Source organism: Osmerus mordax, chromosome 21 (assembly GCF_038355195.1).
Source record: "Osmerus mordax isolate fOsmMor3 chromosome 21, fOsmMor3.pri, whole genome shotgun sequence".
Taxonomy (NCBI): domain Eukaryota; kingdom Metazoa; phylum Chordata; class Actinopteri; order Osmeriformes; family Osmeridae; genus Osmerus; species Osmerus mordax.
In genome coordinates this window covers 12,521,781-12,574,131 of record NC_090070.1, presented here as the reverse complement: position 1 = coordinate 12,574,131, position 52,351 = coordinate 12,521,781, and the positions used below count along the sequence as shown (strand labels likewise).

General features: G+C 49.1%; 4 protein-coding genes and 2 pseudogenes across 5 annotated transcripts in view; 3 read left to right on the top strand and 3 right to left on the bottom strand.

The window, feature by feature from the left end:
- The window catches only part of LOC136964974 (DENN domain-containing protein 1B-like), a 12,347-nt gene extending 3,544 nt beyond the window's left edge, over positions 1 to 8,803 (bottom strand). Inside the window, 17 exon segments of the mRNA XM_067258952.1 lie at positions 952 to 1,010; positions 1,166 to 1,348; positions 1,459 to 1,505; positions 1,508 to 1,580; positions 1,722 to 1,820; positions 2,096 to 2,135; positions 2,439 to 2,539; positions 2,726 to 2,836; positions 3,069 to 3,122; positions 4,651 to 4,731; positions 4,895 to 4,975; positions 5,059 to 5,128; positions 5,796 to 5,915; positions 6,520 to 6,569; positions 7,198 to 7,241; positions 7,659 to 7,723; positions 8,654 to 8,803. Of these exon segments, the coding sequence (XP_067115053.1) occupies positions 952 to 1,010; positions 1,166 to 1,348; positions 1,459 to 1,505; positions 1,508 to 1,580; positions 1,722 to 1,820; positions 2,096 to 2,135; positions 2,439 to 2,539; positions 2,726 to 2,836; positions 3,069 to 3,122; positions 4,651 to 4,731; positions 4,895 to 4,975; positions 5,059 to 5,128; positions 5,796 to 5,915; positions 6,520 to 6,569; positions 7,198 to 7,241; positions 7,659 to 7,723; positions 8,654 to 8,670 (1,295 nt within the window). The 5' untranslated portion in view covers positions 8,671 to 8,803.
- Positions 8,804 to 9,526: 723 nt separating this feature from the next.
- Positions 9,527 to 14,677, bottom strand: LOC136964915 (tubulin beta-4B chain-like). The gene is made up of 5 exons (XM_067258881.1): positions 14,520 to 14,677; positions 13,450 to 13,558; positions 12,404 to 12,514; positions 10,773 to 11,017; positions 9,527 to 10,507 (listed from the first exon to the last, which is right to left on the bottom strand). The coding sequence occupies exons 1-5, from the start codon at positions 14,574 to 14,576 to the stop codon at positions 9,695 to 9,697; spliced, it is 1,335 nt and encodes a 444-aa protein (XP_067114982.1). The 5' UTR covers positions 14,577 to 14,677; the 3' UTR covers positions 9,527 to 9,694.
- Positions 14,678 to 17,070: 2,393 nt separating this feature from the next.
- LOC136964973 (somatostatin receptor type 3-like) lies at positions 17,071 to 18,120 on the top strand. The gene is made up of 2 exons (XM_067258951.1): positions 17,071 to 17,384; positions 17,544 to 18,120. The coding sequence occupies exons 1-2, from the start codon at positions 17,071 to 17,073 to the stop codon at positions 18,118 to 18,120; spliced, it is 891 nt and encodes a 296-aa protein (XP_067115052.1).
- Positions 18,121 to 23,787: 5,667 nt separating this feature from the next.
- Positions 23,788 to 30,857, bottom strand: LOC136964972 (glucagon receptor-like; annotated as a pseudogene).
- Positions 30,858 to 44,746: 13,889 nt separating this feature from the next.
- Positions 44,747 to 48,156, top strand: LOC136965459 (CMRF35-like molecule 3; annotated as a pseudogene).
- Positions 48,157 to 48,584: 428 nt separating this feature from the next.
- Positions 48,585 to 51,980, top strand: LOC136965466 (CMRF35-like molecule 6). 2 transcript variants are annotated; one of them, XM_067259630.1, is made up of 6 exons: positions 48,585 to 48,664; positions 48,870 to 49,193; positions 49,646 to 49,810; positions 50,088 to 50,192; positions 50,322 to 50,365; positions 51,509 to 51,980. In XM_067259630.1, the coding sequence occupies exons 1-6, from the start codon at positions 48,625 to 48,627 to the stop codon at positions 51,590 to 51,592; spliced, it is 762 nt and encodes a 253-aa protein (XP_067115731.1). In that variant the 5' UTR covers positions 48,585 to 48,624; the 3' UTR covers positions 51,593 to 51,980. The 2 variants fall into 2 exon arrangements, with proteins under 2 accessions (XP_067115731.1, XP_067115730.1); XM_067259629.1 differs by having other exon boundaries at positions 50,721 to 51,580.
- Positions 51,981 to 52,351: the final 371 nt, after the last annotated feature.

Genomic DNA, 52,351 nt, shown 5'->3' with positions numbered 1-52,351 from the left:
TTGAGGCGGGTTAGGACAGGCTGAGGCAGGTTAGGACAGGCTGAGGCGGGTTAGGACAGGCTGAGGCAGGTTAGGACAGGCTGAGGCAGGTTAGGACAGGTTGAGGCGGGTTAGGACAGGCTGAGGCAGGTTAGGACAGGTTGAGGCAGGTTAGGACAGGCTGAGGCGGGTTAGGACAGGCTGAGGCAGGTTAGGACAGGTTGAGGCGGGTTAGGACAGGCTGAGGCAGGTTAGGACAGGCTGAGGCTGGTTAGGACAGGCTGAGGCAGGTTAGGAGAGGCTGAGGCAGTTAGGACAGGTTGAGGCGGGTTAGGACAGGCTGAGGCAGGTTAGGACAGGCTGAGGCAGGTTAGGACAGGCTGAGGCGGGTTAGGACAGGCTGAGGCAGGTTAGGACAGGCTGAGGCAGGTTAGGACAGGCTGAGGCAGGTTAGGACAGGCTGAGGCTGGTTAGGACAGGTTGAGGCAGGTTAGGACAGGCTGAGGCAGGTTAGGACAGGCTGAGGCAGGTTAGGACAGGCTGAGGCGGGTTAGGACAGGCTGAGGCAGGTTAGGACAGGTTGAGGCAGGTTAGGACAGGTTGAGGCAGGTTAGGACAGGTTGAGGCGGGTTAGGACAGGACATGTTTTGGCGCTCCAGCAGACTTAACAGAGTCGTTATCGTGTTCTGAGGTTGTGTTCAGAATGTATTTTGGTTATACTGAGGTTTAGCCCTGTTGTGGTTGTGTTCAGGTTCAAGTTAGCGGTTGACTTATGTAGCGGTTGTACATTATTTTCATTTAGCAGATGCTCTTACCCAGAGAAACTTACAGTAAGTACAGGAACATTCTCCCCGAGGCAAGTAGGGTGAAGTGTCAGAATCGAACTGGCAACCTTCAGATTACTAGCCCGACTCCCTAACCGCTCAGCCACCTGACTCCCTAGTCAGGTTGTAGTTGTATTGTGGTTCTGACCGTGTGGCTGTGGTTGTGTTGAGGTTGTGTTGAGGTGTGTTGAGGCTGGGGTTGTGGTTCTGACCGTGTGACGCAGGGCTGTGGTTGTGTTGAGGTTGTGTTGAGGTTGTGGTTCTGACCGTGTGACGCAGGGCTGTGGTTGTGTTGTGGTTGTGTTGAGGTTGTGTTTGAGGCTGTGGTTGTGTTGAGGTTGTGTTGAGGTTGTGGTTCTGACCGTGTGACGCAGGGCTGTGGTTGTGTTGTGGTTGTGTTGAGGTTGTGTTGAGGCTGTGGTTGTGTTGAGGTTGTGTTGAGGTTGTGGTTCTGACCGTGTGACGCAGGCTGTGGTTGTGTTGTGGTTGTGTTGAGGTTGTGTTGAGGCTGTGGTTGTGTTGAGGTTTGTGTTGAGGTTGTGGTTCTGACCGTGTGACGCAGGGCTGTGGTTGTGTTGTGGTTGTGTTGAGGTTGTGTTGAGGCTGTGGTTGTGTTGAGGTTGTGTTGAGGTTGTGGTTGTGTTGTGGTTCTGACCGTGTGACGCAGGGCGTCCCGGTAGCCTCCGAACAGCAGAGCCTGCCCCTGAGGAAGGCCTTAGCAACACCACACCCTGGAGACGATGCATGTCGCTTCAGACGCAGCTTCAGACCCGACACCTGGAGCTCACACACACACACGCACGCACACACACACCATACCAACATGTTTTGAAATTGGGTCTAACACATTGTGCTCACATAGACATGTAAAAACACACTCTCCCTCTCACACACTTTCACACAGACATACACACACACCACATCAGATGGGATTTTCTGCAGATCGTTGAAGGGTGTGTCCAGGGTGTTACTGTTGACGTTCAGGATGACCACATCTTCCAGAACCCCTCTGACTCTCTAGAGGAGAGGAGAGGAGAGGAGGAGAGGAGGGGAGGAGGGGAGGAGAGGAGAGGAGAGGAGGAGGAGGGGAGGAGAGGAGAGGAGGGGAGGAGGGGAGGAGGGGAGGAGGGAGGGGAGGGAGGGGAGGAGGAGAGGAGGGGAGGGGAGGAGGGGAGGGGAGGGGAGGGGAGGAGGGGAGGAGGAGAGGAGAGGAGAGGGGGGAGGAGGTAGGGGGAGATGAGAGGATGGATGATGAAGATGAAGATGATGAAGATGATGATGACGGTTGGTACCTCAGAGAGACTGGAGTGAACTCCTATAAGATAGGGCATTGAGCGCTAGAGAGAGAGAGAGACATAGAGAGAGAGAGACAGAGAGAGAGAGAGAGAGAGAGAGAGAGAGTAGAGGAGACCTGTTAGGGATACAGGTGTGTATATACAGTATATATACAGTATATTATAATATTATATACTATATATTATATATAATGTATTAGATATTCTATAGTATATACTACAGAATATATAAAAATGATAATAACAATAATATTATTTATATATACAGTCTACACACATCTGCACTACACTTGTGTGCAGATGTGTGTGTGTGTGTGTGTGTGTGTGTGTGAGGTGTCACCTGCAGTAGTCCAGCAGATGGGCAGGCAGGACAGGTATAAAGATGTGTTGCCAGTGCATGGGGTACAGCACACAGGCCAGGGCGTGGACGCAGGCTGTCAGCTAGGACACAACACCAGCCAATCACTACTCACAGAGCCGTAGCACTGACCAATCGCATGACACAATGCCAGACAGATGGCCAATCACCACTCTGATTAGACAAACCTGTAATACATACGGAGTGTGTGCATGTGTCTGTGTCTGAATATGTCTAAGCTTGTGTGTGTGTGTGTGTGCTGTCCTTACAGTGCTCAGCTTGCTGGAGAACAGGATGATGCGCCTCTCAAACAGCATGCTGGCGTACAGCTGGAGAAGGTTCCCTACGTCCACAGCTAACACCAGCTCTGTCAGGTTCCTCTGCAACACGCATCACACACACGCATCACACACACGCATCACACACACACATCACACACACGCATCACGCATCACACACACGCATTACGCATCACACACACGCATCACACACACACATCACACACACACAATGACGGTGGCAGCAAGTGACAGAGTGACACTTGTAACACACACATATAGATACACTTACACACAAGAAGATACACATGCACACACACACAGCCATACTCACACTCTCTGGGATGGAGGGCAGACCTTTAGGATCCGGAGCAATGAAGTAGGGGATCTGGGGAAGAGAAGAGGAGGATGGAGAGGGTTAGAGAGAGAATGATGTAGAGAGAGAAGGACGGAGAAAGAATGATGGAGAGAGAGAATGATGGAGAGAGAATGATGGAGAGAAGGATGGCGAGAGAGAATGATAGAGAGAGAGAATGATGGAGAGAATGATGGAGAGAAGGATGGCGAGAGAGAATGATAGAGAGAGAGAATGATGGAGAGAGAGGATGGAGAGAGAGAATGATGGAAAGAGAGGAGGATGCAGAGAGAGAAGGATGGAGAGAGAGAATGATGGAGAGATAGAGGGAGAAAAGAGACCAAACAAACGATGCAGAGAAAGAGACAGAATCAAAAGGCTGATGACAGAGAAAGTACCACAGAGATAATTAGTTGACACACAGGCCGGATTAAATTGTAGAGTGTTAGTTCAAATGAGAGTAGGTTCAAGAGCAGCCATTCCCAACCTTTTCCACTTTGCGGCCCACTTGCATAGCTCACATATTTAAGCGGCCCCCCAGCAACACATCCTAATTCGCGTTTATCACACGTTTAACAACCCCACGGGAGCCAAACAGTTCGCTTTCACGGCTAATTGTATTTGAGCGATCGAAGAAGACAAAGTGTCCATCAGCGCCACAGTAAGTACACATTGTAGTTCCATATAACATATATAACGTTAAATAGCAAACTGCTATATTGGCTATGCACACGACAGTGAGAATTATTTCCGTGAAAAAGTAGGTCAGGTCTAAAACTTCTGGTGAAGTTACGTGACTTTTAATAACCAGAACAGATTATGTTAACTAGCTACTATCAATAGCTAATAGCAATTTAGCTATTGCTCTCTTAACCCTACACTCAGATTGTGCAGCTTCTCGCTTTTTTTCATGACCGATAACAGGTCGCCCTCGCGGAGATTTCCAGGTTGTTATATCATATATAAATTAGTAAGAATTGTAATAATAATTTACCAACAGCATAAATATTTTGATATTTATACATTTGTCATATTTTATTTTAATTGTTTTGGTGACCCACCTGCATTACCGTAACGGACCACTAGTGGGCCACGGCCCACAGATTGGGAATTGCTGTTAAACCAGTCAGATTAGGTTCAAGAGTCCTAGTCAAGGGCGTTTCTAGGATTCAAAGAAAGTGGGGGCTTAGTCCCAAGGGGAGTGGCATGTTTGCGCGCGTAGCTTGCGGCAATTTGTTTGAGGGCCCATTTGGGGCTGCGGATATCCATTGTTTCAGACAGTTCATAGAGTTCATCAGTCAAAAATCAGTAAAAAAATTAAAATAAACAGCCAATAATGCCAAATTATTTAGGGGGGCTGAAGAACATTTAAGGGGGATTGAAGCCCCCTAAAATAGTCCTAATGATGCCCCTGGTGCTAGTCCTATCAGATTCGATTAAAATGTTAGTTTGATTCTGTGGGATTATTTTAATTACTGTAAAAAGTAGGATGTTAGTCCAGATTCTGGTCTGTTAGAGTTCAGGGGGTTAGATCAAACTCAGGGGAGGCTTCCTGACTCACCCCTTCCTGCCCCTCCCCCATTGGATGTGGGGAGTTTCCAAGTGGGCCGGGCCCACCTGTTCTGACCAATAGCTGTTCTCCCTCGATGACAAACAGAATACACACTAACTAGAAAATGTGATTCCCTTTTTTCCCTACACAATCGGTCGAGACAAGTGATTGGGATTCCTCATGCGTTCCCTAGCAACCCAGATTTATGATGTCATCACGCTGACCTAGCTGTCGTGGGCTGGATCAGCCTTACCATCTGAAGAGTGATAGATCCTACAGCCAATGGCATCGGTTGGTTGTAGAGGGCGGTCAGCAGCTCTCGCATCTCATTGGTCTGTTGGGGAGCAGGAAGTTACAAGACATACATGACATCATGGGGATATCAGGGGAAACATCCATCTGTCATCATCACCTCACCTGTCCCTTGGTCAGATAATCTGCCAGATTGTTGAGCAGTTTGTAGAAGACTTCAAACCAGGGGAGGTAGCTGTCCAGGAGGGAACACACACACACACAGTCACAACACACACACAGTCACAACACACACACACGCTGACCTGAGCACACAGAGGCAGGTAGCTGTCCAGCAGGGAACACACACACACACAGTCACAACACACACACACACACACTAACACACAGTCACAACATACACACACACACACTAACACACAGTCACAACACACACACATACACAGTCACAACACACACACACACACACACACACACAGTCACAACACACACACACACTAACACACAGTCACAACACACACACACACACACTAACACACAGTCACAACATACACACACACACACTAACACACAGTCACAACACACACACACACTAACACACAGTCACAACATACACACACACTAACACACAGTCACAACACACACACACACTAACACACAGTCACAACATACACACACACACACACTAACACACAGTCACAACACACACGCACACACTTACACACAGTCACAACACACACACACACATGCTGACCTGAGCACACAGAGGCAGGTCTGAGAGCTGTTGGTGAGACGACACACACACACACACACACGCTGACCTGAGCACACAGAGGCAGGTCTGAGAGCTGTTGGTGAGACAACACACACACACACACACACACACACACACACATGCTGACCTGAGCACACAGAGGCAGGTCTGAGAGCTGTTGGTGAGACGACAGAAACCGAAGCGTTGGCAGCCCTCCAGGTCAGTCAGCACAAACGTGAAGTGCTGAACCACACCTCCCTCTCTCCGGCTGACAGGGTGTGTGTGTGCGATGTCAATGTGTGTGTGTGTGTGTTAGTGTATGTATGTGTATTTGTGTATGTGTGGGGGGAGGGGGGGGGGCAAAGAAATCAAGTTTATTGACCTAAACAATATGCATATACAACGTACATGTGTATCTATAGCAGTCATGCTTCCACTAAACACACACAAACTTACATGCATACACACATTTACACACTAGCTCACATACATACACAAATCTATCTAACACACACACACACACACTAACTCACACACTAACACACACACACACACACACACACATTAACTCACACACTAACTCACACACACACACTAACTCACACACACACACACACACACACACTAACTCACACAGACACTAACTCACATACACACACACTAACTCACACACTAACTCACACACACACACTAACTCACACACTAACTCACACACACACACTAACTCACACACACACACACACACACACACACACACACACACACACACACTAACTCACACACTAACTCACACACACTAACTCACACACACACACACACACACACTAACTCACACACACACACTAACTCACACACACACAAAAGAGTCTCACCCTGCTATGTCATAAGGGAAGCAGAACCTTGGGAGTGCATGCAGAGAGTCCTAGAGAGAGAGAGGGGGAGAGAGAGAGAGGGGGCAGAGAGAGAGAGAGAGGGAGGGGGAGGGGGAGAGAGAGAGAGAGAGGGAGGGGGCAGAGAGAGAGAGAGAGAGAGGGAGGGGGAGGGGGCAGAGAGAGAGAGAGGGAGGGGGCAGAGAGGGGGAAAGGGAGGGAGAGAGAGAGGGAGGGGGAGGGGGCAGAGAGAGAGAGAGGGAGGGGGAGGGGGCAGAGAGAGAGGGAGGGGGAGGGGGCAGAGAGAGAGAGGGGGAGGGGGCAGAGAGAGAGGGAGGGGGAGGGGGAGGGGGCAGAGAGAGAGGGAGGGGGAGGGGGCAGAGAGAGAGAGAGGGAGGGGGAGGGGGCAGAGAGGGGGAAAGGGAGGGAAGGAGGGAGGAGGGAGGGGGGAGAGGGGGAGAGAGAGAGAGGGGGGGAGGGGGAGAGAGGTAGGGAGGGAGATGGGGAGAGAAAGATAGGGGGGGAGAGAGAGAGAGGAGGAGAGGGAAAGAGGAAGAAAGGGAGAAAAAGAAGGAGAGAGAACGAAAGGGAGAGATGGAGAAAGAGAGTAAAATATAGATATAGTTTGTGCACACCATGCATGGACAGAGTAATGATTGTGTTCAACAGAAAGAAGGATACCTCATCGCTGTAGTCCTCTGGGAACTGGAACAACACCTCTGGATCTAGTTAAAGAGAGCACACACACACATGTACACATGCACACAGATGCACACACACACATGTACACATGCACACAGATGCACACACACATACACACAAACACGTGCATGCACACACAAACACTTCAACTTTAAGTATGAGTTTGTCTTATTCGTGTTCACATGCATTTAGGTTGCCAGGTAACCTACAGACTGTATCCACGGTAACCAGTCACAGTGTGTGGTATGCTGAGCGTCACGTGACAGGAAGTGTGAGCAATTCTTAGCTCAGCAGAGTTCACATCAATCACATGCAGACCGTGTGTGTGTTGGGGGTGGGTGGTTCTTGCATGTGCATGTGTGTTTAGAGGTGTGTGTGTGATGTGTGTGTGGTGTGTGTGTGTTTAGGGAGTGTGTGATGTGTGTGTGATGTGTGTTTACCCGTGTCCCTGGCGATGGGGCAGGACACCTGCAGGAACCAGTTGAAGGGTCTGTCAGGATTCTCTCTGTGACAACAACAGGGGTGGTTCAGCATAGTTAGGGCTGGTTAGGTGTAGTTAGGTGTAATTAGGGTAGTTAGATGTAATTAGGGTAGTTAGGTGTAGCTAGGTGTAATTAGGGTAGTTAGGTGTAGCTAGGTGTAGCTAGGTGTAATTAGGGTAGTTAGGTGTAGTTAGGTGTAGCTAGGGTAGTTAGGTGTAGTTAGGTGTAGCTAGGTGTAATTAGGGTAGTTACATTTACATTTAGTCATTTAGCAAACACTCTTATCCAGAGCGACTTACAGTAAGTACAGGGACATTCCCCCGAGGCAAGTAGGGTGAAGTGCCTTGCCCAAGGACACAACGTCATTTTTCACAGCCTGGAATCGAACCGGCAACCTTGTGATTACTAGCCCGATTCCCTAACCGCTCAGCCACCTGACTCCTCTAGTTATGTGTAGTTAGGTGTACCTAGGTGTAATTAGGGTAGTTAGGTGTAGTAAGGGTTAGTTATTGGTAGCTGGGTGTAGTAAGGGATAGTTAGGAGTAGATGGGTGTAGTTAGGGGTAGTCAGGGGTAGATGGGTGTAGTTAGGGGTAGTTAGGGGTAGATGGGTGTAGTTAGGGGTAGATGGGTGTAGTTAGGGGTAGTTAGGGGTAGATGGGTGTAGTTAGGGGTAGTTAAAGTAATTTTTCCTGTCTACTACTATCTCCACTGGGCTTCAGGTAAAATAGCTGAAACAGTTTTTACTGCCTGCCTGTTAACCGAGGCTGTAATAGAGGTGCGACGGCACCACGGCAACGCTGCAGCACAGGGGAGCCAGGCCGACGTATCGCCGACGGCAACGCTGCCCTGGCGCTTCCTGTGCTGCGAACAGAGGAAGTGACAGAAGCCGCAAGAACTGAGAGAGACATGGAGAGAGAGAAGAGAGAGCGGTGATGGAGAGGAGAAACGTACCTTAGTCTGGAGCCCATGGCGAGTGTATAGTCCTGTGTCCATGTGTGTGTCCAGAGATTGGCCCTCGGTAGGTGTGTGGTGGCACACACACACTTGCAGAAGCTACACACACACTCACACACTCATACTTTTGAACAGCAGCACTCTGTGCACACAGGGCACGAACTGAACACACCACTTCCTGATTGTTTGTGAGTATGTGTGTGTGTGTGTGTGAGAGTCTGTGTGTGTGTGTGACAGTCTGTGTGTGTGTGTGACAGTCTGTGTGTGTGTGTGGTTGATGACGTTGCTTTGTGTCACTCTCAGCCAATGCAAATCTTTTTCTTCTTTTCCCTTTTTCGTCACAGTGACAAACACACCACACACACACAAACACACACATTCATGCAAACTGACACGATTCACGATAAGCGGAAGCCATTTCCAAAACTCGGAAATTATTTTTTTTAGGAACAAAACAAGAAAGACAATGTTGTGTTTTATCCACAGCTTTATTCGAGAAATGCCAAATTAGTCACTTTGTCAAATTATTTTTGTCACTATGAAGAGCAACTGCTTCCGGTATGAAGGGGTGACGATGAGGGAAGTGTTTTTTAATTAAGATTTATATAAACACAAAGAAGACTGTGACCAATGAGCATGAGCACGTCTGCCATGTGGCCTATGACCATGTGACCTACAGCTAGCTGTCTACAAGAGGCATGGACGTTGTTGGAAGGTGTGGGGTGGAACCGGAGAGTAAAGGGACAAAGGGGAAAAGGGAGAGAGGGAGAGAAGAGAGAGAGCGAGAGAGGGGGAGAGAGGGAGAGAGCGAGAGAGGGGGAGAGAGAAGAGAGAGGGAGAGAGAGGGGGAGAGAGGGGGAGAGAGAGGGAGAGAAGAGAGAGGGAGAGAGAGGGGGAGAGAGAGGGAGAGAGAAGGGAGAGAGAGGGGGAGAGGGAAAGAAGAGAGGGAGAGAAGATAAAGGAGAGAGGGAGAAAGAGAGAGAGAGAAGGAGAGAGGGATAGAGGGAGAGAAGAGAGAGATGGGGGTGTAAGGGTGTCTTAGGCCACCTCTTCCTCTCCCTCCTCCTCGAACTCGCCCTCCTCTGCAGTGGCATCCTGGTACTGCTGGTACTCTGACACCAGGTCGTTCATGTTGCTCTCCGCCTCGGTGAACTCCATCTCATCCATGCCCTCGCCCGTGTACCAGTGCAGGAAGGCCTTGCGGCGGAACATGGCGGTGAACTGCTCGGAGATGCGCTTGAACAGCTCCTGGATGGCCGTGCTGTTGCCGATGAAGGTGGCGGACATCTTGAGGCCTCGGGGAGGGATGTCGCACACGGCAGTCTTCACGTTGTTGGGGATCCATTCCACGAAGTAGCTGCTGTTCTTGTTCTGCACGTTCAGCATCTGCTCGTCCACCTCCTTCATGGACATGCGGCCGCGGAAGATGGCCGCCACGGTGAGGTAGCGCCCGTGGCGAGGGTCGCAGGCCGCCATCATGTTCTTGGCGTCGAACATCTGCTGGGTGAGCTCGGGCACGGACAGGGCGCGGTACTGCTGGCTCCCCCTGCTGGTGAGGGGGGCGAAGCCCGGCATGAAGAAGTGCAGGCGGGGGAAGGGCACCATGTTGACGGCCAGCTTGCGGAGGTCGGCGTTGAGCTGGCCGGGGAATCTGAGGCAGGTGGTCACCCCGCTCATGGTGGCGGAGACCAGGTGGTTGAGGTCGCCGTAGGTGGGCGTGGTCAGTTTGAGCGTGCGGAAGCAGATGTCGTAGAGCGCCTCGTTGTCGATGCAGAACGTCTCGTCCGTGTTCTCCACCAGCTGGTGCACGGAGAGGGTGGCGTTGTAGGGCTCCACCACCGTGTCTGACACCTGGAGGGGGGGGGGGAGAGGGGGGGGGTGGAAGAGAGGGAGCGTGTGAGAGGGATGTGGAGTGGGGGGTGGTCAGTGGGGGAGGAATGGGAGAGGAAGAGGAGAAAAGATGAAAACATGTGCACAAACATATGTTCATAACAGACTTAACATATCACTAAGCTGCTAGTATCTCCGTTTCTGTGAGTGGTTTGACTGTTACATGACTTATATGTACAAGGCTGAATAGAACCTACGTGTAGAACCACCGCATGCTAACACTGACCTTAGGAGAGGGCACCACGCTGAAGGTGTTCATGATGCGGTCGGGGTACTCCTCGCGGATCTTGCTGATGAGCAGGGTGCCCATGCCCGAGCCCGTGCCCCCGCCCAGGGAGTGGGTGAGCTGGAAGCCCTGGAGACAGTCACAGCTCTCAGCCTCCTTCCTCACCACGTCCATGACCGAGTCCACCAGCTCCGCCCCCTCCGTGTAGTGGCCCTTGGCCCAGTTGTTGCCTGCTCCACTCTGACCTGGTGGGGGAGGGGGTGGGGATGGGGGAGGGGGTGGGGGGTGTAGGTGGGGGTGGAGGTTTTTGGAGGGGGTGGAGGTGGGGGAGGGGGTGGGGGAGTAGGGTGGAGGTGGGGGAGGGGGTGGAGGTGGGGGTGGAGGTTTTTGGAGGGGGTGGAGGTGGGGGAGGGTGTGGAGGGGGTGGTGGTGGTGGGGGTGGAGGGTGGAGGAGGGGGTGGAGGTGGGGGAGGGGGTGGAGGTGGAGGTTTTTGGAGGGGGTGGAGGTGGGGGAGGGGGTGGGGGAGGTGGAGGAGGGGGTGGAGGTGGGTGAGGGGGTGGAGGTGGGGGTGGAGGGTAGAGGTGGAGGAGGGGGTGGAGGTGGGTGAGGGGGTGGAGGTGGGTGAGGGGGTGGAGGTGGGGGTGGAGGTGGAAGAGGGGGTGGAGGTGGTTGAGGGGGTGGAGGTGGGTGAGGGGGTGGAGGGTGGAGGTGGAGGAGGTGGTGGAGGTGGAGGTGGGTGAGGGGGTGGAGGTGGGTGAGGGGGTGGAGGGTTAGACAATTACACTGCTTCTCTGTCTGCCTGTTTGTCTGTCTGCCTGTTTGTCGTCTGCCTGTTTGTCGTCTGCCTGTTTGTCGTCTGCCTGTTTGTCTGTCTGCCTGTTTGTCTGTCTGCCTGTTTGTCGTCTGCCTGTTTGTCTGTCTGCCTGTTTGTCTGTCTGCCTGTTTGTCGTCTGCCTGTTTGTCTGTCTGCCTGTTTGTCTGTCTGCCTGTTTGTCGTCTGCCTGTTTGTCGTCTGCCTGTTTGTCATCTGCCTGTTTGTCTGTCTGCCTGTTTGTCTGTCTGCCTGTTTGTCTGTCTGCCTGTTTGTCGTCTGCCTGTTTGTCATCTGCCTGTTTGTCTGTCTGCCTGTTTGTCTGTCTGCCTGTTTGTCGTCTGCCTGTCTGTCTGCCTGTTTGTCTGTCTGCCTGTTTGTCGTCTGCCTGTTTGTCTGTCTGCCTGTTTGTCTGTCTGCCTGTTTGTCTGTCTGCCTGTTTGTCGTCTGCCTGTTTGTCATCTGCCTGTTTGTCTGTCTGCCTGTTTGTCTGTCTGCCTGTTTGTCGTCTGCCTGTCTGTCTGCCTGTTTGTCTGTCTGCCTGTTTGTCGTCTGCCTGTTTGTCTGTCTGCCTGCTTGTCTGTCTGCCTGTTTGTCGTCTGCCTGTTTGTCTGTCTGCCTGTTTGTCGTCTGCCTGTTTGTCTGTCTGCCTGTTTGTCTGTCTGCCTGTTTGTCGTCTGCCTGTTTGTCATCTGCCTGTTTGTCTGTCTGCCTGTTTGTCTGTCTGCCTGTTTGTCGTCTGTCTGCCTGTTTGTCTGTCTGCCTGTTTGTCTGTCTGCCTGTTTGTCTGTCTGCCTGTTTGTCTGTCTGCCTCCTCACCAAAGACGAAGTTGTCGGGTCTGAAGATCTGTCCGAAGGGCCCGGAGCGGACCGAGTCCATGGTGCCGGGCTCCAGATCCACCAGGATCGCTCGGGGGACGTACTTGCCCCCTGCACACACACACACGCGCACACACACAGGCACACACACACAGGCACACACACACAGGCACACACACACAGGCACACACACGCGCACACACACAGGCACACACACACACGCGCACACACACAGGCACACACACAGGCACACACACAGGCACACACACACAGGCACACACACACAGGCACACACACACAGGCACACACACAGGCACACACACACAGGCACACACACACAGGCACACACACACGCGCACACACACAGGCACACACACAGGCACACACACACAGGCACACACACAGGCACACACACAGGCACACACACACAGGCACACACACACAGGCACACACACACACGCGCACACACACACGCGCACACACACAGGCACACACACACAGGCACACACACAGGCACACACACACAGGCACACACACAGGCACACACACACAGGCACACACACAGGCACACACACACAGGCACACACACAGGCACACACACACAGGCACACACACACAGGCACACACACACACGCGCACACACACACGCGCACACACACAGGCACACACACACAGGCACACACACACACGCGCACACACACACGCGCACACACACAGGCACACACACACAGGCACACACACAGGCACACACACACAGGCACACACACAGGCACACACACACAGGCACACACACAGGCACACACACACAGGCACACACACAGGCACACACACACAGGCACACACACAGGCACACACACACAGGCACACACACACACACAGATGCATGAGGCCACACCAATACACACAAAGACAGGTTAAACTTACTGGTCACCAACCACAGCCACAAGAAAAATAATGTGTGTGTGTGTGAAAGTGTGTGTGTGTGAATGTGTGTGTGTGTGAAAGTGTGTGTGTGTGTGTGTGTGTGTGTGAAAGTGTGTGCTGACCTGAGGCCTCATTGTAGTACACACTGATCCTGTCTAGCTGCAGGTCACTGTCTCCATGGTAGGTGCCTGTAGGGTCGATGCCATGCTCATCACTGATCACCTCCCAGAACTGGAGGAAAGAAGGAGGGGGGAGGGGGGGGGGAAGGAGAGGGGGTGGAGAGGGGGGGGGGGAGGGGGGGGGAGAGGAGAGGGGGGTGGAGAGCGGGGGGGGAGGGGGGGAGAGGAGAGGGAGAGAGAGAGCAGGAGAGAGAGCGAGCAGGAGAGAACAAAGAGAGAGAGAGAGAGATTGAATGGGAAGAGAGAATGTTTGGGAATGGGAGAGAAAATGATTCGATCTTGAGTTTTATGTCAAACACTCCCCTACAACTCCCTCTTTTCACAAAGTCAGTGGTCTGAAAGCACTGGGAAAATACCGGGTTTATTTCTTCCAATAAATAGCAAGCTATGGTGAGAAAATACGATCATGATCTAGGCTACTTTAAAACCAATTACTGCTTAGATGTAGCCTCCTACCTGCTAAAATGACGTGTACATCTGTGAAAATACCGTGAAGAAAACAACAACGGGAAAATAAAGGACACCGGCGGTCCAGCACGAGCCACACCCCTCTCACTCACTCCATCACACACACACACGCGCATACACACACACACACAATGGGTGTCATTCATTCTCTCGGTGACACCGTATAGAATCTCGCTGCGGATTAAAAATACCAAAGAACTCCGTGACACCGATAGAACCATTGCGCACAGATTAGGCCTACTAGTAACGACACGAGCAGGCTGCCTGCCGTGACGTGGACCGAGGCTCGCTCAGATGGAGCGAGCGCTGTCGGAGATGTCTCGTCTCGCAGCCGCCCATCACAGGACTCCTTGCAAGGTCTCTGGTGATCGTTAGATTATAACATCGATTGGTACTCGTTGGCTATGGAGAGCCAAATACAGATCCGAGTGTCGACAGCTTCGCTAATCAAATGTTTTCTAAAAATAGTAGCCTATCCTTTCATTAAATCGGTGTACAGCGGCTTATTACGTGCCAGCGTCTGTGTTAGGTGTCCTCGTTCCTACCTTTGCTCCAATCTGATTTCCGCACTGTCCAGCTTGCAGATGCACAATTTCGCGCATGTTGACGCTGGAGGCTCGAGCGGCTGAAAACTGTGAGGGTAAACGGAAGGTTATTAGCGATAACGGTGCTTGGATCTTGCAGTTATCCAGTCCTCTGTTCGTCGTCGTTCTGAATGGCGGAGAGTGCGCACTGTCGTCACTGTCGTCTCTCTTTCTCTCTCTCTCTCTCTCTCTCTCTCCTCTCTCTCTCTCTCTCTCTCTCTCTCTCTCTCTCTCTCTCTCTCTCTCTCTCTCTCTCTCTCAACGCCAGTCTGCGGTTGCGCCGCTTGTCCTATGCTGCAGAATTACGTCATCTCCATGGCAACCGCGGGACCGGTGTCTGGAAGGAATACCGGGGAGCGCGTGTCCTCCCTGGCCGGTGTCAGGGAGACTGATGGATATAGGACATCCCCAGGGTATAGCTCAAGATGGAAAATATTTACCTTCTTGTGTTCTGAAAGATAATGCAAATTAAACTAACATTTATTCATTTAGAAGACGCTATTTTCCAACACGTAATCTGCATGCAAGTAAATTATAATGAAGGCACAAAATCAAGGCTCTGGATTGTATAGTTTTAACAGCAATGCACGAATAAATAAGTGAACGAATTAATGATTGTACACCTATTGGAATGAATAAATACGTAACTTGTAAAACAGTAGGCCTACCGATGAATTAAATCGTGTTGAGTTACCAAACTTATTGATTTGCAAACGTGCACTGTCATGGTTGATTGTGGTCACACCATCCCTAACCACACACACCTGCCTGCCTGAGTGTTGTGTGTGTGTTTGTGTGTGTTAGTGCGAGTGTTTGAGTGTTTGAGTAAGTGTGCGTGAGAGTTATTGTGAATGTGTGTATCTGTGGTAAGGTATGATTTGTTTGCATTGAAATCTTTGAAGTCAGCTGACAAGAGGTCCTATATATATAACCCCCACCATCCAGTGTGACCCGCTGCAGTCATATAGGACAGGTGGGATCTGACTCTGGGAAGTCTAGAACACACTAGTTGGACCAGCTGAATGGAGGAGGTTAGGGTTACCTGATAGAGAGACCCAGGTAGACAGAGACACACTCAGGTATACGAAGGCAAACGCAGGTAGGCCCAGGATAGGGTTAGACCTGCTATCAGTAGGTGAACCATTCAGCACTGGGCAGGTGTGGGCAGGTGTCTACAATACTAGAGCTGGTCTTACCTAAAACCAGGTCCGTGCTAGCTGGCCCAGGTGAGGACTAGCTAGAACCAGGTGAGGACTAGCTAGAACCAGGTGAGGACTAGCTAGAACCAGGATCGTGCTATAGAGACAGCGGAGAGGAGAAGTAAGAGATCTTGACAGGACGTCTGGAGGGACTCCCAGCAGGTGAGGAAGAGGAGGGGGAGGGGATGAGGAGGAAGGGGGAAGGAATGGTGGAGGTGGTCTACCTGTGTGTGTGTGTGTTTGGTTTTCAAGTTGGGAAAAGACAGTAAAACAAAAATAGCTTACAAAAAAACTTTTGCAAGGTTGAAAAATTACATGTTTTTTTTTTTTTACTTTTTGGATGAGACAGAGGGAGTTGGCAATGTCAACATGAATGAGAATAGAGATATTCCTGATCACCCATGGCCATAATGAGGGAGAAGTTCGAAATTGTCGGTGAGTTCGAAATTGTCGGTGTCAAAAAGGATTCCTGGCGAATGTGTCTATAGTGTCTTTTTGTATTAATGTACTAATATGATGTGAGGTCCAACAGGTAGTAGTAATGGTTACTTCTTACTTAAGTATATGTCAGAGCCCACACTGCTTTACTTTAACTCAAGTCTTTTTAATCATGAGTATCTGTACTTCTACTCGAGTGAAGGATGTGTGTACTTTTGCCATCTCTATTTGCGGGGAGGTTGGGTGTGAGCTTGGGGGTGAGGTTGGGGGGGGGGGGTGGAGGTGGGGGGGGGAGGGGGGGGGTGGGGGAGGGGAGGGAAGGTTTTATTTCCATCATGCCCACAGGAACCACCATGCTCAGCCAGCTGTGTGTGGAACGTGCTGGATGCTGAGTCCACAGCAGGTGAAGGTTTGCTAAGGAAAGCAGGAGGGCGGTGGGCACCACACAGGGTCAGACACAGCACAGGGAGGGCACCACACAGGGTCAGACACAGCACAGGGAGGGCGGTGGGCACCACACAGGTTCAGACACAGCACAGGGAAGGCGGTGGGCACCACACAGGGTCAGACACGGCACAGGGAGGGCACCACACAGGGTCAGACACAGCACAGGGAAGGCGGTGGGCACCACACAGGGTCAGACACAGCACAGGGAGGGCACCACACAGATAATGGTTTGGTGGTTGGGTGGAAGGCTCAGACAAAGGAAAAGAGACACAGCCACACATGCACAGATGAATAAAACATAGACGCACACACCGACACCTAAAAACACATTCAGTTTCATCACACCACTCCGGGTCCAATCCCATTCCTGTCTTTAAGAATCAAGTTCCCGCGAACCAATCGAAAGACTGCTCCAGCAACCAACGAGAATGGACCTCCTCATCAACACCAACACCACCACCACCTCAAGTCCTGACTTCATCACCTACAACTCCACCTACTGGGACAAGCAGTGCTTCATAGGGTACCTCGTCTTAGACATCGTGAACATGGCGGTTGCCGTGGTTGGGTTTCCCTGCAACGTGCGCGTGCTCCTGGTGTTGCTCCGGGGGGAATTGGACCCGTCGACCTCTGATCTCTTCATTGGAAGCCTGGCCGTGCTAGACAGCACTTTCTGCCTGTCCAACATCCTGTTCACCATCAACCGCCAGCTGCTCTACAACTACATCATCCACATTGTCCTGTACTTCCTATTCGCTCAATACGAGGTGGGGCGGGACTTGTTTCTTCTGTATTTTCCCCCCCCAGTGATTTAATTGGTCTCTGTTTACTTCCTGGTTATGTTTAGACGGCATATTTATATATACAATTCCTGTCCAATCCTGTTTGTGTAATCCTCCAGGTGGGCGGGCCTGTGTTCGTGTGTAGCATCTGTTTTGGACCGCTACGCTGCTGTGATCCACCCAATCACCTTCACCCGCTACCGTCATCCCCGCTACCGTCGGGCGCTGATCGCGGTCATGTGGTGTCTGCTGCTAGGGTACGCGATCTTCAGGGCAGTGGCGTTCTTCGAGTTCAATGACGAACTCTTCACCGCCCTCTTCATCATCGCCTTCATCATCATCACGTACTGCAACCTGGCTCTCCTATTGGCTCTCAAACGCTCCGGCCCTGGCGACAGCCAATCGGGTCCGAGCGCCGGGCAGCAGAACCCGGTGAAGCGGCGTGCGTTCCACATGGTGATGGGAATCTTCGTGGTGGTTCTGTTTTGCTTCTTGCCGACGGCGGCGCTGTTTCCCCTCCAGCACCTCATCCCCCCAGACGTCTTCTTCTGCTACATCTACCCACTGTGTTACGCCTTCATGTCCCTGAGAGTGTTCCTGCAGCCCCTCATCTTCCTGTTCCGCTGCCGGAAGCTGCCGTGCATGAAGGCCAGGGGGGGAGGGGGGGAGGAGGAGGGGTGCAGGCCCTGCTGCTGAGAGGAGCGGGGCGGGGGGAGAGTTAGGATTAGGGTCATCATTATATATTCTATGATATGTGTGCATTAGAATAGTAACAATAGCAAACAATTATGACATCAGCAATCTGTGACATCATCACCAAAACATTCCATTCCAAGTCTGGGACATTGTCAGAGCATTCTGTGGTCCAGAACACCTGTTTCTGTTTTTACTTTGAGTGTCTTGATCTGTGATCCAGGTGTCTAATAAGTAATAAATTGAACAAACTGCTGTCAATGTTGTACCGAATTACACACACACACACTGTACACCCACGTTAATATCACCTCCTTCCCTGAAACAACCTGAGACGTGCTGGAAAAGCCGAGTCAGATGGCTGAGCGGTTAGGGAATCGGGCTATTAATCAATAGGTTGCCGGTTCGATTCTGGCTGTGCTAAATGATTGTTGTTGTCCTTGGGCAAGGCACCCTCACCCTACTTGCTTCGTGGGAATGTCGCTGTACTTAAGTCGCTCTGGGATGAGAGCGTCTGCTAAATGACTTAATGTAAATGTGATGTACAACAAACACACACAGGCTGCATGGACTTGCAGTTACTCCTGCCATCCACAGGAGGGCAGCATTGCTCTGTAGCTGTAGGCAGGGCGGGCCTGAACGAGAAAGAGGAGGAGGACACGGAGAGAATATGATAGGTGATTCATTAAGCAGCGAGCGGAGTCAGGTGGCTGAGCGGTGAGGGAATCGGGCTAGTAATCGAAGGCCAGTTCGATTTCCCGGTCCATGCCTGTCTGACGGTGTGTCGCTGTAAGTCTCTCTGGATAAGAGCGTCTGCTAAATGACTAAATGTAAATGTAAATGTAAGCAAGTCCACACATCCATCAGTGACCAGTGTGAAACAGATGCCAGTTAAAATAATTAAGAAAATAAGGGGGAGGAAGCTGAGTCATCACTGTGTGTGTGTGTTGAGGTGCATGACGATCGTTAGGGTAGAACATTTGCGTGGTGTCCAGGTTGCCTTCGTAACATCCCTCTGTTTGGGTAGGTGACAGTCACAGGAAACAGCCCCGAGCCAAACGTTCCTATTGGTTGGCCAACACCAGAGGGAAGTGCTCTATCACTCTCAGCTCTCTCTCATGTCTGTCCTGTCTTCATGTTGTTCTCTCTCCTGTCTGTCCTGTCTCTTCATGTTGCTCTCTCTCCTGTCTGTCCTGTCTTCATGTTGTTCTCTCTCCTGTCTCTCCTGTCTTCATGTTGTTCTCTCTCCTGTCTGTCCTGTCTCTTCATGTTGCTCTCTCTCCTGTCTGTCCTGTCTTCATGTTATTCTCTCTCCTGTCTGTCCTGTCTCTTCATGTTGTTCTTGTTCTTCAGCACTCTACACACACACAGACACAAGGACATAAATTATGGACATGGAATGATAATGCAGAGTCAAAGAGGCAGAAGCCATAGTTATCCCCCTCCCTCCCTCCCTCCCTCCCTCCCTCCCTCCCTCCCTCCCTCCCTCCCTCCCTCCCTCCCTCCCTCCCTCCCTCCCTCCCTCCCTCCCTCCCTCCTTTCTCTTGCTAAAAGCCTGTAATTGGTCCTCCTTCACTTCCTCTCCCTTCTCATTCTCTCCACTTGACTTCCATAGGGTAAAAAACAAGCAATTGTCAATGGGATAGTTGGATACATTTAGAAACACTTTCCTTCTTTCTCTCTTTCTATATTTCTTTTTCTCCATCTCCACCCCCCCATGGTTTTAGACAATGTGGTGATCCACACACACACACACACTCACCCACACACACACGCATACACACACGCATACACACACACACCCACACACACACACACGCACACACACACACACACACACACACACTCACTCACTCACACACACACACACACACACATACACACACACACACACTCACTCACTCACTCACTCACTCACTCACACACACATACACATGTACATGCACACACACAAACACTCAGCCCAGCACACACATATCTCTCTCTCATCTACCTCTCATCTACCTCTCTCTCTCTCTCTCTCTCTCTCTCTCTCTCTCTCTCTCTCTCTCTCTCTCTCTATCTCTCTCTCTCTCTCTCTCTCTCTCTACCTCTCTCTCTCTCTCTACCCCCCCCCCTCTCTCTATACCTCTCTCTCTACCTCTCTCTCTCTCTCTCTACCCCTCTCTCTCTCTCTCTCTCTCTATCTCTCTCTCTCTCTGCCCCTATGTCTCTCTCTACCCCTCTCTTTCCTTCCCTCTCTTCTCTCTCTTCTCTCCCTTTCCTTCCTTCTCTCACTCTCATTCTCTCTATTTCTTTTTCTCTCTCTCTCAGACATCCAGGTTGAGAAAACTCCATTCGTCTGTAATAGCAAAGCTTTGAAAAATGTTTGTGAAGATAGGAAGACAAATGTTCTCCAAGAAATGTACACACACATTTACACAAACATACACACACACACACACACACTCTTCCAACTGTCTCCTGATGGAGTACCTCATTACTATAATCACAGCCATCAGGAATCCAGCAAGGCAACAAAGAACTGGTAAACAGACCAACAATAACTAACCAACACAAAACAAAATACACACACACACTCACATACTCTCACACAGACAGACCACACCGACAGAGATTCCTGCCTTTGTAGATAAATGTTGAATACTTACTTATTTAGAAATTAAATAAGCCTTGAGGAAAAATAAGCCTTTTCCACACACACACACGCACACGCAACACACACACACACACACACACACACAACGCACACACACACACACACACACACACTCACACGCACACAAACAGTAATTACTCCCTCTAGTCATGTAGCAGTGCCCCCAGGCTAGGTTAAAATGGAAAAGATAAAATCGATGAAGACACACACACATACACATACACACACATGCATACATGCAGACACACACATGCACACAAGTACACACACATGGGCACAAACACGCACACACACATAGACACTCTCCAACACACACAAGCACATCCCCTTACATTCCCTCACACACACACACACATACACACCTATTTCCCGATGTTACCTGACTGCTTTTGTAAATGAGAGCTTCATCAATAATGCTGTCTCTAAATTATATCTTGGAGTTTATTGAAGAGCAACAGATCTGATGTGAACCCTCATAAGAGTGTGTGTGTGTGTGTGTGAGGGCGTGTGGGTGTGTGGGTGGGTGTGTGTGTCATGAACATCATCATATACATATTCAGCTTAGTGATCAATTATTCAACGTTTTCTCCGTGTTCAATGGAAACCCTCTACCAACCATCTACTTCTGTTCAGATAAGACTGGTAAATGTTTAGTGTGTGTGTGCCTGTGTGTGTGTGTGTGGGTGTGTGGGTGTGCCTGTGTGTGTGTGTGCGTGCGCCTGTGTGTGTGTGTTTGTGTGCGTGTCTGTGTGTGTGTTTTGAACGTTCTGTTCTCCTCTTTGGTCTTTCACGTCATTGCAGGAAAATATGTAATCCCCATCCAATAAATTGATGGAATACCTGATTTAATTCTAATAGTAGAAATGCATACTATTCTACTTCAGCACACCCACACACACACACAGACACACACACCCACACGCACACACACACACACACACACACACACATCCAGGATTTACGTAACTAGACATTCTATTCTATTTGTTCCCTCTTCCTCCTCTCCTCCTTCCTCTTCTTTTTCTTTCTCTTCCTCACACACACACACATGTCCTGACCTCTGACCCCAGCTTGAGAGAGGTCACAAGGTCAATGGCACAGGCCGTAGAGGTCGTAGGTCACACAGCAAGTGGTAGTGAAAACGTCGGAGGATCGGAGACATTACTGGCAGGATTAAAGGGACATTCCGCCCCACGTTAAAGGGATGAGGGGAGGCAAGTTCTGGAATCATCCACTCTCGAGCATCGATCTCTCTGCAGGAAGAGAGGGAGAGGAGGAGAGAAAGAGAGGGAGGGGATGGGGGAAGGTCTGAGGAGTGAGAGAGAGAGAGAGACGGAGAGAGAGAGAGAGAGAGAGAGAGAGGCAAGAGAGAGAGAGAGAGAGAGAGAGAGAGAGAGAGAGAGAGGAGAGAGAGAGAGAGAGAGAGAGAGGGAGGGAAAGGGGCACTTATGTACATATGCATCCACACAGAAATTACTACACAGACAATGTGTTGATGGAAGATGGTCCAATCAATTTCTTATGTTTACTCATGCATTCTAATGTGCCTCATCAATTTCCCTCTCTGCCCATGTTACACACACACGCATGCATCCATGCACACACACACATACATACATACACTCACAGTCACACATGTATGCATGCAACATAAAGTACTCCAGAGCAACATGTCAAGAAACACTATACACTCCAAACCATGATCCCTTAACTCCTCCCTCCCTCTCTCCCTCTCTCTCTCTTCCTCTCTCTCTCTCTCCATCCATCCCGCCCCCTCTTTCTCTCCCTCTCTTTCTCGCCCCCTCTTTCTCTGTGTTGGGATTTCATAATGAAACCAATCATTCATGAGAGTGTCTGAGAGCCTGTAGTTGGTGTCAAGACCCTCTAAATCACCACATCATACTGAACTCTCTCCTTTCTCCCGCCCGCCCGCCCTTCCTTCCCCCCCCCCTCTTTCTGTCCATCGCTTGCTCGTAGTTCCCACTCTCTTTTTCTCTCCCTCCATCCCTCTCAAAGTAGAGGGGGGGGGGGTCAGTTGAAAGTACCTGAGATGCTAGGCAGCCATGGCAACCATGGAATTGTCCCTGAAGAACCTTCACCCTATTCTATGACCTGGCATCCCAAACCAGCCTGACACACACACACACACATGTTGCATCAGCCCACCCCATGCAGAGTGGCAGTGAGGTGTTTTTTCCTTTCTCTCATGCTCCACTGCTGGGCTGGTGCCTCCACAGTGTTCTAGAACTCAGTGTTCTAGAACTTTGAGTTAGCCTCCACAGTGTTCTAGAACTTTAAGTTAGCCTCCACAGTGTTCTAGAACTTTAAGTTAGCCTCCACAGTATTCTAGAACTCTAAGTTAGCCTCCACAGTGTTCTACAACTCTGGGTTAGCCTCCACAGTGTTCGAGAACTCAGCCTCCACAGTTCTTGAACATAGAACCTCTCTCTCTCTGTCTCTCTTTGTCTCTCTACCTATTCCCCCCCCCCCCCCTTCTCTGGACGTCATTCTTACTGGCATCCTCACAGCGTCCGTAAATCATTGTGTATTTATACATCTCCTTCCCATGGCAACCTGGCTGCATGCGGTGCATGTTTACGACTTCCTGTGTATGTTCAGACACAGGAAGTGTGTGAAACCACGGCGACAACAGGAGAGATGGTCATTTAGATGGTGATGTCTTTGTCATATGGACCACAGCACACACACACATGGACATGCACACACACTAATACACACACGTTTAACATACACACACATGGACATACACACACATATGCACCAACACACACAGACACAAGTTTGTTTTACTATCCTAGTGAGGACTGAATTCACTCCCATTCAAAATCATGTAATCCCTAACACAAACCTCAATCCTTCATGTAATTCTAGCCCTAACCACCCTTAAAAACCCCTAGAATTAGCACATGAAGTTGAAGGGCCCAAGAGAAACACACACCTACACACGGTAGACACAAAGAAAGAAAGTATTTTGATATTCATCTCTTTAATCACTCTCCTTCCTCAGGGTTGGCTGGAAACACAACAACAAGATAATCCTCTTTTTTGGTCTGGTATATTTACAGTTCGAACACACAATTGGCTTTCTCATTGGTGACAACATTTCCTGATCGGCTTGTGTAGTGAGAACAGCCACTTATTGGCCTGCTGGAGACTACAACTTTTAAGAGCTGACGAATGACAGGGTGAGGGAAGGGTGAGGAGTGAGGGAGGAAGGGAGGAAGGGACTGTTGCAGTGCCCCTAGAGGTAACAGCTGGTATATTGCATGAGGTCTTCATGTTGTCAGGTTTCGTACTTCCTGATCCACAGACAGGAAGCAGGTCTTCAACACGCCACAGATTCACCAAATGGAACTTCAGTTCCCAGGATGCAGTTCATGAAAGTTAATTAGGTCTCAGGTGTTATTAGGTCTGTGTGTGTATGTGTGTGAGCGAGAATGTGTACATCCACCAGAAGATACTTTGACACAGAGCAGTGACTTCTTTGTATGAGGTCACCATGGATACACATTTACAAATGTCAACAGTCAGGGAGGATGCAGGTACGGTGGCTGGCAGGGGGACAATCAAAGCCACAGCAGCAGGTTCCATAGTTGCACACAGTCACAGGGCACAAGCTCACAGTAGCAACAGGAAGTCAACACACAGGCAGGATGTGAGGTCAGCAAGCTTCTTTTTTTTTTTCTTTTTTTTTTACACTAACTCAGTACCGTTCATATTTTTTTTTTTTCCAGTGTTCACAATGTTTTGGTGTGTGTGTGTGTGTGTGTGGATGAGTTTGGGTATTATTCTGTCACATGTCCACCCTTGTCATTTGACGGCAACTGTCATCAGTAGGAGGCAATCAATCAGCCAGTGAGGCGATCAATAAGCCAGTGAGGTGATCAATAGGCCAGTGAGGCGATCAACAGAATCGATCAACAGTAAATCGATTCATCCGTGATCGCCCCCGTTTCAGAAGTTGCTCTCTGCTTCCTCTGGTGGCTGGGTGTAGCACTGCGCCCTCTCCTCCAGGGAGATGTGTTCAGTCACGGAGCTGCCGCTGCTGGCGCCTCCAGGTGGGAGGGAGGGGCACTGCAGGCCGTACCTCCCCCTGGCCCGGCTCTTCTCCGTCCCATTATGACAGGCACCAGAACCAACCAATCGTTGGTTCTCCTCAGCGGCGGGGTCAGGGGCAGGGGTGGGACCACTCCCTGCGCAGCGGTTGTTGTGGAGATCAGGCCCGTTGCCGGGGCCGCCGCCTTTGGCCTGCGCCGTGTGGCTGTGGGTGTGGCGGGTACTCCTCCTCGATATCCTTCCCCAGCCTCCATCTCCTCCATCTCCTCACCACCTCTGACTGGACCTGGAGGAGGGGGAGTGGAGGGGGGAGGGGAGGGGTGTGGGGGGTTAGAGAGAGAGAAAAGTGAATGAAAAGGAAAAGACAGGGACCAAGTGACAGACACAGTAAAAAAAAAAGATAAATAGAAAGAGACAGTGATGGAGAGAGATGGAGAGAGAGAGACATGGAGCAAGACATGGAGAGAGAGAGATGGAGAGAGACATGGAGAGAGAGAGACATGGAGCAAGACATGGAGAGAGAGAGAGAGAGAGAGAGAGAGAGATGGAGAGAGAGATGGAGAGAGAGATGGAGAGAGAGAGACATGGAGAGAGAGATGGAGAGAGACATGGAGAGAGAGATGGAGAGAGAGAGACATGGAGAGAGAGATGGAGAGAGAGATGGAGAGAGAGGGTGATGGAGAGAACAAACACAACCTACACATAAGACAAACCCCAGATATATAAAAGGTTAGAGGACTCACCTCCTTGTTGACAAAGCAATATAAAATGGCGACCAGCAGCCCCTAAAGAACAAGAAGGCATTTCAAACAGCAATCTAGTACACTTTACTATTTTCAAAAAAACTTTCCAAAACCTATTTTGGAGAAAAAAAACATTATTCAAACGTTTTTTGCCAAATAATTGTAATGTTGTAGTCTTGAGTGTCATGTCTGGTGTTGCTCTCTCTCCACTCAGCTGACTGACCCCTGACCCCTGACCTGGAAGGAGTTGAAGAGGAGGTCATAGAAGAGGCGTATGAGACGCATCATGGAGCCCTTGGGGACAGACTCGTCTATGACGAAGGTGAAGAGGACGGCGTGGATCCCCAGCAGAGGGATGAGGGTCAGGGTGGACTTAGCCAGCCTGGAGAGAGAGACATAGAGAGAGGGAGGGAGAGAGAGAGAGAGAGAGAGAGAGAGAGAGAGAGGGAGGGAGAGAGAGAGAGAGAGAGAGAGAGAGAGAGAGGGAGAGGGAGAGGGAGAGGGAGAGGGAGAGGGAGAGAGAGAGAGAGAGAGAGAGAGAGAGAGAGAGAGAGAGAGGGAGAGGGAGAGGGAGAGAGAGAGAGAGAGGGAGAGAGAGGGAGAGAGAGACATAGAGAGAGAGAAGAAGAGTGGGAGAGAGGAGAATTAGAGAGAGGGAGCGAGAGAGGTTACTGTCACTGTATCATGGCCGTTTTCAGTACAGCTGAAGAGACTGAACTACCTACAGTAGCTCCTCCCACCTGGATCCCCTCCCACCTACAGTAGCTCCTCCCACCTGGAGCCCCTCCCACCTACAGTAGCTCCACCCACCTGGAGCCCCTCCCACCTACAGTAGCTCCTCCCACCTGGAGCCCCTCCCACCTACCGTAGCTCCTCCCACCTGGAGCCCATCCCTCACCTGAACTTGTAGTCCGTGTACCTCATCTGATGGGCCCTCAGCTTGGACATCAGGATCCTGATGATCCTGATGAAGATCAAGAAATTGATCTGAACGGGGGAGAGGGAAAGAGAGGAGGGGAACAAGTCCATCAAATGTTCCATGGTTCAGTGAACGCATGTTTGCATGTATGTGTGTGTGAGAGTGTGTGTGTGGGTGTGTCTGGCTCTCTCGGAAGAATAATGACTGGGGCTAAGTAGCCATGTCAAGGCCTTCACACAGTTCCCACCACCCATATATAGACACACACACCACACATACACACAGCATACCAGAGCTGGACAGGGGAGAGAGGGAGAGAGACTGAGAGAGCTAGAGAGAGCAAGGGAGAGAGAGGGAGAGAGAGAGGCAGAGAGAGAGGGAGAGAAGGACAGAGACTAACAGATAGAAAGATGGATGGAGAGAGGGAGGGAGGGAGACAGAGAGAGAGGGAGAGAAGGACAGAGACTAACAGATAGAAAGATGGATGGAGAGAGGGAGGGAGGGAGACAGGTTGTGATGACACCTCACCAGGTAGGCCAGCAGTATAGGAGATCGTATGATCCACCAATACCCCATGTTGATGTTCCTCTCCCAGCACCTACACACACACACACACACACACACACACGCACACACACACACACACACACACACACTGACAATTATTTATAAATTATTTAAGTTTAGTTACTAACTACGGTATCTAGACAAAGACTAAATACAAAACAACCTCTCCAACAAGCTGCGAATATATCCATATTAAATTAAATATGCTTAATTACTGACTGGTGTTGTGTTTTGAACTGATGTCATTAACACAACACTGCCCCAGGTCCCCCCATAATTATTCTGTTGTCATGGGTACCGCAAGATGATCAGTATTCTGTTTGTTTACAGTATTTCTGTTGAGATTTTTATCAAGTCAGATCATGCTTATTACTGGGAACGCTAAGACTGAGTACACACACACACACATACACAAACACTCACATGTACAGTACACATACACACTCACACGACGAAGATCACTCACCCCTCGTTCTCATACAGGTATTTCACCGTCACCCACGGCAACACAAATACCAGAGGGGCACCTGTGGGGGTGTGTGATATGGACACGGTTATAACTCACCCGCTCACACACACACACACACACACACGCGCACACACACACCATATACACACTGCGTACCCCAGCCAATGGCCAGGTAAATTGGAAGGTGTCCTTTCTCCGAGAACACGGTGGTGACCAGGAGCATGTGCAGATAGAGCCCTTCCACCAGCAGCCAATAGTTGTTGGCCATCACACTGTACTGCATCATTACCATGGCGACACGGCACCCAGCAACCGCCTGGCAGGGACAGGAAGTTGAAAACAATGAATTCCACAAAATGAAACAGCCTTGGTTCAACAAGAGACACCATATGAGTTTGATCGTAGGAGGTGTGTGCATGTGTGTGTGTTTGTGTGAGGACGTGTGTGTGTGTGCGTGTGTGTGCCGACCTGCACGTTGACCCAACGCTCTACCTGGTGGTCGGGGGAGGTAGAGGTGGGCGGGGCCAGCGTGAGGGGGGGCGTGGCCAGGAGCGCGTCCTTGACCAGGATGGAGAGAGCACGCAGAATGAAGGAGGAGAAAAGGTTCATGTGGATGCTGTTCCTCATGCAGTGGAGCTTCCTGTGGAAGGAGGGGGGGAGAGGGGGAGAGGAGTAGGGGGGGAGAGGGGGAGAGGAGTGGGGGGGGTTGTAGGGAGAGAGGATAGGCGTTAAGGATTGAGGAGTGGGGAAGGAGAGGAGATGGGAGCGGGAAGGAGAGTGGGGAGGGGGTCGGGGATTGGGGGGTGAGTGGTGTGTGTGTGAGTGTGGTGTGTGTGTGGTGAGTGTGTGGTGTGTGTGTGGTGTGTGTGTGGTGAGTGTGTGTGGTATGTGTGTGGTGAGTGTGTGGTGTGTTTGTGGTGTGTGTGTGGTGAGTGTGTGTGGTGAGTGTGTGTGGTGTGTGTGTGTGGTGAGTGTGTGTGGTATGTGTGTGGTGAGTGTGTGGTGAGTGTGTGTGGTGAGTGTGTGTGTGTGGTGAGTGTGTGGTGTGTGTGTGGTGAGTGTGTGGTGTGTGTGTGTGGTGAGTGTGTGGTGAGTGTGTGGTGTGTGTGTGTGGTGAGTGTGTGGTGAGTGTGTGTGGTAAGTGTGTGGTGAGTGTGTGTGGTGTGTGTGGTGTGTGTGTGGTGTGTGTGTGGTGAGTGTGTGTGGTGTGTGTGTGGTGTGTGTGGTGTGTGTGTGTGGTGACTGTGGGGTGAGTGTGTGGTGTGTGTGTGGTGAGTGTGTGTGGTGTGTGGTGTGTGTGTGGTGAGTGTGTGTGGTGTGTGTGTGTGGTGAGTGTGTGGTGAGTGTGTGGTGAGTGTGTGGTGTGTGTGTGTGGTGTGTGTGTGTGGTGAGTGTGTGGTGAGTGTGTGGTGAGTGTGTGGTGTGTGTGTGTGGTGAGTGTGTGTGTGGTGAGTGTGTGTGTGGTGTGTGTGGTGAGTGTGTGTGTGGTGAGTGTGTGTGTGGTGTGTGTGTGGTGAGTGTGTGGTGTGTGAGTGTGTGGTGAGTGTGTGGTGTTACCTGAAGGAGATGAGGGTGGCCAGGGCTAGCAGCAGAGCGCCCAGAGACAGAGAGTATCCTAGAGTGTACATGGCTCTGAACTGCTGCAGGATCCGACCATACTGCTGCTACAGAGGACAGAGGTGTTTGTGTGAGAGTGTGTGTGTTTGTGTGAGAGTGTGTGTGTTTGGGTGTGTGTGTTTGTGTGTGTGAGGGAGAGAAAGGGTCTTCTCTTTAATCCTGTTTCTCTTTCTCCCCCTTCTGTCTCCCCCTGACACACACACACACACACTCTCTCTCTCACACACACACACACTCTCTCTCACACACACACACACACACACTCTCACACACACACACTCTCTCTCTCACACACACACACACTCTCTCTCTCACACACACACACACACACACACTCTCTCTCTCACACCCACACACACTCTCTCACACACACACACACTCTCACGACACACACTCTCTCACACACACACTCTCTCTCACACACACACGCACACACACTCTCTCACACACACACACACTCTCTCACACACACACACTCTCTCTCTCACACACACACACACGCACACTCTCTCTCACACACGCACACACTCTCACACACACACACTCTCTCACACACTCTCTCTCACACACTCTCACACACACACACTCTCACCTGTCCATGCTCATCCTGCTCACACTCGCTGGTGTTCTTCGGTCCCCAGCGAGCATCCGGCCCACACACCCTGTAGACCAGACCATGCTGGACTGCAGCACACACACGCACGCACACACACACACACACACACGCACACACACACACAGAAGATCTGATTATGTCATTGCATCTGACAGATGTTGTCAATCAGTAATGGCTTAGAGACAGTCTTTGTTCTCGTGTAATAGTCCTTTGTTCAGATGGATCTGGCTGTGAGGATCTCAATGACTGGATCACACACACACACACTCTCGTATCCCCACGACCCTTTTTCTCTTTATTTCTCTTTCTCTCACAGTCGAATATAATCTGATTTCGACTTACACACACACACACACACACACACACACACACACACACACACACACACACACACCCCTCCCAGGCCTACCTGCTGTGTACCAGGGCAGGTATGCAGGACAGGACACATTGACTGTGACTCCTAGAAGACCATCTGGCCAGCAGGCGTACTGGTCGAAGGTCCTGTTACACACCGGCCCTGCTCACAAACACACACACACACACATGCAGGCGATTGTAACACAATAGATCACGAAACAGGAAGCAGTAATAAGAGTTGAGATCAAGTACAGGAAGCAGGAAGTGGTGTGTACCTGGGGCCGGAGGGGAGGTGAGGAGGGTGTGTGTACCTGGGGCCGGAGGGGAGGTGAGGAGGGTGTGTGTACCTGGGGCCGGAGGGGAGGTGAGGAGGGTGTGTGTACCTGGGGCCGGAGGGGAGGTGAGGAGGGTGTGTGTACCTGGGGCCGGAGGGGAGGTGAGGAGGGTGTGTGTACCTGGGGCCGGAGGGGAGGTGAGGAGGGCGTGTGTACCTGGGGCCGGAGGGGAGGTGAGGAGGGTGTGGCTACACTCATTCTTGTAGCTGCTCCATTCTTCCATCAACAGCTTGAGGGATTTAGACGAGGAGACCTGGGGAGAAGCAACACGGCTGTCCTTGCGTTTTGTTTCCGTGTGCGTGTGTGTGTGTGTGTGTGAAGTCTTACCTGTGAGTAGGCGCAGAGGGTGAGCAGAGTGAGCAGGAGACACACCCGGGACATCCCACCGATGAGAGAGGGGGAGGAGGGGGAGGGGGGAGGAGGGGGAGGGGGGAGGAGGGGGGAGGGGGGCTAAACTCAGTCCAGTCTCTCCCTGTCGCCTGAGTAACACAGAGACCAAGGTTTTACACACTTCCTTTTCATACTCCCCCTCATCCTCTGTGTGTCTGTATGTGTGTGTGTCTGTATGTGTGTGTGTTGGTATGTGTGTGTGTGTTGGTATGTGTGTGTGTGTTGGTATGTGTGTGTGTGTTGGTATGTGTGTGTGTGTGTGTACCAATGAGGAGCAGCAGAGTCTTTGATGTACGTTATGATTTGGGGAATAAGTGAGTGGGGGGCAAAGAGCATGGCAAACATTTCCCACGCTATCACACACACACAGCATTCCACAGACACACACACACACAGCATTCCACAGACACATTGATTTATAACTCTGTGGAGAGGTTGATCTCAATCTTGTGTGAGACAGTCAGAGCGAGAGACCCAAGGGCTCGATGGTATAGCAACTAGGGATTAGGAGCTGGGGGTTAAGGGTTAGGAGTTAGGGGTTAGGAGTTAGGGATTAGGAGTTAGGGGTTAGGAGTTAGGGGTTAGCAACTAGGAATTAGGAGCTGGGGGTTAAGGGTCAGGAGTTAGGGGTTAGGAGTTAGGGATCAGGAGTTAGGAGAAGGTACTTAATAATAACTGGTAGTGTTGTTGTATCAGAAATAAGGTCAGAGGTCAGAGAGTAAACGCCATCAGGTCAGGTGTGTCCAGAAGCAGAAATGTCTCCCTTGGCAACGGCCATTCGGTCCCCTTGTCTCCTGCGGCGACGTCGGAGAACGGAACGAAATCTGAAACGTGTCTGCAAAAAACAACTTCGCCATGGCAACATTTTTGGCTAAAACGTTTCAAAGTCCATTCTGTTCCAGTCTCTCCTATTCCTGGATCCCCAGCTGTGTGTGTGTGTGTGTGTGTGTGTGTGTGTTTGCATCAAGTGCTGGTTATTTTATTCCACAGGTGTCCGGATAATCACATTCCATACAGCTAAGATCTTCTCTCCTGGTGTTAAGGAGGGTGTAAACAGTCTGCTGGTGTTACAGTAATAACCTTCCCCCCCTCAGTGTAAACATTCTGCTGGTGTTACAGTAATACCCTTCCCCCCCTCAGTGTAAACAGTCTGCTGGTGATACAGTAATACCCTTCCCCCCCTCAGTGTAAACAGTCTGCTGGTGTTACAGTAATAACCTTCCCCCCCCTCAGTGTAAACATTCTGCTGGTGTTACAGTAATACCCTTCCCCCCCTCAGTGTAAACAGTCTGCTGGTGATACAGTAATACCCTTCCCCCCCTCAGTGTAAACAGTCTGCTGGTGATACAGTAATACCCTTCCCCCCTCAGTGTAAACAGTCTGCTGGTGTTACAGTAATAACCTTCCCCCCCTCAGTGTAAACAGTCTGCTGGTGATACAGTAATACCCTTCCCCCCCTCAGTGTAAACAGTCTGCTGGTGTTACAGTAATAACCATCCCCCCTCAGAGAGAACACAACACTGGGGATGATAAAAAGGAGAGAGAGAATGAAGACCAGAGAGAACAAGGGAATGAGAAACAAAGAGAGGCCAGGGGAGGTACAGACTGTAGATCACTGGTACCTAAGGTACAAGACACACTGTAACAGTCTGTTTCCAGTGGCATTTTTTCATCAATAAATGTCTTAAATTATCCCTGGATTATGTTCTGTCCCGTCGTCTAATGTCTTGGGTTTTATTTTGCCTGAGGCCAAACTTCTTTGCCTACACGTGGTGTGGGTTATAGATTTTACAGTCGATGATACAATGTCTGTGTATCAGGTAAACTGTAAACTGTACACACACTCAAACACACACACACACACACACACACACACACAGCGTCCAAGGTCAGGAGGACCTGCAGTTTCCCAATCACTGTACTGATCAATATACATGACTGTAACATGTACAAGGCTTGGCACCTCATTCCAAAAGGGTTGTATAAGCATGTGTGTGTGAGGGAAAGTCTGTGTGTGTGTGTGTGTGTGAGAGAGAGAGACAGAGAGGAAGAGAGAGACATACAGAGAGCGACAGAGAGACAGAGGCAGAGACAGAGAGAGAGAGAGTGTGTGTGTCTGAGGTCATCTGACTACGGCATTAAACCCAGGACAGGAGGGTGATCACACGGGAGTTTAGAGGCTTTATTGATCTGAGAGGCTTTAAATACACACATACACACACTCACACTCACACACACTCACACTCAGTGAGGACCATCTTTTAGCATTCTCCTGTGAGCCTGAAGCCACAGCTTAGACAATGATTAACATCTCTTTTGTTCAACCCTCCTCCTTCTCTCCCTTTCTATCACTCTGTCTTTTAAACTCCTCTGTCTCTCTCCCTCCCCTCTCTCTCTCTCTCCTTTTCTCTATCTCCCTCCCTCCTCTCTCCCTACCTCCTCTTTCTCTCTCCCTAACTCTCTCTCTCTCCCTCCCTACTCTCTCTCTCCCTACCTCTCTCTCTCTCCCTCCCTCCTCTCTCTCTCCCTACCTCTCTCCCTCCCTCCTCTCTCTCTCCCTACCTCTCTCTCCCTCCCTCCTCTCTCCCTCCCTCCTCTCTCTCTCTCCCTACCTCTCTCTCCCTCCCTCCTCTCTGTTTCCCTACCTCTCTCTCCCTCCCTCCTCTCTCCATACCTCTCTCCCTCCCTCCTCTCTCTCCTCATTCTGTTGAGATCCCTCCTTCCAATGACCATGAAGGAGAAAGAGGTGTAGCTATGATGAACTGTGTGTGAGTTTGTGTGTTTGCCTTCTGATTTACTGGGCAAGGGATCTGGAATCATTTTCCCTCTGCAGATGTTATGCATCACAAACGGAGCACACACACAGCACACACACACAGCACACACACAGCACACACACACAGCACACACACACAGCACACAGGCACACAGCTGCAGCTGTCTGGGTAGTGTAGTAGCAGAGTGTTCCAGTAGTCTGTGACCCAGGTTAGATATTGTAGAGGAGCTGGTTCAATGAATCATTTCTAACAACAAGGGTCAAACCCAAACCTTCAAAGTGTCTTACACTGAAAGTCTTTCCCTCTAACTAACATACTAGCAAAGCAGTTCACCCTGGTCCAGCTTGCTCTAGTCTGGTCCAGTTCTGGGCTGGTCAGAACCGGTTTGAGACCTCTGGCCTCCTCTGTGGTCCAAGATGGAGGCCAGTCGCCTTCTGCTCGAGGAACGTGTGAAAAAGGAACAGAGGAAGGAAGCCCCATCAATCCACATCCTGTCGTGAAGAACAGATGAGTTTGGAGACTAAAACTCAGGGAGCCCTGGGATCTTGGAGCTGGAGGCTCACAGGAGTCAGGAGAGAGGCCTTCCTCCGCCAGGAGAGAGGCCTTCCTCCGCCAGGCTCGCTCTACCGTGTCTCTAGACAAGCTGCTTATCAATAAATGATGAACACACAAACCACACAAACACACACATTGTATACAGACAGACAACCACACAGACACACACACACATGGCTCACAGACACACACACAGACACACACACAGACACACACACAGACACACACACAGACACACACACACATGGCTCACAGACACACACACAGACACACACACACATGGCTCACAGACACACACACAGACACACACACAGACACACACACAGACACACACACAGACACACACACAGACACACACACACATGGCTCACAGACACACACACAGACACACACACACATGGCTCACAGACACACACACAGACACACACACAGACACACACACAGACACACACACAGACACACACACAGACACACACACACATGGCTCACAGACACACACACAGACACACACACAGACACACACACAGACAGACACACACACACATGGCTCACAGACACACACACACATGGCTCACAGACACACACACAGACACACACACAGACACACACACAGACACACACACAGACACACACACACATGGCTCACAGACACACACACAGACACACACACACATGGCTCACAGACACACACACAGACACACACACAGACACACACACGGCTCTGGCCTATAGACTGGACATACCATACACTATAAGGTAGCCCTCCTCAAACTACAGAATGTGTCTTCAGAGAAGGTTCTGTAAGGAGCTGAAAGAGATGGCCAGGAGAGAAGAACGTCCATGCGAACCAAGTCACCTCCTCATACGCCTCCACCTCTATCCCCTCCAAACATGTTCCTCCTCCTGCTCCTCTTCCACACACACACACTCTCTCTCTTTCTCTCTCACACACACACACACTCTCTCTCTCACACACACTCTCTCTCTCTTTCTCTCTCTCACACACACACAGTCACACACCCACCCATACATACACACTCACACACGCACACACACACTCACCATGCACATGCTTCTGCACTGCCCCATGTGTAATGTGTAGGGTGACATTCAGGGTCCTGGACAGACGTTGTCACCACAACAGATGCCATGACGACAGACATGTGGCATGACTAAAACAGTAGGCGGCCGGCGAGCCAGAGAGGGCAGACCTGAGGCCACACACACCTGTCTGCACACACACACACACAGGGGCGGCGCCAGAATAATTTTTATGCAGGTGCTGATGGGGTGCTAGATCGTTGACAGGGGGAGCTGCGCAATTATATATATATTTATTTATTTTGGTGAGCAGTCTCACGAGCCCTACTTACCCGGCGTCATGGAGCCGACCAGCTAAATCGTTAACTAGCGTTGTTAGCTGTAGCTGTGTTTGCGCTGTTGCTCAGCAAGCAACCTATCATCCCGTGGTGTAGGAGGGCCGATCTACAGGCGCATCATGCATACATTTAAGAAATGTAAGACTTGAATGTACAGTACGTAATGTGACATTAAATAATGTATTTGAACTCAAGCTTGTGTGATGCGTCGCTGTATCATTGCACGGTTTATCACAGTCTGGAAACATACCGATCTACAACCGATGCAAGCACACCGCATTTATCACAATTAAAGTTTTAATTAAACAAGCACAACATTCAGCATTCAATCAAATATCAAAATCAAAAAGCACCCAGATCACTGGGGAATCAGTATTCACCATATTGGTGACAATTATCACTTAGTAACAGTCTCAAACCAGGGCGACGGTTGTTGTGATTGACGGAAAATGCATCAATGATGCGCTGAACATCCAGAGCCTTCGCTCTTCGTGTATTGATGGCCAAAATTGCCAAGTTGCTGTTTCGGTCATTCCCACAGTTGCTTCTAAGATATGTTTTCAAGCGTCGGAGACAGGAAAAAGATCTCTCACATGACACAGATGTCACAGGAAGTGTCAGGGATATCAAGATGAGTTTATGCAAGTCCATAAACACATCTTTATATGGTTCCATAAGTGACAGCAATTCAGTAGTGTTTTTAAACGAGTGTCCTTGTTTTGTTTTTCTTTCAAGCAAACGCCGGACTTGGTGCATCTCTGCGTTTAGATTTTCTTCAGTGATGCCATAAAACTGTGCCATGGGCAATAGACACTTCTTGTCTAAGAAGGACTTGTGTTGTGGGCTGAGAGCTGAGACCCCCATCATCACATCGTCGGCATCTTTAGAGAAGCATCTCATCAATTCACTGACCAGTCTGTCAACAACTTGATAGAAGCAGTCGGTGCGCAGATCATCAGAGTTGCGAGCGCGGTGTATAGGAGCCTCAACGATAAAGTCCTTCAGTCGCTGGCTTTGTGGTCGGACATCTCTCCTTTGTGGTGATATGCTCCCCGATGCTAGGCCAACCTTGCCACACAGTTCATTTGCACGGTTTTGTATATCGCTCCAATATTCCTCAGTACGTTTTTCAGAGTGCTGTGACGACAGATTGGATCAGATCACTTGCTGATGAGATGTCAAGGTTGGGTGACTGCAGCTGGTCTGAAGCAACTTTGGTGATCCGGAAAATGTCCTCAAATAAAATGAGGCGCAAAACAAACTTTTGGTTGATAAGACCCTGCATTGCCCTGGCATCTATTTTTCGCCTCGCATTTGTTTGTACTCGAACATCCTGCAAAGTGGCCAGAATGGCAGGGAGTGATTTTTTAATTGCCCACAATGCAGAGTGCTGACATGCCCAACGTGTTTCACTAAGTTTCTTCAACTCGACTGGCTGTTCAGATGGTTCAAGCTCCTTCTGGTTAATTTCAGCTATCTTTTTCGCAACAGTTTTGTCAAACATACTGATAACATTGAGGAGTTCGACAGTTTCCCCTGTTCGCGGAGTGCTCATCCTCTCGGTGACCACGCTGAGCAATGCCTTGACATGCCGTGTAGCATTGACATGCCGTGTAGCATTGACATGCCGTGTAGCATTGACATGCCGTGTAGCATTGACATGCCGTGTAGCGCAAACTCTCCACCACAGCCTTCATATAGCGACGATTTTCTTCGACCACTTTACTATGTCCCTTATTAATAATGTTAAGTATTTTTGAGCCATCATTCACCCTCTGCTTAAATTCACACCATGCCTCCATGGAAAACTTGTGTGCAGCACTAGCATTATGGGCTTTAAAACTCTGCTGTGCTTTACGCCAGTTCTGGAATCCAGAATTTGTGAAGGATGGCTCTAGACGGAGACCATGGCCACCAACCGCTGCTGCAAAATGCCTGAATGAAAAGCAAAATGCTGCATCCTTTTCAACAGAATACTCTAGCCAGTCAAAATGGTCAAACCATCTAGACTGGAAGCTTCTTTGCTGGTTTCCAAACATCTGGGCTGGGTATTTACGGATAGGGCGTCTTGGTCCTTCATCTGGTTTCTGGCTTAAATCCATGATAGGCCCATTAATACTTGAACTTGTGATGCTAATGTTAATGGAACTGGCCGTTGTTCTAACTGCAGTCCCTGCATCCCCGACAAACGTATCAGCGGCCTGCTCCGTGTCAGACTCAATACGATTAACATCTGAACTGTTGTCAACCTCGGGTTGAGGTAGATGTATGCTCTCAGTTTCATTAGCTCTAACTAAATCAGAATTTCGAGATCGCTTACTTGGCACTGGCAGAAGGAACCGCGCCATCTTTATGCTTTATGAATGAAAAGCGCGGCAGCGTGGTTACAATTCACGTGAATGCTACGTCAGACGTCTCATACAAGTTTATGACCATCAAAATCGAAATAACGAAAAGTTTTTTTCTTTTTTTTTTCTTCACCATGCTGTTCAGGGCTTCCATAGAATTCAGCCTGAATATAATTGATTCCAAAAAATATTTATGGGGGTGCTATGGGGGTGCTTTGGTCATTCTTGGGGGTGCTGAAGCACTCCCAAGCCACTCCCTGGCGCCGCCCATGCACACACACACTCTGACACACAAACACTGATCTATTACAGTAAGAAAGTGGAGGGATTGAATAGTCACCCGATTAATCAAATGATTAATTAATCCATATTTGATATGTGACCTACTGATTCTCTCTTCTTGATTCATATATATCTCTCTCTCTCTCCTGTATCTCTCTCTCCTGTATCCCTCCCTCCCTCTCTCCCTGGATGTAAGGCTAACATTACCTCTCCTGTATCCCTCCCTCCCTCTCTCCCTGGATGTAAGGCTAACATTACCTCTCCTGTATCCCTCCCTCTCTCCCTGGTTGTAAGGCTAACATTACCTCTCCTGTATCCCTCCCTCTCTCCCTGGTTGTAAGGCTAACATTACCTCTCCTGTATCTCTCCCTCCCTCTCTCCCTGGTTGTAAGGCTAACATTACCTCTCATGTATCTCTCCCTCCCTCTCTCCCTGGTTGTAAGGCTAACATTACCTCTCATGTATAATGTATTATTGTTGGCCAGATACCAGTATGCCGCACAATCATTTACCATGTCAAGTACATCCTCACATTCTGCCTCACAGAGAGAGACACACACACACAAAGATACACATGCACTACACTACACACACACACACACACACACGGTAACCGTCAGAAGGATGGTTAAAGTGAGACCAGGAGGAGAGAAAGAAGAGAGAGAAGAGGAAGTGGAGGGGAGTAGGAAGTAAAAGGATGGAGTGATCAACGGTTTTCAACTGTAGCTAAAAGCTGTGAGGTTTAATACCAGTTATGTCACACACACACACTTATCACACACACACAAAATTTGGTCTCAGGTTAATGACATCACTTGCTGAAGCCAATCACGGGTGAGTCCCTCAACTGCAGATTAGCAGTCCCATTTTGATGACATCACCGCCTGGCCAGTGAACCAAATTAATGGGATTTTCACTCTGAGATAAAATACCACCAAGCAGAGGCAATATGGCCATGATGCATTGTATTTGTGTGTGTCTGTGTGTGGTGTGAGTGTGTGTGTGGGGGGGGCGGTGAGTGTGTGGTGTGTATGTGTGTGGGGGGGGGGTGAGTGTGTGTGGTGTGAGTGTGTAGGGGGGGGGGGGGGGCGGTGAGTGTGTGTGTGGTGTGTGTGTGTGTGTGGGGGGGGGGGGTTGAGTGTGTGGTTGTGTGTGTGGGGAGGGGGAGGAGGGGAGTGTGTGTCTGCATGTTTGAGCGGGGTGAGTGCATCAAGTGATGTCTGTGTGTGTGTGTGTGTGTGTGTCAACTTGACATGCGTCACAACTGATGCCCTTAAACCAGTACAGGTCGATGTTGATTAAATAAACCTCTTGTGTTTATAGACCAGACCTGCCAGAAACACACATGTACATATATAAACATGCACACACGCACTCACTCACTCACCCACACACACAAAAACACACACACACACACAAACTCTCTCTCTCACACACCCGCACACACTAACTCACGTTACATGCAGACAATCATACGTTGTCAGATAGAGAAAGAGCACAAGTACCTATGTGTGTGCGTGTGTGTGCGTGTGTGTGTGTGCGTGTCTGTGTGCAAACATGAACATGTGTGTGTGTCCCATGACCCCAGTGAGGGGAAAGAAGAGGAGGAGTAGGTGATGAAGATGAGTTGTCATCTATGATGAGGTCAGCAGGATTTTACTCTTCTAAAATCATTCTGTCTTTCTTAGAATCTAACCCTCTCTTACTCTCTCTTTCTCTCTCTGTTTCTCTTACTCTCTCTTTCTCTCTGTTTCTCTTTCTCTCTCTTTCTCTCTCTGTGTTTTTGTATAATCCTTGTCTCTAAGGTAAAGAATTCCGTGGATAATAGCAAATCAATCAATAGCAGTCACCGTCAGCCGTGACTAACTCTCTTATCTCCCGTTGCGGGGTGGTTTCCTCGGAGTCATTAGTCACCGGAGCTGAATACGGGCTCGTGTACTTGGAGAGGCGAAAGGCTTCCAGCCGTGTGGAAACCGGAGCGGACCCGCGGGAGTTTCCGCGTGCCATTGTCACGGTTAATTACACACAAAAGTGGTTTTAGCATATACTTGATAACATTTACATTTAGCTTACAGTAAGTACAGGGACATTCCCCCCGAGGCAAGTAGGGTGAAGTGCCTTGCCCAAGGACACAACGTAATTATGCACGACCGGGAATCGAACCAGCAACCTTCTGATTACTAGCCCAATAAATACCTCATACTCTCTCAAATTGTGTAGGCGTAGGCCTAATTATATTATTTAATCCTTTTTCATTATTATATTTTATATACAGTAGTTTGAGTGCGCGGGAATGAACGCCGGTTGTTCAATTAGTTTCTGTGAAGCAGGGTTCTCAGGGCGCGAGAGTATCTGACTAGGAACCCAGCACATACACACGGACACACACACCCGGACACACACACACACACACATCTACACACACTGACACACGCATATGGACACAAACACGGACACAAACTTACATAATGTCTGAAAGCAGGATAGCAGCCGAAAGTAGCTACAGAGGAAGAACAGAAGGTTTTACGACTGGCACGAGCACAACCGTTGAAGGCTTGAAAGCCGAGGTTTCTAGTTGCAAGTGCATTTTACGCATTCGATGTAAGATGTGATGACGCAAACACATCGTTTTCTGTTCTTACTTTCATTAGGCATGTTCACCAATGAACGTTAATATTTTAAATATACAAACTGGTCAAATAAACGCGATGCGTAAAGTTGAATCTTGTACAGAGGCGCGTGCGTATCAATGCAATGAATCCAGACCAGGGCAAAGAGTTAAAAAATAACACTTTTGGGTCTTAAAAAAGCACGTAAAGTCGACAAAAGCATTATGAGAGAAATACAGACACAGAGAGAGGATCTCTGACCGGAGCCTACCGTTCCCCCCGGGACGTACTGGAAAGCGCTTTACCGTGAGCGTGTAGAGCTCCTCTCTCGTCCCCCGGTATCCCCTCGCCGCCGCTCATCTCCTACCGGCCCGCACGGGCGCAGGTACAATCCGCGGGACAGCACGCTTCATCCCAGCTGAGACGGAGAGAAATGCAAAAATAGGACAAAACAAACAAAAATAATAATTACTGCATTATTTCCATTGTCCTCTCAGGTGGAATTGAGAGAGCAGAGTGTCCGGGTCCCAGCCCCCAAAGCCTTGTTTTCGTTTGAACCCGTGTTGTTTTGTCGTGACCGCAGAAAGCGAGACACGGTGGCATGCGCCGGGCGGTATCAGGTGTCGAAAAGAGCAGTGACCGAAGCTCTGACTGCGCCCGTGCTCAACAAGGAAAGAAGTGCTGTTTTTCTCCCCCTCCCGGTTCTCAGCTGACGTCACAGGGACGCTTGGCTCATCTCCGCGATCTCTGGAGATAGATGCGCGAAGCTTTGAATACTAACAAAGCGAAAGAGAAGAGAGAGCGATGATCTAAGTTAACTTGTGACCGTCAGATGAGGTAGAGAGAGAGCAAGAGAGAGTGAGAGAGAGAGAGAGAGAGGGAGAGAGAGAGAGAAAGAGAGAGGGAGAGAGAGAGAGGGAGGGGAGAGAGAGAGAGAAAGAGAGAGAGACAGAAAGAGAGACAGAGAGAGAGCATAATATCACAAACACACACCCACACACACACAATATCACACAATACCACAAACACACACAACCACACACACACACATTCCACTTCTCTCATTGCTGCAGGTCTTTATGAAAAATGCAATTCAATCTCCCTGCGGCCTCTGAACCTGAGCTGTCTCACTCATCTGTCCACAGGCTTAGAGACGGCAGCAGGACACACACACACACACACATACACACCTTACAAACATGCGCACAGGTACCACACATACACCACTCACCTCACAAATGCGCGCACACACACCACACACACACCACAGACACACACACACTCAGCTGGGGACCCTGAAGGTCTTGAGCGAGGGTACTAGTCAGTGTGCTGTTTTCTGATTGGCCAGTGGTTCCTATCTATGGACCATTAGAAGATTAAGATTCTCTTACTTTTTTTTGTCTTTCTCTGCAGCTTTCTGTCTCCTTATCGCTTACAGCCACTCACAATACAATCACTTCTCTCTCTCTCTCCCCCTCTCTCTCTCTCTCTCTCTCTCTCACTCACTCATCCTCTCTCTCACTCACTCATCCTCTCTCTCACTCTCTCATCCTCTCTCTCTCTCACTCATCCTCTCTCTCTCTCTCCTGTCTGCATGTGTTTGTACTTATCAAAATGACCAGCAGGGGGGAGACACTTCACTTGTCTCAATGAAAGTGTGTGTGAGTGCTGTTTTTTTTTTTTTTTTTATATATGAAGGAAACGATAGGCTACCTGTATGAATGGAGGAATGAATGGAGGTTTGAATGAGGGTAGGTTTGGATGAGGGTATATAGGTTTGGATGAAGCTAGGTTTGGAAACCTAACTTGTTTATGGATGTGTGTGTGTGTGTTTATGGATGTGTGTGTGTGTTTATGGATGTGTGTGTGTGTGTTTATGGAGGTGTGGATGTGTGTGTGTTTATGTGTGTGTGTGTGTTTATGGATGTGTGTGTGTGTTTATGGATGTGTGTGTGTGTGTTTATGGATGTGTGTGTGTGTTTATGGATGTGTTTGTGTGTGTGTTTATGGATATGTTTGTGTGTGTGTTTATGGATGTGTGTGTGTTTATGGATGTGTGTGTGTGTGTGTGTTTATGGATGTGTGGATGTGTTTATGGATGTGTGTGTGTTTATGGATGTGTGTGTGTTTATGGATGTGTGGATGTGTTTATGGATGTGTGTGTGTGTGTTTATGGATGTGTGTGTTTATGGATGTGTGGATGTGTGTGTGTGTGTTTATGGATGTGTGTGTATTTGTTTATGGATGTGTGTGTGTGTGTGTGTGTGTTTATGGATGTGTGTGTATTTGTTTATGGATGTGTGGGTGTGTGTGTGTGTGTACTGTATATGTCAGACCCCCATCTAATACCTCCCCTGACTCTAATATCAGCCTACGCCTCGACACATCACCCACAAACTAACTCACCAGGCGCAGGAGGGAGGGATGGAGGGATGGAGGGGAGAATGAGTGAAATAGAGATAGCAGAAGAGAGAGGGAATAAGATCATTTTATTACAACGGGAAATCCAATAGAATAGAGATGGAGAGAGAAAGAGACAAAGATAGAAAGAGAGAGGAGAGAAGAAGAATGATGGAGAGAGAATGAGAGCAAGAGGAGAAAAATGAAAGAGAGGAAGAGAGAGAGTAGGAGGGATGACGGGAGGTAGGGAGATGTGAGGTTCTATAGGAGATGGTTATTATGCTAATCACAGGTGCTGCCCGGACAAATAATTTCCATCACCCAGCGAGACGTGTGTGTCTTATTATATTTATGGAGTAAACATCAGTAAACACAATGTTCTTTTACACACACACACACACACACACACAAGTATAGACTTAGTCACACGCTCCCACACACATGTACAGATGCACACACTGCTGTACAAGACACACAAACACACACACACTGATAATGAAAAAACACAAATGATCACACAAACACATAAACTGATAATGAGATACACACACACACACACTGGAAATGACAATGTTCACTTCTCTGTTTTGAGAACATTAGGTACTAGAGACAGCAAGAAGGGCTGTTCTCTTGTGTGCTTGTGTGTGTTTGTGTAAAAGTGTGTGCATACGTGTGTGTGACTGCATTTTCATGTGCGTGTGTGCATATGTGTGTGTGTGTATGTGTGTGGATGCTTGATTTAAACTAACTTCACTATTGTGATTCTTACACCAACACTAACACTAGACTGTGTGCTTACATGTTGATGAAGTCAAAAGTGACTCAGCAGATTATGTCTCAGTGTACTGGAGGGGCACTCACAGTCTGGTGAGAATATCAAGAAACATGTTATCAAATATCTGCTGCACTTTTTCACCAGGCATGTAAATGAGTCAGGTGGCTGAGCGGTGAGGGAATCGGGCTAGTAATCCAAAGGTTGCCAGTTCGATTCCCTGTCCTGCCAACTGACGTTGTGTCCTTGGGCAAGGCACTTCACCCTACTTGCCTCGGGGGGAATGTCCCTGTACTTACTGTAAGTCGCTCTCGGATAAGAGCGTCTGCTAAATGACTAAATGTAAATGTTAATGTAAATAAAACCCTGCAGCCGTCATTATGGGGTGTGTCCTCAGTGTCAGGAAGGGGAAGTTAACCCTCCTGCTGCATCATGCCACAGACACACACACACATCACTCCTCCTACACCACATACAAACACACACACTACACACATTACATTACATTTAGCAGACGCTCTTATCCAGAGCGACTTACAGTAAGTACAGGGACATTCTCCCCGAGGCAAGTATGGTGAAGTGCCTTGCCAAAGGACTCAACAATGTTACTGTAAAACCACAGAGACAGAAACAGAGACAGAGAAAGAGAGGGAGAGAGGGAGGGAGAGAGGGAGGTGTCTTAAAGGAAGAGAGGGTCTTGAGAAACCAGAGCTTAAGAGGAAGTTTCAATCACTTAGAAACTGAACTGAGAACTCCAGCTGGACAGACTGCTTGTTGTTGAGAGGGTTTAGATGACAGTAACTAGCAACTACTGACTAGTGGGTTGGAGTAATTAACTAGTCAGGATGAAAACCCACCTGGTTGTGTCCTGCTGTCTGCTTTCTGGTGAGTCCTGTCTGTCTGTCTGCCTGTCTATCTCTGTCTGCCTGTCTGTCTGTCTGTCCTGCCTGTCTATCTCTGTCTGCCTGTCTGTCCTGTCTGTCTGTCTGCCTGTCTGGTGAGTCCTGTCTGTCTGTCTGCCTGTCTATCTCTGTCTGCTGTCTGGTGAGTCCTGTCTGTCTGTCTGCCTGCCTGTCTGTCTTTCTGCCTGTCTATCTCTGTCTGCCTGTCTGGTGAGTCCTGTCTGTCTGTCTGCCTGTCTATCTCTGTCTGTCTGTCTGTCTGTCTGCCTGTCTGGTGAGTCCTGTCTGTCTGTGTAGTCAATATCTTGTCTTGATGCAGGTTTTCTGTACTGAGTGTTTGAGATGACAGCTGTGTGTGTGTGTGTGTGTGTGTGTGTGATTGACAGCTGTGTGTGTGGAGGTGTCAGCAGGGATCCAGGCATCTGGGGAGGAAGGAGGAAAGGTTGTGATCAGGTGCACGATGGACAATGCAGTGCTGCCCATCACGGATAATGATAAGTACTTCTGTAAGGGTAGATGTTCCAACAGAGACATTCTAGTGCAGACTAAGGGGGGGGAAGAACTATGAACAGAAAGGAAGATATGAGATCCATGACCTTAGAAATGGTATCTTCACTGTGACCATCTCCTCGACTGCAGAACTCAGACTCAGGGAGGTACCACTGTGGAGTGAGGAGATCTGTACTAATCCCAGACCTACTTCAGGAGGTGAATCTGACAGTGAGGAAGGGTGAGTTCAGCTCCACCTCCTCACTCATGTAGACCTCAGTGTTGAGACATTGAATGTGTCGTTATTTCAGCACCTGCTCACTTCCTGTAACAGAGAAAGTCAGACAACGTCTATATATTGTTCCTCTGATACGTTTCTGAAATGTGGTGATTGTGTCCATAGTGCTTTATTGGCATTGGAACATAAAGTATAACCATTTAAATTATCTTTATTAAAATATGTATTGCATCGATTGTGAAAAACAAAGGAAAGTAATATGTCCAAAAGTCACTTTTTGACCTCTACCACCCTTCTCTCCATCACACAGCTACACCTAGACCCTCCACTGTGAAGCCCAGACCTGTAACACCGTCATCTAACCTTCCTACACCGTCATCTAACCTTCCTACACCGTCATCTAACCTTCCTACAACGTCATCTAACCTTCCTACAACGTCCTCTAACCTCCCTGCAACATCTCCTAACCTCCCTACCACGTCTCTGACCACTAAGGACCTGGAAAATACATCATCTGAAGGGGGTAACAATCTGCTATACTGTGTTTTGCCTCTCCATTGAGTTGGTTAAAGAGTGATTAGGTTAGCTAGCTTGAGCAGTGGCTAGCTCAGCCTTGCTAACTTTGATACCTTCCACAGACCACCGTTTGTAAAAAGATGTTCAACGATATTCTTTATTATACAAAGACGTTACAAATAACCGTCTAACTCCAGTTAGGAATGGACACTGAAACACTGCTATTTCCTGTTCTCCCTACCTCCTCTTTCTCTCTCCCTAACTCTCCCTAACTCTCCCTAACTCCTCCCTAACTCTCCTCCTCTCCCCTAACTCTCCCTAACTCTCCCTAACTCTCCCTAACTCTCCCTAACTCTCCCTCACTCTCTCCTCCTCTCTCTCTCCTCCTCTCTCTCTCCTCTCTCTCTCTCTCTCTCTCTCTCTCCTCTCTCTCTCTCTCTCTCTCTCTCTCTCTCTCTCTCTCTCTCTCTCTCTCTCTCTCTCTCTCTCTCTCCTCTCTCTCTCTCTCTCTCTCTCTCTCTCTCTCTCTCTCTCTCTCTCTCTCTCTCCTCTCTCTCTCTCTCTCTCTCTCTCTCTCTCTCTCTCCTCTCTCTCTCTCTCTCTCTCTCTCTCTCTCTCTCTCTCTCTCTCTCTCTCTCTCTCTCTCTCTCTCTCTCTCTCTCTCCTCTCTCTCTCTCGTCTCCTCTCTCTCTCTCTCTCTCTCTCTCTCTCCTTCTCTCTCTCATCTCTCCTCTCTCTCTCTCCTCTCTCTCTCTCTCTCTCTCTCTCTCTAGGGATGTTGGTGGTGTATGCCGGTGTGGGCCTGGTCGTCACGATGACTGTGTTGGCCCTGGCCCTGCTGGTGTTCTACAGGAAGTGGAGAGCAGGAAACAGGAAGTCACCAGAGCTCTCCTACTGCCTAGCCCTCGACAACCATGCTGCAGCACAGGTGAGAGGGTTCCAACCCTGCACCAGGACCTAGCTCTACACATCAACACACACACACAGCTAGCAGTCAGATCAGCTGTCCCAGGGTACATTGGAGGGGGTGGTTCTGGGTCCTAGACAGGGTTCGTCTGGGATGAAAGTTTGGGGGTGGAGCTCCCTCTAGTGGTCAGACCTGCTACAACACGTCACAGCTGGGATGGATCTGTTATCATGTTGATCATAGTAATAATAAGATGTATAATCATAAGAAGAAGAATCATAATAATGCTGTCATAATGATGTATAACAAAAACAATTACACCAGATAAATACCTTCTAAACACTCTTATTGTTGTCTCCAGGGTGACTGTCTCCAGGGTGACTGTGTGTACGATGAGATCAGAGAGGAGGACAGACAGACAGACTCTCTCCCTGCTGGTGCCTCTAGTGTCGCCTCTCCCTCAGCGAGGCCTGCTAGCTGCTCTGCTAGCTGCTCTGCTAGCTGCTCTGCTAGCATCCTCAATGACTTGTATGAAAACGTTAGCTTCGCTAAAGAATCAAGCTACTCTACTGTGATCTTCCCCAAAGACGCCATCAATCCCAGCTGCTCCACTGTGGGTATCTCCCCGGATGGTCCCGCCCCTGTCATCTACTCCACTGTGACACACAGAGATTCTAGAATCCTCCCAGCTCCTCCCACTGTGACCTCAGCAAACGGAACTCCAGAAGATCTGGTGTATTCTATGGCCCAGCGACCCGAAGATGCTGCAGAACCTGCAAGATTCTCCACTCCTGGCCAGAGCCAAGATTCTCCAGAGGAAGATCTCGTCTACTCCATGGCCCAGTTACGTGAAGACCTGCAGCCCTCCTCGGGGTAGGGTGACTGAGACACACCAGAGACTCTCTCACAACGTTACAACACCTCAGAACAGTTTGAAGTGCAGTTGGTCTGACCAGGTCCTGGACTCTGCAGCTGAACAACCTGCTGCAGAGGTCACTTCACATAAACAACCTCACATTTGAAAAGTGTCACGTTGTAGACAAGCAAATAAAACATTATTCAAGGTCAACTCTTATCGACACGGTCTGTATTTATGGTTGGGTGTTAATAAATAAATGTGTGTGACTAAATTGAAATGTGTGTATTTGTTGCTCAGAGTCAGTTTCAGAAGTGAGAGAAGAACACTGTGGAGGTCACACATGTAGAGAGCGACTCACAGCTATGATGTCTGGTGGTGCTGTGGTGTGAGGTCGCGGTGTGGATTCTCAGAAACAGAGACAAAGATAGAAAAGGAGGGGCAAAGACAGAGAGAGAGAGGATTGGAGGAAGAGAGAGGGGGTGACAGAGAGAGAGAGAGAGACAGAGAGAGAGAGAGAGAGAGAGAGAGAGAGAGAGAGAGAGAGAGAAAGGAGGAAGAGAGAGAGAGAGAACCAGAGAGAGAGGGAGGGACGTGTCATAAATGAAGAGAGTATTAAGGAACCAGTGCGAAAAAGTTCTGATCACTTATAGAAACTCAGAACATCAGCTGGACAAACTATAGCAACTACTAACTAACTAGTGGGTTGGAGTAACTAACTAGTCAGGATGAAAACCCACTTGGTTGTGTCTTGCTGTCTGCTCTCTGGTGAGTCCTGTCTGCCTGTCTGTCTGTCTGTCTGCTCTCTGGTGAGTCCTGTCTGCCTGTCTGTCTGTCTGTCTGCTCTCTGGTGAGTCCTGTCTGCCTGGTCAGGCCTGTCTGTCTGCCAGCCAACATGTCTGTCTGTCTGTACATGTCTGTCCATCCAGACACCCTGTCTCTCTCCTAATTCCTGTCCTTCTTGTTCCAGCAGCAGTGTGTTTTCTGGAGGCAGAGATGATCACAGATAAGGGGTCAGAGGGCAGCAATGTCTCCTTCACATGTTCCCACAGTAACGCCTGGAGCCACAACAAGTACCTCTGCAGGGATCCATGCACAGACGACCAAGACAAAATAGTAACGGTTACAGCAGGTGGAACAGCAGGGGAGGGTAGAATCTCTCTGAAGGACTCAGGATCTGGAGACCTCACTGTGACCTTCTCTCAGCTGCAGAAGGCAGACTCAGGGAGTTACTGGTGTGGAGTGGAGAGAACGGGATATGATTCTTACATTCATATACAGCTTCAGGTTCTGGATGGTGAGTTATAAAATACTTTAATGAGACTTTCATATGCAGTCAAAATACCAAGATGATTCTATGATTATTCTTATGATCATAGGATAGCATTATTATTATTATTAGTAGTAGTAGTAGTAGGAGTACTAGTAGAAAAACAAACAAAAAGGATTGTTTAAAAAAATGTTGTTTGTTTGTACGATGTCCAAACAATCACTCTTTCTAAACTTGCCATGTTTATATTGAATGACCAAAAGAGTATGTCTTGTTAATCACACTGCATCAGTGTTCCACAGATGTTAGTGACACAGATAAGAAAAAGATTATTTGACACAACTTAACCGAGGAAATGGGTGTTGAACCAAGACAGTCACCTCAGTTCAAACTGTTCTTTACAGTGGAGCAGTTCCTCAGTTTGTAGCTGTAAATACTAATGACTTAAGGTTTCATTTCTCCTTTCCTCACACGCGCAGCTCCCAAAACTACACCCCCTATGACCACTACAACACCTCTGCCCACGACAACAGCATCCTACACCAGCTCAACGTTCTCCAGCTCTGTCTCCACCTTCTCCTATGACGTCTCTTCCAGAACCTCCCCTGGGTTTGGGCCCCACCCCAGCACAGTGCCATCCGCAGGTTAGGTCCAAATGCAGGCGGCCATTTTGTTATGTGTTTTTAGAGACGTCAGTCTGAGAACAGGAAGTGAAACGGGGCCCAGAAAGGAAGTGACTTTGTATTCTTTGGTTCATTGGGTAATTTACTGTAATATTCCTTTGTTGATATGGTTCATCAAGCTCCAATTGTGTCTTCAGCTGTCTCGTATATATTTCCTATTGTCTGTTTATCTGACTTACTCTCTTTCTCTCTCTCTCCCTCCTTCTTTCCCTCCTTCTCTCCCTCTCCCCCTGACTAGGGTCTGTGCTAGTCTATGCTACAGTCGGGGTAGTTCTCATGGTTGCAGTTTTAGGATTGGCCCTTTTCGTGGTGTTCCGCAAGTGGAGAAGAAATAGAGAACCAGGTAAACACACTCACTCACACAACCACACACACACACACACTCACACAGACACTCACAACCACACACGCACACAACTGCAGACACAACTGCACACACACACAGACACATAAGTGTTCCTTTGTTTTTCAGTAATGCATCCCTCCATAGGCCTTGGCTCTTCTCTTTTAAAAGAGGTAAGAGAGGTGTGTGTGTAAGGTGTTTGTGTGTGTGTGTAAGGTGTGTGTGTGTGTGTGTAAGGTGTTTGTGTGTGTGTGTGTGTGTGTGTGCTATGAGTTAGTGTATATGTGTGTGTTGGAGTGTGGTATTGTGTATGCAATTGAATAAGGGAGTTGTATGTGTAGAGAGTATGTGTTAGTGTTAGTGCATCTACATTGCACTAGTGACTGTATGTGTGTGTGTGTGTGTGTGTATGTGTGTGTGTTGGTATGCAAGTGCAAGAGTTCACAGTTTATTCATGGTGTAGAGTGACCTCTTGTGGTACAAGTAGACAACTAATTGAATCTTCTATTTATATCTTTGTCTCTCCAGGATGACTGTGTGTATGAGAATTTCAGAGAGGACAGACAAACAGACTCAAATTCAACTGGTCTTTCTCACCCTGTCAGCCATGCTAAGTCTGTCAGCCATGCTAAGTCTATCAGCCATGCTAAGTCTGTCAGCCATGCTAACTCTGTCAGCCATGCTAAGTCTGTCAGCCATGCTAACTCTGTTAGCCATGCTAAGTCTGTCAGCCATGCTAACTCTGTCAGCCATGCTAAGTCTGTCAGCCATGCTAAGTCTGTCAGCCATGCTAAGTCTGTCAGCCATGCTAAGTCTATCAGTCATGCTAAGTCTGTCAGCCATGCTAACTCTGTTAGCCATGCTAAATCTGTAAGCCACTTAAGCAGAGTTAGCCATGCTAGCTCTGCAAACCATGTTAGCCATGCTAGTCATGTTAGCCATGCAGGCCCAATGTACGCTAACACAAGCCGAACCAAATATTCTGAAAAACCACAATACCGGGGGGCACGCTTCCATAAGAACACTGTGGCCACACACCATCCCCCTGACAAACATCCCATTAACAACCATCCCCCTGATAACCTACACAAAGACGATGGCCACACCGTGTACAGAAACGTAGATTTCAGCCAAAGATGTTAAGATATAACAAGACTAATCCTTTTATTAATCTCACAAATGTGGGCACACACACAGGTTCTCTCTCTCTCTCTCTCTCTCTCTCTCTGTCTCTCTCTCTCTCTCTCACCCCCACACACACACACACACAGGAGAAATGGGGTCTCTGCAGTCTTGCAGTCTTGCTCTCCTTCCAGATCCACATCAGCCCGGGAACCGAGACCAAGTCCCCACCTCAAGACCCTCACCCCAAGACCCTCACCCCAAGACCCTCACCATGACTGATGACATTCTGATGACATTCAGATTTTGGTTCACTAACTTGCTGGGTGAAGCAGATTGTATATACTCATGCTATGAATATATTGTGTCTACTGTGAGTAAATTAGCTCTTCCAAACCAAACTTGTGTGTGACCGGTGTGTGTGCTTGTGTTCGCTTTGAGTCATTCTGATATTTTTTACTTCCTTTTTAATACAAGGGTTATTTCCTCTGTTTGTTTTGTTCTCTTTTGACAGGTCACACTCGTAAGAAAGACACTTTGTGGCATGTGTGTGTGGTGTGTGCGAGTGTGTGTGTGGTGTGTGTGGTGTGTGTGGTGCGTGTGGGATACCACATTGCGTTAAGAGTTTATTTAGCTAAAATACAACACAGTAAACATCTGTACAAATAAAATGTGTATGTTACACCTTTTTGTGCGTTTGTATTCGTGTGTGTATGCGCGAGTGAGTGTGTATCTGATTGTGTCTGTGTGTATGCATGGTGTTTGTGTGAGTGTGTGCATGTGTGTGTATGTGTGTGTATGTGTGTGTGTGTGTGTATTAATGATGCTGAAAGGCCAGAATAGGCTCAACAGACTAAGGTGTTTGTTGACACCTCCCACTTCCTGACATTTTGCTCTACTGTCAATTACACACACACAGCTTACGAAACACAGCAAAACCGGCAGCAACATAAGTATGGAGACTTAGTTTTATAAAAGAAAGAGGGGAAAGGAATACAGACGAAAAGCAAGAGGGACAGACAGAAAAGTAAACGAAA

Bases quoted from the DNA above. Each gene is read 5' to 3' on its own strand.
- LOC136964915 (XM_067258881.1), bottom strand. From the start codon at position 14,576: ATGCGCGAAATTGTGCATCTGCAAGCTGGACAGTGCGGAAATCAGATT. The intron at 12,515-13,449 runs GTCAGCACACAC...GTGTGTGTGCAG, and splicing joins GTACTACAATGAGGCCTCAG to GGGGCAAGTACGTCCCCCGA. The intron at 10,508-10,772 runs GTCAGTGTTAGC...CCCCCCCTCCAG, and splicing joins GCGTGGTGCCCTCTCCTAAG to GTGTCAGACACGGTGGTGGA.
- LOC136964973 (XM_067258951.1), top strand. From the start codon at position 17,071: ATGGACCTCCTCATCAACACCAACACCACCACCACCTCAAGTCCTGAC. The intron at 17,385-17,543 runs GTACTTCCTATT...GTAATCCTCCAG, and splicing joins TACATCATCCACATTGTCCT to GTGGGCGGGCCTGTGTTCGT.
- LOC136965466 (XM_067259629.1), top strand. From the start codon at position 48,625: ATGAAAACCCACTTGGTTGTGTCTTGCTGTCTGCTCTCTG. The intron at 49,811-50,087 runs GTTAGGTCCAAA...CCCCCTGACTAG, and splicing joins CAGCACAGTGCCATCCGCAG to GGTCTGTGCTAGTCTATGCT. The intron at 50,366-50,720 runs GTAAGAGAGGTG...TTGTCTCTCCAG, and splicing joins GCTCTTCTCTTTTAAAAGAG to GATGACTGTGTGTATGAGAA.